Raw genomic sequence first — 72,089 nt, forward strand, 5'->3', positions numbered from 1 at the left:
CCCATGCACCTGGAAGTATGTTCCACTTAAGTTAATGAGACTTATTTCTAAATAAAAATGTATAGGATTGCACAGTATTGCAACACTGTACAGTCATGCTCTGTGGCTTTAGACTGCCTGTGTAAACACACACATATACGTATATAATGAGTCACCAGCATTTTATAGATAAAAATAGGGATATCCTTGTAATACTCTGATTTTCAGAATATGGATGCTTCCAGAAGTGTTTATTGTGGGAGGGGTGCTTATCATGCATGTGTACTTTTTCATGACGTCCACACAATGTGATTGGTATCAAAATGCCAGCCCATATTTTCCCCTGCCCCCCATTATCACTGAATTTATTTTCCAGGGAAAATGCAAAAAGTTACAAAAAAACCCTGTAGCCAAGTAGGTATTTTATGATATCTGAGGAATGCTTTACAACAGAGCTAGAGTACCTCAGTCCTGGGGACCAAATGTGACCCTCCAGACCTCTCTAGATGGCCCTTGAGATTGTCCCCCTGCTCTACTTTATATAATCCTTAAGTGTTTTTGCCTGGCTAGAACTCTGATAATGCATTATATTAGGAAAAATTGCTTGGCTGCATGGACGGAAGATAGAGAGGGGCGTGCAAGTGTTTGTAAAAACTAATCCACTGTCTAAAGGAAAATTTTAAAAAAGCGTTTGTTGATTTTTCCCACTTTTAAGAACATAAGAACATAAGAAGAGCCTGATGGATCAGGCCAGTGGCCCATCTAATCCAGCATCCTGTTCTCACAGTGGCCAACCAGGTGCCTGGGGGAAGCCCGCAAGCAGAACCAGAGACTTTTGCCTCTGGTCCCACCCAACACTGGGATGTGATCCCTGGAAGGTTGCCCAGATAGGAATGTGGCCCTCAGTCTGAAAAAGTTCCCCCTTACTTTACAATATTAAGCCCCCTTCTGGAAGCACACTAAGCACCAGCCGGAGTGCCCCCCTCCACTATAATACATTGCTGAAAGCTCTGCTTTGCTGGTGTATGCTCCAAAATTGCCTATTTTCCACCAATTTAAAAGAGAAATGAGTTCCTTTTTACAACAATATACTAGGAAGAATAGTTCAGAGATATATTATCAGTTCAAAATACACCTCAGCAACTGCATGGAATTGTTCTTATCATTATTTAGACCTGTTAGTCACTTATTACCCAAATGTCTCAAAGTGATTTACAACACATTAAAAAGATAAATATAAATACATAATACCATAAAAACAGAATTAACAACCCCATAACAACCACAGGAAACTTAGCAGCATGCTAATACGGTGGGGAGGAGAGCCTGGCTGGGATTCCAGAGTCTGTGAGTTCAAATCCCCGCTTGTGTCTCCTGGGTGTCAAGGGCCAGCTAAAGATCACCCCCACAGTGAGTCGCTCAGGGGTTACGTGTCCTGTCACCTGTGCAGCCGTGGGCAAGCTGCATAGTCCCAAGGAGCCCAGTTGCCCCCAGCTGGCAGCTGCGGACAAGGAAGAGGATGACTTATGCAGCTGTGGCTCAGAGGAAGGCAATGGTAAACCCCCTCTAAATACCGCTTACCATGAACACCCTATTCATAGGGTAGCCATAAGTCAGGATCGACTTGAAGGCAGTCCCTTTCATTTTCAATAATAAAACAACCTCATTTCAGTCCATCAAATGACTGAGGCAAAAATCTTTTTTACCTGGTGCTGAAAAGAAGATGCCAGGCAGACCTTGCTGGAGAGTATGCTGCATTTTGCTCTAGCATTCATAAACATGCATTGACAGAAATGTATGCTATTGAAAAGGGGAATCCATTTACCACTCAAAGATTTACAGAGCATTCAGGGGTGGAGAACCTGTCGTCCATCAGGTAGGGATGGAATGATCTGTCAATTTCGATTCTCTCAGTTTTTCATTTTTCTAATTGATCTGTCAATTTCAATTCTCTCAGTTTTTCATTTTTCTAATCTTAAACTTGGTTCTCCACATTTTTGTAGCAATTTGCTATATATTTTTTTAAAAAATCCTCATGAAAATTCTTCTCCTGCCCACTTTGCCAGGACTTCTGAATAGGGCTCATGACAGTTGTGTATTTCCATTTGAAAAGTGTGCTGTTTCAAACTTCATCTTCTACAGCAACATTCCAACAGCAGGCATTGAAATAAGCCTCTCTTCCCCACCCCACTTCATGGAGTGTGAGTGGAGGTGAGTAGTAGTAGAGCACTGGAAATGACCCTAAGCTGCAGGTAAGAAGTGGGAATTCACACACACCCTGCTCATGTCAGAGACTTTAGGACCATCCACAGCAAAGCCTTTTCACTGAATACACCTGGGAATTGCAACGGGTTGATTGACTGCACAGTTTTCAAGCTGGCGTAAAGCTGGCTTGGAGGGAAAAGGCATCAGAGCTCAAAATTCCCATGTTTTGTAGAAAAAAGGGGCAGAGCATAGTTAACATCATGTGCAGCTGGTTTCAAAAAACAGAACTGGAGATGCATTGGAGCCAGAGAAAACTGCAAGTGGGCACACAGTCCTACTTTAGTAAGGCATCTGAAAGAAGGGACAAAATTTACCGGGGAAATGGACCCAAAAGAATAAAGTGACCCAGGGGCGTCACTACCGGGGTGCAGAGGGTTCAGCCCGCACCCGGGTGTCACCATGAGGGGGGTGATACCCAGAGCCGCCCCGCCCTGCGTGATTGCCCGGCAAGGCTGCTCCAACTCCTCCTCAGAAGCAGGCGGGTGGGCGAGACCGGGAGCAGCATCGGCAGGGTGAGGGAGGCACGCCGGCGTTCCCAGGCCTTCTCCGGCTGGGTGCCCCTCCAGCGCGTGCCCTCCCAGGGGCATGGACGGGGTGGCTGGCCTCGAGTGTGCGTGCATGCGCGTGTGCACACAAGCCCAGCCACCTCGTCCATGCCCCTGGGAGGGTGCACACCGGCGGTCCACACACCCCTGCACTCCCGCTAGTGACGCCGCTGAAGTGACCTTAGTAAATAGGGATATTTAAGACATACAGTTGTAAATAGGAATATTTAGTTCAGGAGAAATTTTGGTGCTATAGTGCTCTCTTTCTCTCACTCTCTTGTAATAAGGAGGAAAATGGCTCTTCCTTTCAGCAAAATGCTAACAATACAGAGTGTTCCTTTATGTATTGGGCTTTTGCCAGAAGTACACTCCTCAGGCACCAGGACCACCACTTCCAAGCCCTCTTGTAAGCACAAGGACATATTTAAAGATTTCACTCAAATAGTGTTCACTGCCTTTTAGGGTGGTCTTGAGAGTGTGCCACAAAACTAGGTCAGCATTAACTGAAACTGTGAAGCATGGCTTTTAAAAACACCAACAGTTTTATTTTAAAGATGACAGATGTTCATTTCAAGAGGCATGCAATCATGATAAACCAAAAGCATTTTCAAAGAAGCATTAAGTGCCAGCTCCTGATTTTTGTAACCCTAAAAATAATCTCTATTGCAAGGCAGGTTTCCCTCCCTCAGCGTGACATAGGCTTGAATTCCCATGAACAGCAGATGGAGCAGTTAACCTGCGTTTTTCTGGACTGTACAAGAAATCACATCATGTCAACTGAATGCATGTAGACTGCGTTTTGTGCATGTAAACTGCATATAGAGGAATCCTATCACTGAATGCACCTCTGTTTAAAACAACACCCTGCATATAGTAAACTAGCTGTAAAGGAAAAAAGCCCAAGCGTGGCCTTCTCCTGATATCTTTTTGTGGAGATTTAACTAGTTCTGGAGGAACATTCAGTTATATGAGACCTTTGGTTTGGGGGGAAAAGGTGAATAAAGGGGACATGATAAGATGTATAAAATTAAATTATGCATGGTATGGGGAAAGTGAACAGACAATTCTCTCTCTCTCTCTCTCTCTCTCTCTCTCTCTCATAATACTGAAACTCAGGGACATCCAATGAAGCAAAATGTTGGAAGATCCAGGAGGACAGACAAAAGGAAGTACTTCTTCACACAGTGCATAGTTCAATTGTGGAATTTTCTCCCACTGAATGAAGTAATGGCCTCCAACTTGAATGGCTTTAAAAGGGGCTTGGATAGATTCATGGAGGACAAAACTATTAATGGCAATTAGTCATGACAACTGTGTACTACCTCCAGGATCAGAGACACAATGCCAATGAATATCATTTGTTTGGGAACAATAGCAGGAGAAGGCTTTTGCCTGTATATACTGCTGATGAGTTTCCCATGGCATCTGGTTGGCCACTGTGAGAACAGGATGCTGGACTAGATGGACCCTTGGTCTCATCCAGTGGGGCTCTTCTTATATTCTTATGATCTCACCTGCAATCTGAAATGGTAGTCAATCAAGACACAGTTTAGAAACCTAACAAGGAAGATTCTTAATCTACAGTACATCCATACTTGATAGGTGCATCTATAACTTGGTTCATGTACTTTGGGGTTTAGTCTGACTTACCACCAAGGTGGCCATTTATACATTAACCAAAAAAGAGGGCAAACGATGCTACTGATTTGCACAAAAATTTATATGTATAGATGCAAATTCAGAAATAATTGCTATACATTCTCTGTAAAATAGGACACATGGCCACTTTGTTCACGATCGCTATATAGACCTGGCTATTTTTCCCTTAAGGAATGTCACCGGTGGAGGTGGAGAAAAGTTCCCACCCCTGTTCCGTTGCATAGTCTCATTGTGCACATTTCATTGTGGATGAAGTCCTATATGGGAGGGAATTATCATCCATTGATCGGGAGCTCCATGTATAGGAATAGTACTCTGTGCCATGATCCCAGATTGGAATGGTGCACAGAAATAGCCATGAGTTTAGCCAAGAACTAAATTTAGTCATCAATTTGAGCAATCTGGTAGAAACTAAAGAGATGGCCTAACAATGAATATGGACACAAGATGTCCCTATAAAAGAACAGCTGCTCAACTCCACTAACTCCAATAGCAGCGTTTGCCTGGCAGCTGCCAACAAATGGAGACTACTTCTGTCATGGGCTAAGTGAGTAAGCTGCCAGTCCCACTCTCTTGCCTCAGGATTTTGGTGGGAATGGTATCAGCAAAAGACAAGGACCAGGGCAGAAAAATGCTGCCTGAATAATCCTGGCTCCATATGGACACCATGTAATTTTAAGTCCTGTTCCTGCATTATGATTTTTTCCCCTTTATTATATTGTTGTGTCACACTAACTGTGAATGCTTCTGTGTGCCTGCACTGAAGCGTTCACAGGTAGCATGACACTAACAAGTGAGGAGGGCAAGGAGAGGCAAATCTTGGCTGTGATAGCAGCAGCGAGGAGAAGGCAGCAATGATGATGAGAGGGGCGGGGGGGTAGTCAGAGAGGCCTAGCTGGCCCCAGACAGGGCCTAACCAGAGCAAGTGAGTAAGTAGTAGCAGCAACAGCAGAGCCGTAGCAAGGTCATAAGGTAAGTGGGGAGCAGGGGTGGAGGCTTGGGGACCCTTGGAAGGGTAGGGGGGAGGTTTGGGGATGTCTGGAGACCCATGGGGGCAGGGGATCTTTGGAGACCCTTGTAAAGGAGAGGGCAGGGTATCTTTGGAGACCCTTGGAGAGAGAGGGAAGAGAGGTTTGGCAACCATTGTGTACACTGGGGGGGGGTTGGTGAGAGGTTGGGGATGGCTAGGGGCACCTGGCAGTTGCAGTGGGGGAAGTGGTAGGGGTGGCATGGCTGAGGGGATGGAGAAATGGCTCGAGGGCACCTGGCAGAGGAGGTGGGATGAGGCCTTGAGGGTGCTATAGGGTGGGGTTGGCAAGCGAAGCGAGCAGGGGCAGTAGCCCCTAGTTTTGAGATACTTTTGAAAGCTACTTTGAGAGCCTCTTGGGGCTATAAAGTGGGATATACATATGCTAAATAAATGAACTAAAATAATGTCAGCTTTCAGGAAATGATAAGATCAACGGACTACCAAGATTATTTGCCAGTGCTAAAACACTTGGGCTGCAATCTAATACATGTCTACTCAGAAGTAACTGGGTTTAATGGGAATTATTCCTAGGTAAGTGTGTATTGACCCAGTGCCTGCAGGAAGAGGAGAACATTGCCGCCCAGGGAAGGAGAGCCTGCTGCTGCTGCTGCTGTTGGATCACCACCTCCACCACTCTTCCCTGTGGGACTTCTGCCTGGCAGACGTGCATCTTGCAGGACCAGGCCCCAGGTACTCAGCCAGCTGTGACTGATTTCCACCACCTGTCCTTCTTTGGAGGGATACATAAGCCGGCTGGCTGAGGTGGCCTGGGTTTTTTTTGTGTGCTGGTTGTGGGTCATCTTTATTTTCTTTTTCTTTTGGGGGGGTTGTTTTAAGGTTGGGTGCCTGCCTGAGTGGTGGAAGCCTACATCGGGGCATGTGTCAATCACAGGGGAGTGATGGGGGAAGGGTGGGAGGCCAATGTATACCGAGGCTGGGTGGCAGATGCTGGTGGAAAGGTAGGGGCAGGTCACGTCAGGTAAGAGGAACTAGGGAGAGATGCATAATATCTGTCCCCTGTTCCGGGCCTGTCCAGAGCCAACAGACAGCTGGGGGATGCTTGACTCCATACTCTGGCCTTCGACTGCTGCTGTGCAATGCCAGGTCTGTTGCCCAAAAAACATCCCTCATCCATGATATGATATTGGATGAGGGCGCGGACCTGGCATGTATTACGGAAACCTGGCTGGATGAGGCTGCTGCTCCTATGCTTGCGGCCATGTGTCCAGCTGGGTTCTCGTATGCACAGCAGCCGAGGGTCGGTAGTCGGGGAGGGGGAGTGGCGGTTATTTACCGAAGGTCCCTGGTTCTCACCAGACCTCCTCTCTGTGAGACCAAGGTGGCAGACTGCATGTACTGGAAGTTGGGCCCAAAGGGCAGTATGGGATTCTGCTCGTGTACTGTCCACCCCGCTGCACGACGGACTCCCTGGCTGAGGTGCTGCAGGTGGTCTCGGCTGTGCGTGTACAGTCCCCAAACCTGCTGGTATTGGGGGACTTCAATGTACATTCAGAGGCCATCCTCACTGGGGCGCCTCGGGACTTCATGGAAACCATGGCTTCCTGGGAGCTGCACCTTATTACAATGGGGCCCACCCATGTAGCCGGTCATGCACTCGACCTTGTGTTTGTCTCGGGAGAGGAGGGGAGTGATCTGAAAATTGGGGGTACATCCATCACCCCCTTGTCATGGTCAGACCACTACTTGGTGAGGATGGACTTTTCGGTGCCACAAACTCTCCGTGGGGGTGGAGGACCTATTAAGATGGTCCACCCCAGGCGTCTGATGGATCCTGATGGATTCCTGAATGCGCTTGGGGACTCTCTGGAGCATGCACACAGCCACTCGGCTGAGACCCTGGTGGAGGGGTGGAATGCCGCAATCGTCGGGGCATTAGACCGGGTGGCTCCGAAACGCCCTCTCCCCCTGAATAGAGCTCAGACGGCACCGTGGTTTACCCCACAGTTGCGAATTCTGAGGCAGGAGGTGAGACGGCTAGAGCGCCGGTGGCGGAAATCTCGCTCTGACGACGATCGGACACATGTTAGAGCTGCTGCGGCAGCCTATCATGTGGCAATAAGGGCAGCAAAAAAAGGTTTTTATGCTGCCTCTATTGCATCTGCAGAGTGCTGTCCCAGGAGACTGTTCCAAGTGGTCTGAAGCCTGGTCGGTCCAGTTGCTCCGGAACCAATGGAACATGCTAAGGCCTCCTGTGACGAGTTTGCTAAACACTTTGCGGAGAAAATCGATCGTATTAAGAGTGCTATTCCGTGCGCTGTGGACACAGTGAGCGAGCCAGAGGTGACCAGTGGTGCTCTGGTGGTGTGGGATCGGTTCCAGCTTCTTCCATCTGATGAAGTGGACAAGGTGCTTTCAACCTTAAAGCCAACCACTTGCTTACTCGATCCTTGCCCATCGTGGCTCATTATGAACTGCAAAGATAGACTGGGTGAGGGGATCAAGATGGTGGTAAATACATCTCTCGAAGAGGGAGTAATGCCATCAGCGCTCAAGGAGGCAGTAATAAAACCAATCTTAAAGAAGCCCTCCTTGGATCCCCAAGATTTGAACAACTTTTGCCCAGTCTCAAATTTGCCATTCTTAGGCAAGGCGGTTGAGAGGGTGGTGGCAAAGCAGTTGCAAGCGCACTTGGAGGAAGCGGATTATCTGGATCCATTTCATTCGGGCTTCAGGCCTGGACATGGGACTGAAACAGCCTTGATCGCCTTGGTAGATGATATGAGGAGGGCGTGGGATAGGGGCGAATGCACCTTCCTTGTCCTCCTTGATCTCTCAGCAGCTTTCGATACCATTGACCACGTTATCCTCCTGGACTGCCTGAAGAGGTTAGGCATGGGGGGCACTTTATTGCAGTGGTTCCATTCCTTCCTCTCTGGTAGGTACCAAAGAGTGGCATTGGAGGATGAGGTCTCGGATCCTTGGCTTCTCACTTGTGGGGTGCCACAGGGTTCCATCCTCTCCCCGATGCTGTTCAACATCTATATAAAGCCGCTGGGGGCAATCATCAGGAGATTTGGGCTGCAATGTCATCAGTATGCGCATGACACGCAGCTCTATTTCTCATTTAAATCTTCACCGAGGTTGGCTGTAGAAACCCTGTCCAAGTGCCTGGAGTCGGTGAGTGGCTGGATGGGAAGGAATAAGCTGAAGCTGAACCCTGACAAAACCGAGGTACTGTTTGTGGGAGACAAGGGAAGGCTGGGGGATGTGGACCTGGTGCTCAATGGGGTACGATTCCCCCTGAAAGACCAGGTCCACAGCCTGGGGGTCATTCTTGACTCCCAGCTGTCCATGGAGGCTCAAGTCTCGGCTGTGAGCCGGGCGGCGCTGTATCAACTCCATCTGATATGGAGGCTGCGCCCCTACCTTCCCAACCATCTGCTCCCACCGGTGGTACATCCCCTGGTCACCTCTCACCTAGACTACTGTAATGCGCTCTACGTGGGGTTACCCTTGAAAACGGTCCGGAAGCTGCAACTGGTACAGAATGCGGCGGCTCGTCTGATTAAAGGCAGCCGCCAGCAAGATCACATCACTCCAGTGCTGAAGGAGTTGCACTGGCTACCGGTTGTTTACCGGGCCCAATTCAAGGTGTTGGTTTTGACCTTTAAAACCCTACACGGTTTTAGCCCAGTCTATCTGAAGGAGCGCCTCCAGCATCGTCAGGGATGCCGCTCAACAAGATCAGCCTCAGAAGACCTTCTCTTGATCCTACCGGTTAAAACAGCTGGACTGGTGAGGACTAGAGAGAGGGCTTTTTCAATAGTGGCCCCCACCCTGTGGAACTCTCTCCCAAATGATCTCCGCCATGCCCCTTCTATGATGAGCTTCCGCCGGGCCTTGAAGACCTGGCTCTTCAGGCAGGCTTTTGGGGTGGGTTAGGTTTTTACTGTTATGGCTTTAAATTTTAACGTTTTAATGTATTGTTTTTTATCTTGTACGTCGCCCAGAGTGGCTGGACAACCAGCCAGATGGGCGACTAACAAATTTAATAAATAGATAAATAAATAAATATTGGATTGCAACCTTAGCTAGGGAGTGGTCTCCATTTAAAATAGTGGGATTCATTTCCAGGTAAACATGCATAGGATTTGCACTGTATATTTGCATAGTTGTGTGGGGTTTAGAACTTAACACAATGTTACTTAGCTCTAGTTTTCAGGGCTAAATTACATTTGAGGGAAAGTTTTGTGATTCATCCTCCAGACTTGATTTTGCTCTCCCACAACAATGATTCTTCCTCTAGACTTTTTTTTAAATTAAAAAAAATGGGAGAAAAAATCACAAAAGTGCCCATCATATAAAGTTTGGTCTTTACTGGGTTCAAGCCTGGACTTTCCCTTGATATGCTAATGTTTTTTAAATACTTCAGCGTTCTATTCTTTTTTTGTAAGGAGGAGCATGTGGGTCCCCAACTGCAGCCTGAAGTGATACTCAGGTATATCACCACAATGAGAACAATGCCTCAATAAAAGCTGAGTCAAAATAGCTTCCTTAACATTACAGCTTCATTCCCAAAGTTCCCCTGAAGACACATCTTTTACTGATGCTTCAGGGGGTTATGGTGATATTCAGCCATTGCTTTGGGCAGGGGAAAGGAAGTACCTCTTTGCACTTCTTGTAAAAGAAACAATCAAAATGATGTATTTACCCAAATACAAAAGATCCTTGCTAAAGATAAGGTTGTTTGAGTGGTCTGCTCACATTCACAGCAAACAAAAACAGGTTCATTGTGTTCATGTGGTTAGGATTAAAGAAATTCTGCATGTGTACCTAGAAAGCATCTGGCTTTTGACACTAGGACTATTGAGCACTGACCGAGCATGCTTGGAATCTTATTTAACATTCTGTGACAGAGAAGAACTTTTTGGGGAAAACACACTTGATCTGTAGCTAGGGATGGATGAATATGTCAATTTTGGTTTCTCTCCATTTGTCATTTTTCCATTCTTACATTCAGTTCTCCACATTTCCACATCAGTTTGAGGGTGTTTTTTTTAAAGTCCTCTTGAAAATTCACCTGCATATTAGAGCACATTTCTCTTAATATACACATTTTTGTGTGCAATTTTGCTTAATGTACACATTTTTTGCAAAATGACTTCCCTAATACAATGTATTGTATATGTTATTTCCATTAATATATGTATTTTTATGCATACTTTACCCTAGTATACGTATTTTTGTACACATTGTTTAGCTGGAGCAGTGCAGTGCAAATTTCAAAGGGTGACTGGCTGTGTATTGTAGAAAGTGTGAATTAGGTAAATTTACCTTTAAATCCAGTCAAATTTCTCCCCCATCGCTATCCATAGCACAGCCAATCGTTATGAACAATGCAAATTCATCTACTGAACCAGGTCATTATTAATTTTGGCAACATAACAGTTCTGAAGAGAAACTGTGTGAAAGGGGAGAGGTTATTTTACAGAGTTTTCTGGGGTATAATAGTAGCATTAAATCAGAGCTGTTAAAGGACAGGCATGGAGACGAGGACCTAGAGGAGAAGGAGACATCTTTACCAGTCATCTGCCTGAGCTGAGCTGACTGCAGAACAGTGACTTAACAATCTGATGACATCTTGGCTGTATCGCTCCTTGAGCTAAGTTTCTGAGCTGAAATTACCACTCTGAACCAAACTGACTACTCATGGCTCTCTTTTCCTCTGCACCTTTGCTGAGATAACTTGTCCTAGGGGCCAGCCATATCTGATGGTTGCTGAGGAGCAAGTTCCAAGGGCTGGCCAACCATATCCTGCCAAAAGCAACACTCTTAACTTGGAGGCCAGCTCAGAAATGATGTGCATAGGATGTTTGGTAGCAACTGTGCCCAGGAAAACTATGAGCAGATCTTAAAGTCATCCATTTTCAACTTACATCTAAAACTTTGGGGTGGAGCTTCCTTGGACTTGAGGGGAACCACTGCTTATGCTTGACAAAGAAGCCAGTTTTTGAAATGTATTATTTGTATTTGAATAAAAAATAATAAGTGGGAAGACATTTACCCAGATGTAAGGTCCCAAGTTTCTTAGATGTAATGAAAGGGTAATCAGAAAGAAGCAACAGCTACACATTTGAACCCAGTCCTTGGTTCTATCACTTCTTTTGACAATGTAAACAACTTTGTGCATGAGAGATAATAAACAAAAATGAGAGTATTCCCGAGCATATACAGAGTGTTTTTCCTCATCACTGAGCCAGCAGAGCCAGCCTCCAAGCATCTAGGGTTAGGGATATAGATTTCCAGGTCAGAGTGCATCCTTCCTGTGGAGGCTGCAGCTCCAGCACCCTACATACTTTAGACATTAAACACTGGTAATTAATTTTAATTAATTTATTTAAAACATTTTTCATCCACTCTTCATTGTACAACAGTTTCAGAGTAATTTAAAAATAGCTCTTACTTTTGATCCACTAATTTATTCTACTGTTCTAAAAAATGTGTGTCTGTAGGGTAGAGACAGTAACATTTCTTCAGCAGCACATTAACCACAGTCACATTCTACATAATTTCTAGTAGAGTTGAACCAAAAGAAGACATTTTCTCTCACACACATACACACAGACAGACATTGCAGTACATTGCAGCATTTTATCCAAATGCTCTCTGTTCTCTTATGTGTGTGAGAAAGACAGCATCATTTTCTCCCCACAGTGCCCTGGAACTATAGCAGGTCAAGGGCATTGTGGAAGGTGCAAAATGGTGGCCAGACTCCCAATACAATCGCTGCTGGGTCATTTGCAGTGACAGCAAAATAAACAAGCCCCCCAAACAAAACCTTTAAGGAAAAAAAGAAAGCTATGCCACTGGTACTAAACAAGTTAGAAAAATTCTTCTCCCTTTGGATAAATTCCGTGAAATGGTTCCTGCCAGTTTTGGTGCCCACAAATAAGGTGTAGAATTTTGGGAGGCCATTTGTGCACAGCTCTGCTTTGTAGCCATGAAATTGCCCTCATGTTGGGCTGTGTGAATTCTATGAGGTTAAAGAAGTAGGGCCCCTCAAGTGAGATGAGGGCATGGAGCAAACGTAAAAATGAATAAACGTCATTTTTTAACTATGCAGGGCTAATTACATGACAGAGGTGACTACCTTGGATAAGTGGTGAACAAGACATAAAGACAAAAACCCAGCCCTTCCAAAAGAGTGAATTCCACATTTATTCAGTAGGTGGCAGTTAAAAGCTTGGATGAGATTTGCAGTCGCCATTTAGGTACTAATAGCAGCTGAAGCAGCAGCCAAAGCTATAGCTGCTCTACCACAGAGAGAAAGAGAGAGGGGGAGTGACTGAAGGGACACAAGCATTAGCCACGGCCCAGGCATCCAAAGAGGAACAGAGAGGGTGAGCATCAGAGTGACTGAATCACAGGCAACGCAGGGAACACTGAAGAACTGCCACCAATTGGACATAAGCAAGAGCAGGGAAACGAGCTGAGATAAAGATTGGTAGAAATAAATACAGTCAGCTACCAGCCCCAGTAGAAAGGCTCTACCTCGGCTACTATGACAGGCAAAAACTGAAGCATATTTCTCTAGATTTATTTTCCTCAGGTAAGCCTTCTCAGTTTTTTTTTTAAATGCACTCTATATAAATGCATGCTCCATAATGAATAGGATATACATTAGAACACTGTAGGCTGTAATTTTCATCTGAATCTAATGAAAGTGTGAGGAATGGTTGGACTTATTTGCATGTTGGAAAAGGGATGCAATTAATAAAAGATTTGAAATAATTGACAAGAGGGAGGAGGAAATTAAGCAGATAGAAACATTTTGGAATGCAAACAGGAGGATACTGGTGAGAGAGAACTTTATACCTCTGCACCTTCCAAAATGTTCATGTGCTACCTTTTGGGGTTACATTCTGTCTCGTGTACCTTTTCTGTTTCTGAAAAAGATAAAACCATGTCAAATGAATCTGAATATATTCTAAACCAAAGAGTAAGCAAGTGGAGGCTGGTAAGTTTTAAATAAAAGGATTGGGTGCCTTTTGTGGGTCAGTTCTCTTGTTTTTAATAGCCTGAATAATCATTAGCCCCAAATAAATTAACATTAAGAACCGATTGAAAAATCAGAGCTGAAGAAAATAAAGAACAACAGTTTTAAAAATCAACAACTCGGAGGAGAATATTTTAAAGGATTATGATTCACAAAACATTTTCACACTTTTGCATATTTACACAGTTATTTTTAATTGAGAAGTACATACTTACACAAATGTACATTTATGTTTATTTCTCATAAATCCACAGAGGCTGTTTTCAGAAGTAACCTTGCCTCATTAAAATAACAGTAATAACAGGCTGACTGATACTATGCATCCCATTCTGCTCTGCAATTTGCAGCACAAATTTGGCGTGTCTACTCAGAACAGCTCTGTATTCAAAGGGATTTACTCCCATATATGCACTGAACTGCAGCCAGAATTTAATTTTGTGTGTGTGATTTATTTTCAAGAAAAAATGGTTCAATGAATGAATCATTCCTCATATCCGTAAGATATATAAGCCACTGCATATAATATGATTTGTAAAGATGGGGTGTCATTTGTAAAGATGGGATGATGTTATAGTCCTGTAAAATGAATGAGAAAATGATTACACTGATGGTATTTTATGTTAAGAAAGGTATAATTGTTTCACTATTATCTAATTGAATTCAGCACATCCTGGCACCTTTTCTTGTATCCCTGCTTTATATAAGATTTAGCTCCACACAAGTTATGAATGTGGTATGATTTGCCTGGAAAGCAGTGTCTGTTGTGGTTCAAGAAAAAAAAATCTTATTCTGTGAGGCAAGTAAGAGGAACAAGTTAGATGTGCATAAAATTATGTATGATGTAGCTTTTTCTTCCTCATAATGCCAGAAACTCAGGGCCATCCAATGAAGCTGTCTGTCGGAAGCTTCAGGACAGATGAAGTACTTCTTCACATAATGTATAGTTAAAGTATGGAATTATCTCCCACAAGATGTAGTGATGGTCACCAACTTGCATAGCTTTAAAAGAGCGTTAGACAAGTTCATAGAAGATAAGGCTATCAATTGAGAGTAGTCTGAATCCCAGTCAGTGAAAAACAATAGTCGGAGAAAGCTATTACCCTCATATTCTGCTTCTCGGCCTCCCATAGGTGTCTAGTTGGCCCATATGGAAAACAGGGTGCCTAACTAGATGAGCCTTTGGACTGATCCAGGAGGACTCTTCTTATGTTCTTATGCTTATTTAAGGGGGGGGGAAACTTTCATAGATTTTTTTTAACCCAGCATGAAACACAATCATTTGTGAATCAGCTTGGTTTTTCCCCCCAGACTGCTCTCTCTGCAGAAGTCTTTTGATTTCTGTGGTGGCCATTATTACTTCTTATTTGTGTTTATTTAATGGTGGAGTCAATACTTGGTTTGCAGGTAACGTCAGAAGAAGATCAGGGAGCAATTGCACATACACACACACACACACGGCTACTGAGAATAGCATAAAATGGAATGGCTTTACATTACAGACAGATTAACTTGGAAAAACTTCATAACTATGAGAACATTCCAGCAATGGAATAAACTGTCTAGGGTGGTTGCAGTATCTTCCTTCATAGAAACATTCACAAAAAGAGCTTAAGAACTGTGGAGCTTGGTCAGACCATGGGCTGTCCAGGCAGTGGCATCTGGTGGTTCCATGTCAGTGGGGCAGTAGAATCTGCTCCAGGTTTTAGTCCAAATTTCCAAAGAACTGTCCAAGGTTCTGAAGAGGACTAAAACTGCTTGAACTAAAACCCAGAGTGGATTCCACTGTCCCACTGACATGGAGCCACTAGCTGCCACTGTGTCCAGGCCTGCATTCTGCTTCCATCATCTGTCAGCCAGATGCCTCCGTGTGCTCAGAGTATGACAGTAATGGCCTTCCTCTGTTGTGTATCCCCAACATTTGGTTTTAAGATATAAACAAAACAGTGGACAACTGTCTCTTGAGATGTGTGGAAATATCGTCTTATAGAATAATAGGCTAGCCTAGAGAATCCGTGGGAGCCCCATCCAGCTCTGTAATTCTGTATAAATGTATACAACAGGTATTGGGAAATGTTTAGCCTTGGCTATGTGTGAGTTTTCTCTGTACTTCGTGTGCTCAGATATGTTATATAAATTAAAGGTTTCACAATGGCCTGTTACTGGCAGAAGGGCCATAGCTCAGTGGTAAAGCACCTGATCTGCATGCAGAACATCCCAGGGCTCATTCATTGCCATCTCTAGTTAAAATGATGAGGTGGCAAGTGATGTGAAAGGCTCTGCCCAAGACTCTGTAGCACCATTGCCAGAGTAGGTAATACTGGGCTTTATGGACAAATAGTTTGACCTGGTATAAGATAGTTGCCTGTATTCCTAGTATGCCAGTCTCTTCAGCTTTGGTGGATCTTATGATACGGAACTTGTTTTCTACTGAAAGTCCATTAATTTTGTTCTCAAAACCATGTTTTCTTGTTGAATGGTATTGCAGAGAGATTATTTATGACACTGAATTTCTATTTCTGAAATTCAATTTATTTCCTTTTTAAATATGCCTCATAAAATGTAGCCATTTTTCTGAATGTTAAAAAAAGAAAAAAGAAAACTCTGTACATTTCGGGTTCTATGCACAGGATATGCGGGGACAACATTTCAACATACATGTAGGCAAAGGCTACAACCCACCAGGTACTATGGCTGTGTAACCTCCTTTGAATTTAATGTGGCAGGCATGCAGGACTTGTGGAAGCCCCACTGAAGGAAACGGAGGTTTCATAGTGGGATTGCTTGATAGACAGAGCCTCATGCTGTGGCTTAATACCAGTGGGAAAAGGAGTCACAGGCATGCTAGTAACGGCTCTTGAATGCCCATACCATTTTCTTCACATTGTTAATACACATTAGCAAACGATGCCTGGCCTTTCATAAAATCTATGACAGTCAGTTGGATCAGCAAGGCAACTGACAAGAATATTGTCAAACACCTGTTTCTAGCACCACAATACAGCTTCTTTTGGTGCAAGGGTGACTGAAATGGTCTTATTCTGATGAGTAGAACCCGGGGGTGTTTTATCTAAACGGAGTTACCATATGATCATTATAATAATTATTATTATTTTAAAAATAATTCCTCAAAAAAACCCCTTGAATCTCTTGTGAAGAAAAGAAGTAAATATATAATAATAAAGTAAACCTGGGAAAAAATATCATCATGTAATGAGGACTCTGGTTTTCTTGTACATGCTGTACTGTACATCTGGGATATGCCTCAGTCAGAAGCCAAGGAATATAAAGTGTTGGTGAAATTTGGGGAAAAGATGCCAGATTCCACCTTCTAGATTCCTTAACTGGGAAGCTGTCAGCACATTCTTGAAATCCTTTAATCCAATAGACATGCATTAAAGCTGCAGGAAGAGACTTTGTGTCAGAATGACTAGCGAATACTAGCTAGCATCCTTCCCCCCTTTTAAGATGGATGTTCCATAAAGCAACAGCATGGGTGGAAGCACATCAATTTCCAGGTTGCATAAGGTTCTTTCCACCAATGCTCAGCAGCTCTGACTGAAAATCAATGCCAGGCAGTAATGAGACTTGCTGAATGACATGATTGTTTTCTTCACTTTCCTCCGTTGAAGTGAACTTAAAACTTAAAACTTGCCATTGGAAAATGATGATAATTTCAGTGACAGAACCTCATATAACTACAAAGCATTAGTCCTATTCTAAATTCTTCAAATGAATCCATTGCTATTAACAGGAGTTTGCCAGGACATTAATCAATTTATCAGAAAAGACAAAAGATTCCATTTTGAGAATTATGATGCCTATATCATATTTACAACTTTAATAATAATAATAATAATAAATCTGTTTTTAAAAAATAAGAGGGCTTGCAACAAAGGCATACTGTTAAATAAACAGGTTAAATGCATTTTCAAACAAAGATGTAGAAGGTTTGAAAGAGAAAAAAAACATTTGGTACATGTTAAAAAAGCCCTGCTGTTTATGAATCTACCAAATTTAGTAGTGATCAAATGTTCAGTATTAGCCCAGTGGTTGGTCAGGGAGCACTGATGCTACCAATCCAGAAGGTAAGCAGGTGTGTACCTGTTCAGTGCCAGGATTAGAAACGTCCGGTAAATTCATGTAAAACATTCCAAGCCTTAAAGCAGGAGAGTGGGGCATAAATTAAATAAATAAAATAGGAAAATGTAGTCCTATCAATTTTAAGAAAAGTATTGAAGACAGAATTTCAATAGATACAGTTTGTCACATTATTCTTTCCTTTTTTCTAAGCCCAAATTTGGACCACATCCTGTTGTTTATAATATAATTTGGAGTATGACAGGATGTGAATGCCTGTCCCATTCTCCCACAAAGCTGTTGAATTCTGCCCTGCTGTTCCCTCCTTGATGCCTGGAATGCTATACTGGCAGTGTCCCAGGCACCAGAGACCATGTGAAATGTACTTTCCCCAGATATTCTGGTATTATTGGTATGGACAACTACAGGGCTCCCCTCGTCTGGGATTCGGGGGTGGGTGGGAGCATGCATTCTGAGTGCAAGGAGCTCTAATATATGTAGTTTCCAGGGTCTCTCAGTCCATACTAATGACTTGGATAGCCTGGGAAACCAGTATTTCTCAGAATCCCTGATGCCTGGCCGTTGCAAGAAGAGCAAGAGACAAGGGCATTTTAGCTCTATTTTTAGGCCATTTTAAAAGGGTTTCCATTCCCCACCTTACCCAAAACCATTGTCCTTGGGTCTGCCAAAAGCCACTGTTCTGTCCTCCCTGGCTCTCCCACCAGACTCGTTCTGGGCTTTGCTCTGGTAGCACAATATGTGCAGGCAGCACAAAGGGTCCTTTCAGGGAATAGGAGATCTATCATCCTTCTGGGCATTGGGCAACCTAATCATATTCTGGAGCATCAGTTACTTATATAGTGCAGAGATGGAGGGATGTATGGTAATATGGGAGGTGTATGCAGGACTTTCCATTTGGAAGCATAAATTGGGGAAACAATAGTGGTGCCATCAGGGCATGTCTTTGGGGTCAAAGTCCAGGGCCCCACTTGGCAGAATGAGCAGGAGGGTCCCCAAATGCAGCAGGGCTAGCTGACCACATTTTGAAATAAGTGAAGCCCTACACATTACAATTTAAAGAGCCTACTCCCTGTAATACCAGTAAGATCTTCGAGGGATAGTCACTGTTAGTGGTCCCCCATAGCTCGAATGCATGGCTCATATCCACTAGGAGTTATGCATTCAGTATCATGGGCCAAATTTTATGGGCTTGCCTTTCAGCTGAGATCAGACAGGCACGCTTCCTGTTGAACATCTGGCACCACTGTTGAAGTTTTTCTAAAAATTTCAGCAGACATTTTTACTGAATTCAGATTTTATAGTTTTAACTCATTTTTACTTTCATTGTATTGAGCTTCTTGATCACTGCTTGGAGACAACTGTAATTAAGCGGTCCATAAATTGATGAAATAAATAAGTCCAGAGTCTGCACCACTTGGAGACAGAAATGAGGTTCTATTGAGCTTTGAGGGAGTACATCATGTATGAGGAGTGCACCTGGACTTGGATTGGATTGGGGTGGGGTGGGTGTCTTTTGTGTAGATGCATATCTATGTTTAAAATTCTTAGTTGAATGGATTTGAAATAGCTCTGGAATGATAGATGATGCAAGCCAAGTTTCTGGACAGAGTTGTTGTAAGTGTGAGGTTGGCTACCCCTTGACTGTCACAAAAGACTGACTAAGTGGGTAGAAAGGGTGACTGATGTTTCCCTGAGAGAGGGAGCTGTACTGTTTAGTTTAAAAGCAGCAGTGTCTAGATTTTTTATTTTAAAATCCCACTGTACTGAATATTTACCACTCAGTATCTATTATTCCATTCTCGGGCAAGGTGCTTGAACATGTGATGGTGACCCAACTCCTGGATTTCCTGAATGACATGCAATATCTTAAACCCTTTCAGTCAGCTTGCCTTCCTAGTTTTGGGACTGAAACACCCTTGGTCATCCTGGTGGAGATTTATATCATGACCTGCGCAGGTGAAGTGGGCCACTTTTAGTTCTGCAGGACCTCTCAGTAGCTTTTAATACAAATGAGCATGCTGTGTTGTCAGATCACCTGGCTGGGGCAGGACTTGGGGACCTGGATTACAGTAGATTTGGTATTTCCTGGAGGATAGATTGCAGAAGGTGGTGCTGGGGGGCACCTGCATGATGTTTTAGCCTTTGCTGTCCCACAAGATTCTTATCCCTGAGCTACTTTTACTTACTGATTATTTATAAACCACTTAATATTTAGAAAAATTCCAAAGCAGCATCCTCATGAAACCACTGGGGGAGATTGTCCAGAAATCTCCCTCCCTCTCATTTAAAACCTTGATGTCCTTGATCTATCCTTTGAGGAAACTCTGAATTGTTCAATCAGAACAGTCACTCATTGCTGGCCAGTTTTACCATGGTAGCAACGTAAAGCAACCTGTTGTAGGCAGTACTGTGAGGGAGACAGATAAAGGAACTGCTTTTTAATTGGTTCAGCAGCAGGACCATTAAAAAATAATTGGCCCTAGCAAGGAAGGATATTTAGACTGTGCTCCAGGAAACACAATGTCATAGACCAACACTGCACCTATTGGGTTCTTCTATTCTATTGTAACATTTTACATTAATCCTTATTAAATTTATTAGTTGCTTTCTTCCACTTATTTGATCTCAATTTTATTGAAATTATTTTGAAAATTTTAGCCTATATAGAGTGTTTGCAGTTCATTCCAGTTCAGAATCATGTGCATTTGTGAGTATTGCTCTTCTGTATCCATATCATTGTTGAATATACTATGACCCCACTTTGCAAACATTGCCAAAAGATTTGTATGCCCATTTTGCTTCTAGTCTACATTTTTTGAAATGTAGGAACTTGTATCAAAACAAGTAAAAATCCTTGCAAATTCCAGGTATACTATGAACTACAGTCCTCATGTCCACTATCTGGATTGTCTTGCACTCTCTTGGTTATAGGTTTGGTTATCTATTTAAAAATAATACATGGGGCTAAAATCTCCTAACACATGGCATTTCTCCAGTGACCCTTAAGTGCACTTCCAGACAATTCTAAGTCTGGACAGAAGCATAATGACCTCCACCCCAAAATACAGGAAGCTATTGTTTGGATACATCTTTAGGAAAGCTAATTATTAACCATGTTCTTTTCTTTAAGAATTTAAAAGTAGTCTATAGTAAGTCTGTTATCTACATACTGAGATTACTAAGCAAGGATCCTAAAATCTAAATGCAAAAATTGACCTGAATATCATGCCATTAAAAAGAAAGAAAGAAAAGAAACCATTGATGCAATGAAACTAGGGAATGTATGTTCTTTTAAACCACAGCACTGGGCAAAATCTGTTAGAAACTGTCTGTAGAAATCTCAAACAGACTAGTTATTCAGCACAACTGAAATGATTGTCAAAGCAGAAGAATCCTGTTGCTTTAAAATTCCTCATGTGAGTATATAATGCAACAGATGTACCTATATGTTTGTGCTAAAGAGCATGACATCACCTTTTCTGATGTATTATAATCATTCCTGTAAACAGTGGTACTTCCTATTCTCCACTATCAAATTGTCCATCAGCTCAGGATACTTAAAAAACTTGGGAAAGATTAGTAAATTCTCATGTTTGTAAAATGGCTCATGAAATCACCTTGTCTACCAGCATACAACTAAGGGAGCAATCCAACTCACTCTTCTGCTGGGCTGGGGTGAGCTGGATGCCTCTGATCCCCAGCAGTGCTGGGAGGCTCCTTGCTGTGCTGGTCTTTGCCAGCAGCAGCCCTCTACAGCAGCAGGGATGTGGCTCCCCTAGGAGGCTCCCAGCACCACCAGGGGTCTGCTAGGGATGGCCAGCCCAGTGGATGGAGGCCTGGCAAAAGCTGGTGGAAGGCCTGAAAATGGGGGATTCAGGAGGGCATGGTGAGGGAGGAGCCATGGGGGGGAACTTACGCGAGATCCTTCTTACATTCAGACTCCTCCCCCAGGTTCCAATCCCCCTTTGAACCCCTCTGAAAAAATTTAAAATCCCACTTAGGCCTACGGGGAGCACTTACTCCTCAAGAAGCCTGTTGGCCAGGGCTGGAGCTTTCCAGCCAGCTCGTGTGCGGGCTCCCAATGGAGCCGGCATTTAGCCAGGCTGGTGGCTCCTGAAGGGGAGGAGGATCCTGTGGAGCTTTCCATCAGTTGGATTGCTTTCTAAGGCAACTAGTCAGAAAGAAAGAAAGAAAGAAAGAAAGAAAGAAAGAAAGAAAGAAAGAAAGAAAGAAAGGAAGGCAACTGGTTGGGGGCTTATCAAGGAAATTACAGTATTGAACAGAAAAGGGGTAAGAATTTTTGTTTGCTCAGTAAGAAAATGAAATGGAGAATTTTCATTGCATCAGTCATCTTGTACTTTATAGCTAAATTTGGTGTGACTTGACTTGGTCTGGAGTACTGTACTTAAAACGCTTCAGAAAACTCTTTTAAAATTATTAATCATCCTGTCTGAAATTCTGATGAACATGCAGAGCCGTTATTTTATATTAAAAGGACAAAAGATCCAAAAGCCAGAACCTCTCTTGCTTATGTCTAGTTGCACATCAAAAGTATGGTATTTGCAGCCCCATTCAGCTGCTCAATCAGCCATTCTTCCAACATTATTTTTGAATTAAATCAACCCTTTTCTTTTTCCTAATAAGTGTAACACTGTCATATACCAAGCCAGATTTGTTTATGTGGTGACATCAAAGCAAATTCTTAAATGATTCCTGGCTACTGTAATTGTGTTAACATTGTTTTTAATGCATTGTTTTTATTGTATATCGAATTCTTTTTTAAATTATTGTTTTGCATTGTATTGAATTGTTTTATTATGAACTAAAACATTCATTTGGATGCACTTGAACCACACAAGTTTTGTAAAAGGATGAACTTGAACTAGTTTCTTTTGGGATAGGATGAACTTGAACTTGAACTAGTTCCTTTAAAAATGAACTTTTCAAGCACTGGGATAAACTGATCCTAAAGAACACCCTGATTGTTTTCATAGGTTAATCATGCTTCAAAAATGTAACCATGTACAATTCCCTCTTGCATGCAAACACAGAAACCAATGAGAAGAATTTAATCATTTCTTTAAAATCAGCCTGCTCAGGGGCTGTAATTAAACATTTCATTAGAGGAATTATTTAACCATTTTTTGTGTTCACTTATGTGAATTCTCCATTATAGTGATTTTTTTTTAAAAAAACCTTGTGTGCCATATTTTGCCAATACATTAGTGCTCTTATCTTCCCTATCAGAGCCTATAAAAGTGAAAACAATTTGTATTTGTAGCAGAGGCTATACACTGCGAGTCTAAATCCGCATTGTTCTCCATGTCAAGAATATGTATTAGCTTAGACTAAAAGTGACTCTTGTGTGGAGCAAATGCAAAACCTTGCCAGCTTTCACTGGTAACTAGGAGATTCATTGAGAGACATGAAATTTAACAATGTATCTAAAGAATTATTCTCTATTTTCTCACACTAGAACTATGAACTTAGTCATAGCTTGGAATAAACAAAAGAAAGTATTTCTTCGAAAACCATATAATTAACTTATGGGGTTGCCACAAGATGTACTCATGGTAACTAGCACATATGTTTTCTAAAGAATTAGACAGTTAGGTGGACAATAAGTCTAGTAATTAGCCATAATAGCAAAAATGGAACTACAATTCAAACTGGAGCTATCATACTATTAACATTAGGTGATTGGGCACAGGAAATGCCTCCCCTTCCTGTGCATATTACTGACCACCTATAGGGATAAAATGCTGAACAAGTTTGGTTTTTGGTCTGATCTCACCAGCCAATTTTATGTTCTTATTTGGGATATACTCAATTAAAGAAATTGTAATTGATTAATCATGTCCAACTAAATATTAGGAAGAATGTTCTGATGATACAAGCTGTTTGACAGTAGAACAGACTGACTCAGATGATGGTGAACTGTGTTAGATGTTTTTAGCATCGGCTGGATGGTCACCTATCATCGTGCAACAGCAGGGGTTGGACTAGATCAGCCTTTCCCAACTAGTGGGCCACCAGATGCTGTTGGACCACAATTCCCATCTTTCCTGACCATTGGCAATGCTGGCTGAGGGTGATGGGAGTTGTGGTCCAACAACATCTGGTGGCCTACTAGTTGGGAAAGGCTGGACTAGATGATCTATGAGTTCCCTTCCAGTTCTATGATTCTATGAGATCTAACTGATTGACTGCATCTGCCTGTATTTGCATGTGCAAAAAAGTATACTCTGTTTTTAAATGATGAATGTATGGAGTGCAGCAGGCATTTAAGAGGGGTCTTTGAGAGAAGACTGGATGTGTCTTCAAAAATGGCACATGCCATCTGTGGTTTGTATAAATAGTTTTATTTTTAAAAATTCAAAATGGGTTTCCCACATAATTGGGGGCAATTTTCAGTTATGTACGTTTTTAATCAATTCACATAATTGATTAATTGACATGATGTTGCAACCTTACTTCTCAACTTCTCTTTGGAATCCTACAGGCCCTAACAGATCAAGTACTGAATTTGGGACATTTAAACTGAAATACTCTTTCTTTCAAATGAAAAAAATGGCATCTGCTTTTTGCTTTTGCTTTTATTAATCTCATTAATCTTTCTAACTATTAGGGTGCTGGGCAAGATTGCTCCTTGCCCCCATTGGTTGTGGGGTCTTTTTTGGCAAGTGAACCATTAGCAATTAAAATATGAGACTGAAAGAACAATGCAACTCAGGAGAAGCTGGCATAAATTGTGCTGGTGCAAGAGAAGCCGGCATAAAGTTCTGCTGCATCCAGTTGCCATTCAAGAGCTCTGGGTTGGCTGAATGCCAGCTTGGCTGGGAGCTGTGCACAGGGACCAGAAAGTAAAAGCCTGCTCTTCCAAATACTCCTACCAGGGAGTAAGCTGTGTCTATTGACTTCTATTGTGGTTATTTTCATAGACCAACCTTTTTCCTGGCATAACTTTTGCCCAGATTGGGATCTGCATGAACACTCCGAACATGAGTTGGATGTGGCCTAAGTCCCCTCACCTTGGCCCTTCCCCTGACATGCTCCTGACCAGAGCTTGGAAAAGTTACATTTTTCAACTACAACTCCCATCAGCCCAATCCAGTGGCCATGCTGGCTGAGGCTGATGGGAGTTGTAGTTTAAAAAAGTAACTTTTCCAAGCTCTGCTCCTGATACGCCCCTTCTTTGGGGCTTATGCCAATTTACACCAGCTCCATTTGTGCTGGTCTTGGCTAAGCTGGCTAGTTCTCAGTTCAGCTGGGCTGGCCCAGCTGAGCCAGGATCCAGCCCAGCTCAGTTGGAGATCTGCCACATCCAATTCTCTTCACTCCAGCATAAATGCAAGTTGGATTGTGCCCTTAAAAGGGAAGCACAAGGGATTTGGGCCTGCAAGACAGATCCTAATAAGGAGCCAAAAAGGTTCTCCACCCCTGCTTTCAGACTAGAGAACCCAGTTTTGGGCCACTGACAGGGAACAGGTGGGATTAGGCTCTTACAATGCTGCTACCCAATAGAGTGGTTTTACTATTGGCATAGAAAAGGTATTTGCATAATTGTCTTGTTTTAAGCAGGAGCACATCTTTTGACAAATAAATGTCTGAAAATGTGATAGCAAAATGCTTAACAAGGCATAGAGAGCACATGAACAAAGACCCACCTTGGTCTTTAGTTAAATCAGTAGCCTTGTTAGCCTTGGAAAATGCAGTTGGACCTGGATAATGAGATATTTGTATGTTCATTTCCATTTTTGCCCCATTTTACTTCATCATAACACTGTAAACCCTTTGGCTTTTGTGCTATTTGGAACCTATTTTGGCAAGCTTTGAAGATGCTCTGTCCCATCTGCCTTGTTCTTTTAGCTGTAATCACGATTACAACATTATTAGTCCTCTTTCCTGCTCTGTCTGAACCATAGTCCTAGTTAGCAGCTGTCTTATAGATTTAACAGTCAGTGTTATCCTCTGGGGAAAATTTCCTTCTAACTTTTTCCTCTCTTGTTTCTTCCTGTAGGCTGCATTGTGACACGAACTATACGCCTACTATCTCTTCGCCTTCTAAAGCCTTTTCTTATATTCTCTCCTAGCATTTCTAAGCCCACTCATCTTTAATATTAAACTCCTGGGAGTTCACACTTCTACTGGATATGAAAAACTATAATGCCATCCCTGTTTCTCCATAATATGCTGAGATATAGTCCCATTCTAATGGCTCAACTAGGCAGTATATTGGCTTTTACTATCCATTTTGCTTCAGGCCCAGAATGTTCAGCTTTTCAGAGGAAGGCTAGAGACAAATAATTCTTATCTGAAAAGTAGGGATGAAAGGATTTCTCTCATTCCATTACTTTATTGCTCTGTTCCAATTGTTCTATTCCCACGCTCTGATTTTTCTTTCTAAAATTAATTACAGAATTGAAGCATGTGTAGTCTGCTACCATGTCAAGTTTCTTCATTTTAAATTCATGTTGCCTGCCCCCTTCTGCCTTACTGCAGGTGCGCATGGAGATAATGCTGCAAAAAGGGCACTCTTGCTATGTCCATAACATTTTTCACTTTGTGTGGTGGTGTTTTACTGATGCATACATGTGCACAACTGTACATAGAATCCAATCAAATTTGCATTTTTATGGTGGTGAATCGACACACACAGGCTTTTTTGCAGTGCTTTTTCAATGTACACAGTGGGATTTGGGGAACATGAGCAGGGAAAGACTACTACCCTCATGTCCTGCTTGTTGACCACTGTAGGAAACAGGATGATGGACTGGATAACCTTTGGACTGATCCAAAAGAGCTCTTCTTATGTTATGTTCTTAATGTTGTTGTGTTTGTTACGTGCCTTCAAGTTGATTTTGGCTTATGGCGACCCTGTGAATCAGTGACCTCCAGTAGTATCTGTTGTAAACCACCCTGTTCAGGTCTGTTGCATCTTTTATGGAACCAATCCATCTCTTGTTTGGTCGTCTTCTTTTTCTACTCCCTTCTCTTTTTCCCAGCATTATTGTCTTTTCTAGTGAAGTTCTTAATGTAGAGGTGGGGAAAGAGACAACTGAACTGAAAACTGAGAAGCATAGGAAACTGCACATTCACAATACACTGTACAACATTCAGAAATAAAAACTATGGAATTTCTAACACACTGATTCTTCTGCAGAAACAAGACCATGTAATTCACATCTCCAAAACTGGGGGGAGGGTGGATTTAGCACAGAATTTCAAAAACATACCTAGGGTGAAAGTTTTCCAAGTCCTGCTAAAATGACAACACAACACCAGACCCCTTTTCATATCATAGTGTATGTTTTTAGGGCTGTTACATAACATAAGGTTTATTACAGCAAACATGATGATATGTGCTTTGCTTTAAACAGATATCTAGAGTAGCAGTTGGGGTGGCATAGGCTCACCTGATTTCCCAATGCCAAATGTTGCTGCCAGTTACTGAGAGGGGAAGGGGCAAGGCGGCAGGAGCTTGATGTGGGCACAGATTGGCTCTGCTGCCATGCCCATACTGCACTGATTTCGATTTATTAAAATTGCGGTCAATGACCCAAAAGCATGGTACAAAATAGAAAAAACAACAACATATAATACAAAACGGAAACATAATTCATAAAGCAGACATTAAAAGGAAGCGCATATTGATTGAGCGGCAAAGACAAATTTAGCAACTTGTATGGTGATGTCTTTGTCGGAGCCTGCAAGAAGGTAAGCAATCGTGTCTTCGGGGGTAGAATTTTTAAGTTTCTGGGTCATCAGTATGGAGTTGAGGAATTTAGCTCGAATTTGTGAGTATAACGGGCAGACCAAAATGGAATGGGTAAGAGTTTTTATCTGGGCGCATCCGCAAGGTCAAAAACGGTGTTCATACGGAATTCGTCGAAATCTCCCTTCCATTACTGCTGAATTTAGGGCATTGTACCTGGCTTTTGTGAAGACTAAACGTAGTTTGGGTGTAGTGAGAAAATACAAATAGGGGGCGAGTTTACCAGATACAAGGGGTAAGTTTAGGAACAATGGGGAACATGTTTTGGAAGCATTGGCAATTGAGTTTTGAAAGTCAATGTCCATAAGCCGAGTACAAATCTGTGTAATTGCATCATTATGGGACAGGGAGGCCAGATAGACTTTAGAGAGGCCAATTTTCTGCAATTTGGCTTCTATGGTTATTAGCCAGGAAGAGGGGTAAGGGTCATTCCAGAATGAAGCTAAAAGGCCTTGGGGAAGATTAAATGACGTTTTTGCCCAAAAATTAAAAGTCATGATCCATGCTCGACATTCCAAAGAGGACAACCCGCATTCAAGTCTTAAGGCTGCTGAAGGGACACAACGGGGCATGGCTAGAAGACAACGGAGGAAAATGAAAAGTATGGTTTCAACAGAGGAACCTAAGGAATTTATCCAAACAGGGGCGCCATATAAGAGTTGGGGGATAATCTTGTATGAAAATATTTTAATCAGAGCTGGGACGAAGCGTCCGCCTTTATGATGGAAAAAACGAAGTAAGGTCTTAATGGAGTGCCTTGCTTTCATTACTGTTGCCCGTATATGAGTAGACCAGCTCAGTGAGGCGTGAAAAGTTAAGCCCAAATATTTGTAATAGGCAACTTGTGCTATTTGGTGACCATTAATCGTCCAGACAGGGAGAGTTTTGCTGTTAATGAAAACTAAAATTTTGTTTTTTTCAAAATTAATGACTAGTTGATTGTCATTGCAATAGGACATAAACACCTTTATCATACGGGTAAGGCCAATCTTCGTGAAGGATAGTAGGACGGCGTCGTCTGCATAAAGTAGTAACGGGCAGGGTGTGGAAGCAATTTTAGGAATATGGAAGTTGTTGGCAAGGCAGTGATCTGCCAGGTCATTAAGATATAAATTAAAAAGGAGAGGGGCTAGAATGCAGCCTTGTCTCACCCCCAAAAATGTGTGTATGGGGTTTGAGAGGCCCCCATCTTTACCACAGCATACGCGGATGGAAGTATTCTGGTGCAATTTATAAATCAGAAAAAGAAGTCTTCTATCTATAGTGGTGTTTATTAATTTATGCCAAAGTTTGTCCCTTGGTATGGAATCAAAAGTGGCCTTTAAGTCTATGAAGGCAGCATGGAGCCCGGGACTGTTATGTTTGTTGTATTTTTCAGCTAGATGTTGCAGGATTATACAGTGATTTAGAGTGGAGAAACCTTTCCAAAATCCTACTTGCTCTATTCCCAGAATATTTTGGTCATCCAACCATAGCTGAAGTTTTGTTTTCAAATAAGAGGCGTATAGCTTTCCAATTATGGAAAGGAGACTAATCGGACGGTAATTAGAAGGGTCTTGAACGTCCCCTTTTTTATGAATGGGAATAATGATAGCCTCTACTGCACTGAGCTCCCCACTGTCTGCCCCCCTTCCCCTCTTGGTAACTAGCACTGATGCTTGCCCTTGGGAAGCCAGGCAAACAAAGCTGCACCACCCACATTGCACCGCCAACCACTACTGGATATCATAAACTCAATTAGAACATGTTTGAAACTAGGAAACATATTAAAGGAAGGAGGAGTGAGCATATCATCTCCCACACATGCAGCTAACCACAATCCTGAGTAAGATAGGTGAGTTCCTAAAATCTGTCATCAGTTATTATTCATTACCAAATTTGTTTGGTTTTACAGAATTTAGTACTACCAACAGTGTGCATTGTGTACCTCGCTAAGCCTGAAAAAGCAGCCTTATGTCATCACCCCCATAAAGAGGCAAATACAAACTGGTCTTGATAAATGGCTTATTTCTCTGTGTTAGTATTTGTTTGATGAACTACCTAGAACAATAAAAATGTCATTGAATCAAGAATATTCAGTCCATGAAAGTATTTATCAGAATGAAAATAAAAAAATGAAGGGAGTGGAGAAGAATGGGAAATGTACAGAATATAATTCCTAAAAAGAGTATTATACCCATTTGTATATAAGAGCAAAAGATTTTTGCTGCATCAAATTAAGGGTCCATCTATTCTGGCATTTTGCTTCCAAAAGAGGCCAGCAGATTTATTTTCAACATTTAAATACCACTTTTTGCCACAGAGTTGTTTCCAATGTAGTCAACAAAATCTCTCTGTTAATATAATTTTAAAACCAGGGCTGGGGAATAATGATGTCAGGTGATTGATAGGTGGGTGGACATGTCACAGTTAGCCTGCAAAGGTGTGTGTGTGTGTGTGGGAGATAATGACCAAGCAGGATTTAACTCCTCACATATCAGCTGATGTGCAGGGAGTCCAGTCTTGCTTTTTGCAGAGTTTGGGTAAGTAAGGCTGCAATCCAGTACATGTCTACTCAGAAGTAAGCTCCATTGGGTTCAGTGGGACTTATTCCCAGGTAAGTGTGTATTGGATTGCAGCCTTGCAGTTCCTTGCAGAACTCTCACATACCTGTACCAAGCAGGATTGAATTTCCCATGCCTTGGCTAATGTGTGGGGAGTTCAATCCTTCTTGTTGTAGGGATTGGCTGCACAAGCAGCCAATCTAGCCATGTGTCTACACCTGACATCACATATGACTAGGCCAAATGAGGAGGTCTGGCAGCCACATTTGGACCAGAGGTTCCCCAGCCCTGATTTAAACAGTAAAGTAGATAAAATATCACAAAATCAACACAATAACAATACTACAATTTCAGTATTATAGCAAATTACTATCCCATGATGATTTATAGCAGCTTACTTCACCATAAGCCTGGATGAACACATACATAGTTCTGTTCTGTTCAGGGTGAACAGTTTTGACTAGGTGAAAGAAGCTCATTATGGACATAGCCATCCACGCCTCTAGGGGAAGGGAATTCCACAGCTGAGGTGCTGGTTCAGATGGTATGCAGATATAGAGCTCAGTATCATCTGAAACAGGGGAGGCCTTGTTGGTAGTGCTGCTGCTGGGTGCTGCCAGGCTTGTGCTGATTTGTAACAGGGCTTTCTCAGGGACAGTTCCCCATTTATGGTATACCATCCCTGGTGAAATTGATTGGTTTCCCTCATTAACATTCACGAGGAACTTAAAGGCACTTGATGGCTGAAAGACACTGTTCCAGCACCAATATTAGCTGTGAGGGTATGTAGCTGTTTTTCCTCCAATGTTTTTAGATTTTTTAATGTTCTAAATATATATTTATTTTTGTAATTATATTGTTTTGCCCTTTGGTTGTTTTCTGGGATGCTTCTGGGAAGTAGGGTAGGGATGGCTTCAGACAACCCTGCTTGGTTCTCAAACCAACTGGTGTTTTGTGAGCATGCTGTTAAGAGTGGTTCTACAAAAGCCTTGAGTGGTTTGGTGTATGTTCAACAGGCATGCTCACAGAATCCTTCTCCTATCATTTTTTAAATCCTTGCTTAATGTATATTCTTATACTTGTGGCATGTGATATAGGGCAGAGCAGCAGTCCTCCAGGACCACCATCTAGTGGTCTCTGGTCTATCCTAGCCAAATGGTCCAGAAGGACACTATGGTTAATAGTACTGAAAGCAGGTGAGAGGTCCAAGAGTTATTACAACAGGGTTATACTACCCCTACCTCCCAGTAGTGTGACTGGGTTTAAGATCACAAAACTGGCCTTAAAACCAGACTGATATCCTGTCATATAGCCCTGCTTTTTTAAAAAAAAAAATGGAAAGCAACAGTAACATAAGGTAACAACCACACATGGAAATAATAACTATTATGAAGCCAGTGTGGTGTAGTGGTTAGAGTGCTGGAGTATGACCTGGGAGACCAGGGTTCAAATCCCCACACAGCCATAAAGCTCACTGGGTGACCTTGGGCCAGTAACTGCCTCTTAGCCTCAGAGGAAGGCAATGGTAAACCACCTCTGAATACCACTTACAATGAAAACCTTATTCATAGAGTCGCCATAAGTTGGAATTGACTTGAAGGCAGTCCATTTCCATTTTCATGAAGGATCAGAATATTGTACAGCAATGGAATCAGGCTAACAGGAGTATAGTGCTTTGGATAAAATCAGGGTTTTGTAAACCATTTTCCATTTGTACAAACATGCACGGTTTAGGCAGGCGTAATAGTCCTCAATCCTCAATAGCTGTTTGAAGGGGCTGTTTCTATTTTCTGCAAGTTCTGCTTTGTCACCTTAACATTCAAAAGATGTCTACTTCTGTCTGTGAGAATTTGGTCAACGATGATCACTTCTACTTCATATGAGTCCTGTAAACATACAGCCACAGTGATTTATATTAATTTATTGATCTGTTTTGGATTGAAAGATGGAAATTTAAAGCTGAGATGAAATGATATCTCTCATTCGTATGTGCAATAACATAGCAGCAAGTGCTTCTCATTTCTTTCATCCTGAATTTCTTGTGAACCATTTCTCCACATGTTAATATATGGTTTATATTGTTCCCCCCACAGGTTTTCATTCCTCATTGAGCATCACATACCTTGAAAAATATGCCTGAACAAAGCAACGATTACAGGGTGGTAGTGTTTGGAGCAGGAGGAGTTGGAAAGAGTTCACTGGTCCTAAGGTTTGTTAAAGGCACTTTCAGAGACAGTTACATCCCTACAATTGAAGACACCTACAGGCAGGTGATCAGCTGTGATAAGAGCATATGCACTTTGCAGATTACCGACACAACAGGGAGTCATCAGTTTCCTGCCATGCAGCGTTTGTCTATTTCCAAAGGACATGCTTTCATTTTGGTCTATTCTGTCACCAGCAGGCAGTCCTTGGAGGAACTCAAACCTATCTATGAACAGATATGTCAGATCAAAGGGGACATAGACAGCATCCCAATCATGCTTGTAGGGAACAAGAATGATGAAGACCACAACCGAGAGGTGCAGACCAGTGATGGAGAAGCCATGGCCAAAAAATGGAAGTGTGCCTTTATGGAGACCTCTGCCAAGATGAATCACAATGTGAAGGAGTTGTTCCAAGAGCTGCTGAACTTGGAAAAACGCAGGACTGTGAGTTTACAGATTGATGGCAAAAAAAGCAAGCAACAGAAAAGGAAAGAGAAGCTGAAAGGCAAATGTGTCATTATGTGAAAATAGCATTATCTCGGAGCAATCATCTAGACTCATTCTTCTAACTGTACCACATTTTAGACCTGTACACAAAGGCAAAACATGTGAGACTGTTTTATTAATAGCTATTTTGAAAATATACCAGAATTAAGGAGTTGTATGGAGTGATAGTACTACAGCCCTCTCAATCCTTTTATAAATTAGACATTAACAACAAAAATAGTTCAAACAACAAATGGCAATACCTAATTTCAAGATAATAGAAAATGAAACATCCATAACTAAGAACTCCCACCAGTTATTGTCACCACCATGTAAAGACTGGGGATTAATAATTTTAAGATTTATGGTCATGCTATATTGAAAATTATGAAATATGTATTTATTTACAAAAATATATTTGGACGTATAACTAAATTTAGGATTAAGTTAAAATGTCTTTCCTGGATTGCAAGTTGCTTCTTTTATGCTATTTTGTGCTCTATTCCTCTTACACACATCCCTTATGATGCTGATGAACAACGTTTGAACTAAAGGGGGTGTTTCTTAACTTTGTGATTTGCCTAGTGCACCAGAGGAACTGCTGGTTGTATTCACAGGCCTCAGTGACTTCATGCAGCACCAAATATTTTTCTGTTCCACTGAAAGCATAATCAGACTCCCTCCCCTTTGCAAATAGTTCAAATGTTGCTGATTAGCAGTGCAGGATAGCATGAAAGTCATCCAGTATGAGGATGCAAGGGGAGAGGAAACATTTTTGACCAAATGGTGAAATTCGAAGGACAAGTTTCTGTAAAACCCAGCTTGCTATAAATATTTCTTTATTTTTATTTTATAATACAGAATGAGAATAATGACATGCTGTTATCCAACAGCTTATAGTTCTTATGGGTATCAGCTGAATTAGTATAACGTACTTGGAAAATTTTTCTCTAATTTTTATTCATAGCAAACATCAGTTTGACAATGAAAAATTGGATATTTTGTCTGAAGACAGAAAAATTTGCTGTCACTCTCCAAGAAGCTAATAGGAGCAGCCCCTGGGAAAAGAAAAATATGATGAGACACAAGGTTTCCAAACTAAACCTTCCCAAATGTTGGTTGTGGCATCAGGGAGTAGCACAGGATTGTCTGTACCTCAAATGTAGACAGGTGTAGGTTCAGGATGGGCAATCTATGGACCTAGTATGATTTGCAGATCTTGAATACACCAAATGAAACCTCTGCGTGGGAGTACATACTAATGCTACATGAGTCAAAACAGTTTTTTAAAAAACTCTAAAAACTGCATTGCAAGGAGAATGAGCTACTTTGAAGCAGAACATATTAACATATTGGCAAGTGTGAATATCAAAAGCTGGAAAATGCAATTAAGTGTCTATGCATGTTACAATTTAAATGTCATGAAAAAGCTACTTAAATGCATTGTCCCCTTTTGAATACATACTGTTCACAAAGACTTCAATGCTGTGAACCCTTTCATCCCAGCAGCCTCTTACTTGAATACAGGGGAAATTGCAGACAAGCATCTGCAATATAAGACCACAGGTCATGCCTATTTACCTTCCATCCTCCAGACAGAAGAAGAAAGGAGAGACTTAATGACTGATATACCGAAAGTGAAGACTGAAGCCCTTTGCAGATATTTGACCTTGATGGAACAAATGTGTGGGGAGGGTGTGACATTATAGCAGCAGGTTCCACCCCTGACCTACACACATGAACTAGACCTGCACCAAAAATGTCAAACATTACTTTTCAATCATTTGTTGGGTGGTAGCAAAATGAATTGTTAAAAAAAAACACAACAGGGAAAGGCCTTTCTTTGCAGCTTCCTGCTAGCCACTATTCCCAGAGTGTCTTGGGATCAATGTTATGTCACATCCTATTGTTTCCAAGGCATTATGGGAAATATGGCGAGAGGGAAGTTGTTTAAGGCTTTCTCCACAACTTGTTGCCAGCCGTGTTTGCTGGTGAGACCCAGTAAAATAAGCAGTAAATAGTCTGAAGGAAATTCTCTCTTTCCACACACACCCTCCCAGACAGCAGCAGAAAATCAGCTCCTATTTTCATAAGGGAAAATATTTTCACGAACCTGGGGTAGAGTTTGGCCCAACCTTAATTTGAACACCTGAAGAGAACATATGTGTGTATGTTTATATGTGCTCAGCCTCTTTTCTGATGTTCACACAATCACAAAATACATTGTGGTGGAGTCCACTGCTGCCCTTTCTCCTATGTGCATTTGTTCAAGGTTAAATGTCTATAGAGGATTACTGCTATGTTCTAAAGAGTAGTGGAATTGGTTTCAACACCCATTTGCTGCAATCTGAAGCATTTGTTTTCAGGGCAGCAAAGTCTATTGAAACTTCTTCCATCACACTTAGAATGTATGGGTAGTATCCAGTGGGTTTCTTCCTTCTGTCCTAAGGAAGGAAACCACTGGATACAGCCCTATGTGTTTCTTCTAGGGATGGGTGAGAAATTCAATTCAGTACACATTTCAAGCCAAATCCATCAAATTCACACTTTCTGAAATAATATGAGAACCGAAACACAGCTATCCTTTGAAATTTGCTCTTATTTGAATTTTGCAATACAGTTCACCAAACAAACTATGTTTACAATGCATATGTTAGCGGAAAGGGTAAATAAAAATGAATATATGAGTGAAAATAAGATATAAAAATGGATTATATGACAAGAAATTGCTTGCAAAATGTGTACAATTATCAAAACTGCCTACAAAAATGTGTTTATTAGGAGAAATTCACACTAAAATGCTGAAGAATTTTCATGAATAATTTTTTTTAAAAAAGCCAATTGCTGCAGAAATATGGAGAACTAAATTTCATATTGGAAAAATGAGAAACTGAGAGAACTGAAATTGACAAATCTTTCCATCCCTGGTTTCTTCACAAAAAGAATGTTCCCAATGTCATCACATCAAAAGCAAGATTACTTCTCATATTTGATTTCCCCTTTGATTTCACTGAATCAGGATGGCTCTTAGAAACAGACATTTTTAAACTATTTGCAAGCATGAGCAGGTTATTTGTATAGTTTAATACTGAGTGAGGTCTCTTTGCCACCACACCAAAGAAGACTTGTGACACCAAAATGGAATAATGTTATATTTATTAAAATATAACAAATAATTAAACCTTAGCCAATTTCTGCCAATTAACCGGATTCAAACCACTTCAGGCAGGTGAGGACAAACCTAACTGTGAGAGAATATTCCCTGCAGTCCTCGGGGCATGTCAGTCACCGCAGACTGTAACCCACCAGTCAAGGATGTGAGAGAACTAGTCCCTCCTTGCTAGTAGAGCCAGGTATGTGGTTCCAACCTCCACAGCCTGGCCCTGCCGTACAGGCGTTCACCATGATGCGCAAGTTGGTCCCACAAGGACACTCACCAGATCCCCACCAGACTTTCAGCACTGATGGTTCCCTAGTGAGTGCCCTTCACCAAAATGCCTCAGTCTCCTGTTTTTTACCCCCTGCTTCCTCACCTGCTCGAATTCCATGCCAGCCAAAGCGAGACAACCTCAACCTCCCCCAAGGCCAAGTGAATCAACCAAGCAGTATGGAGTAGGCAAAATGAAAGGGATTCTGAAATTCCTACTCAGCCCCAACTGGCGACTAGCAAAGCCCATAATGAAAAGGGAGTGAGGGTGGGTGCCGCAAGGCAAAAGAGGCAAGTCCCAAGGGAGGAGCGGGCTTTTAAACCCCACTCGGCCCTTCTTCCTATTGGTTCTATAAACCCCACCTGACCCCACTCAAAATCTTTGGGAATATTCCCGAGTCTTCTAAAGAGTGGGGCGGCGGCGGCGGCAAACATGCCCCCATGCAAGGCTGGAACGCCATTCTGTCAGAAAATCCAACAGCATTTAGCTGGGCAATAATTCAGCCACATAATTGGTTTGTTCTGTCTCTAAGCCAGTGCTTTTTTCCATTTGGAACTCCATTAAGGAAAGTGACAAACCAAAAGAAATAAATATTATTTGGAATATCTTGTAGCTGGATGTTAAAATCACAGGCTATATATGGCATTTGCTTACATGCAGTGAATGGGCATCTTGAATAGGAACCTAAGGGTTAACTTGTGAAAGATGTCAGAACTGCAGGGGGATCTACATGTAGCTCTCTGTGGGCCTCCACTCAGTGCTTCAGCAGGATGCTTTTCATGTGAGTTGTTCTTCTTGTCCCAGGGTCTCTGTTTCATTTATTTATTTTGATTTTTTCTACCCACTTAACTTTCCAAAGAAACTCAAGGGCGCTGACAAATTTGTAACCAAACAACCAATGAAAGAAACAACAATTCCTAAATTCAACTCCATCATACAATCAAATATTAACATAAAACTCTTAAGAAGTTTTATTTGCAGCAGGAACACATGCATGTTATTTAATGGCAATGGGTACATATGAACTCTAAAGAATCATGCTGTGCAAAGCCTGCCAATTCACGCAGGGCAGCAATGGAAGTGTATTTTGAACTGTTGATAACTTATTGTAGGACAATTATGTTTTTCTACCATATCTTTAACCAAATGAACAAATACTTGCCTTGTTTTAAATTGGCTTCAAACAGGTGATATGCAGCCAGAAGGTAGAGTGTTCAGCAATATGCAGAGGTGAGGGTTTTGGACAGTGATCCTTGCTGTGAGAATTGGGGTGTTACAAACATGCCCCTAATTTTCATCATCAAAATATTGAAGAGTATGTAACTAAGAGCAAATCTGTGGTATATCTTCATCCCAGAACAGCCAGTAATATAATTATTTTACAAATGCACAGAATCCCAAAGAGAAAGCTGTTACAACTCCTTCTTAACATCACTGCAGTATATATTATATAATGTGTTTGGTTTGTCTAATTCCCAAATGCTGTCAGTGATTGCAGTCCTAATCCATTTGCACCAATGAAATCTAAAGAATAAAATTTAAATATCTAACTTGCCTAGTACAAGCTAAATTTCAGGCATATAAGGCTCTGCCAAACTATGTGTTTTTAGAAAATAACTTACATGTGAGGATAATAGCTTTTTTTGTCCTTGTTGATCTTGCTCTCATAATATAATAAGCCATGATTATGTTTTATGGCCTTGCATTTGTAAGTGCAGGGCTAGTATAGAAGCAATATTTATCCCTGGAGCAGTAATTCTAAGGAGGATATATTTTATGTTATACCCTTCTGTTGTCCTTGTAATTTATAATAGATTTTACATATATGTGTGTTTATCAAAATATTTGTTTTGCTATTACTGGTATAAGGATTTTTTTGATAGATGAAGGAAACTCTTAGGTAAAAATTAGTTATACAGCATTATTCTGTTTTGTGGCTTATTTCCAATTGTGATGCTAATAGACATGAGATGTTTGAAAATGCTCACACACAAAAGATGACATGTTTAAAACTTTCAAGAAATTTCAGCATCATGAAACATAATATGGATAAATATGCTGTTCACAAAGCATGACTTTTATATAAGTGCATAAGCTAAGATATATAGTTAGCATTCAGATGTATTTACTGTTGCAATTTCATTATCCAATACTTTATTCAACCACCGTTATCATGTAATTTGTGCCTACATGTTTCTATGTTTCCTGTGAAATTCTGTATGTAAGATATACAAAATAAACATTTTAAATTACAAATATTACCCTTGTTTTTTAATTGTTTGAATTTTGGGAGCAATTTGGGACCCGGGAATCTGAAGAACCATCTTCTACCACAAATAGTGCTCCTTTGTTGAGATAATCAACAGAGGCTCTTCTCCAGGTACCCACCATCTGAAATAGGGGAGGTGGTGACTAGAGAAAGGGCCTTTTTGGTAGTAGTGCCCCTCATGGAATACTCTCTCTAAGGCTGCTCACCAGGCACCAAGCTTGACCAGTGTGAAACATCAAGCCAAAACCTTCTTATCTGCCCAGGCTTTTAACGCTCAGTAAAGTTGATCTTGTGTTGTTTTAGATTTTCTTTATATTTGAGTGCTACAGTGTGTTAGTAGCTGAATTACTTTACCTTGCTGTGTTATATCCTATACTGCCATGTGGTGGAAGAGACTTTGATCTAGCAGAGGCCTGCATTAATGGGAGAGGGGGGGAAGGTACCTAGTGTTAAACTACTAGGCCAGTCATTGTCATGGGCAATCATCCACACCAAAACAAGCTTCTTTTTCCCCTGGCATTTTTTTAGCCATGTGTTAAGACCAAAATGACACATTTAAGGAAAATGGAAAGGCACTACCATCATATGCCTCCCTGGTAAAGTGTTGTTGAAAGAATGCATGACACCATAGCATTCAGGTGCCCCCTGCAAGCAGCAGTTAGTAAAGTGGAACAGAGAGAGTGGAAACAGTAATGTGATGATGCCACATTTTCTCTACAGATGTTAGGGTGATGCAAGGGGAGAAATGTGGGGTAAACTGCATTTACATTTCCCCGTGTATTTTTGCATGTCTCCTGATAATGTGTATTTTGGGCCTTAAAAAAGTACAAATCAGAAACAGACGCATGCTTATCTTGAACAACCTAGACACATTCTGACGTGACACTGGCAGCATAGTGGCACCAACGTTTTGTGTGGCAAAAGGCCCATGAATTAGGCATATTATACAGCCACAAGGAGTGGCTGTATATTATAGCCAGCCTCTTCCACTGGCTTTATGTCCCTTCCCCAAACATTTTACCAGGCTCAAATGTAACCTGCCCTGGGATCTTATGGTGAAGAGTAGGTAAGAATTTGTTATTGTTGTTGCTGTTGTTATTATTATTATTAGCTTGATACAGGGGTATAGTTGTCCATGGTCTCAGGGGGTCTTAAATCCTTTACTTTTTTGGGAGCAGGGTCTCAGCAAGGTCTCTCATATTACTGAATTACAAATGGCACATTGTAATTTCGTTCTGTATATAATGGGGACAGGGAACCTGCATCAAGGAACAGAGCACAATGACACTGTGGAGGAGAGTTTCACTCCCTTCACCTATCCATGAAAAAGAAGAATAGAAAGTCATCCACTTCCTGCTTTATATATGAAAGGAGCAAATACAAAGCTCAGCCCCATTGAAACGAATGGAAGCAGTCCAGAGGAGAAGGGTTGTGGAATGTACTCTTGTTCTTGTCCTTCTGACAATCCTAAAAAGAGAAAAGAAAGACAGGAGCCCATCCCCCACAAGGCAGTTTCAAAATTAAGATGGCATTTCCCCAAGGCTTATGCCTCTGCAGAAACTGAGATATGCTGAAATATTGCACATTTGGAAATGAAGAATTTTCACTGAGGCGGAACGTGTCTTATGAACTAGCAATTTCAGAATTGCAAATACCTTGTCAGCAGCTTTAACAGCATAGTCAGTGAAATGAGGGAAAATGGGAAATTTATTACTTTTCTGTGTAATAAGCATTGGAGGTAGCTTTACCTGCAGCAAAGAATGAGTCGACTATGCCAATATTATGCTTCCACTTATACAAGGTCTTGCTATCCGACATGATTAACAGTCTGGAAAGAGAGAGTAGATGAAATAATCAGCTAATTGAAAATAGTGATGAATTCTGTTACAAAACTTTGGTTCCGTCAATTATAAGTTTGCACATGAACTTTGAGAGTATTGATTATCAGCATTAAAAGAATACTAGCTGTTTATTCTAGAAGCTTCATCTATTTATTGTTTCAGTGCCTTGGGCTTTGATCCTATACACACTTGCCTGGGAGTAAGCCCTACTGAACCTACTGGACTTACTTCAGAGTAGACATACATAGGAATATTCTAGGATGCATTTCATTGGGCACTGAAGATCTGACATTGTTCAAAGTGATTGGGTATTTTTTGATCATTTGTCTATCAATTTCAAGCTGCAATCCTGCCCCTTCACATTTCCGAGGAGGCTCATAAGCTCTCTTTTGGGGGAAGACTGAGCCAAAGAAGAAACTGAGCACTTCTGCCTTTTCTTTGTCATTTGTTATCATTTTGCCAGCCTCATTGAGTAGCTGTACCACCATTTCTTTTCTCTGTCTTTTACTATGGACTTACCTGAAGAAAGCTTTTTTGTTGCTTTTGGCATCGCTCACTAATCTCAGCCAAAGCTTGGAAGTCATTCGTTACAACTAACGAATTACTTGTAATTCATTACTTTTTTTGATGAACGAGTGGGTAGTTCTTTTACACTTTGATTGTACTAAAACTAGGATTAATTTTATTACTTTTGTGGAGTAATTGTAATGTTTCCAACATTACTTTGGGGCATTACTTGGGGAGGGGAGCAGGGGAAGTCTTCTGCTCCTCTGATTTGTGGATGAAAATCATGTGCCTCAAACTGGGCTTCTGAGCAGCGTCACCCTTCATGCTGTCTGGGTGAGTAGGAGGCGATGAGGGAGGAGGTGGAGAACAAGACAGATGGAGTGGAGAAAACAATGGATGGTGGTGGAGAAGAATGGAGTGGAGGGAGAAGGGAGCCAAAGGGCAAGACATGGATAAAGAAGGGAAAGGAAGCAGCAGCAGAATGGAGATAAAGAACTGTGGAGGTGAAAGATGACAGTGTGTGTGTGTGTGTGTGTGTGTGTGTGTGTGTGTGTGTGTGTGTGTGTGTGTGTGTGAATACTGCATTTGCACTTGGCACACAAAGGGGCCTCCACCACCCTCTCTGGCTACTGTGCTGCATTTGCAGTATTTTAACTTTTTTGCATCTCAGGGGAAAATGTTTGCTAAGGTGAGTGTCCCTTAGTTGCTGGCAGGGCAGAGCAGGGTCCAGGAGGTGGTTAAGTGAGAGAGATTATGCTTGCTGGCTGAGTGTGTGTGTGTGTGGGGGGGTTGCACTTGGTTTGACATGCAAAGATTTGAGTAGTGGCCTCTGCCTCCCTCCCCACCTCCCTTACCAGCGGAGAGACCACCATTGTTATCTTATGGATAAAAAGAATTATTCTACTACATCTGTATGCGTGTGTATATTTTTAATGTTGTTTTAGGGTACTTAGATGTGCAGCAGCCAAGGCCAGGACCCTGTAGGCATTTTTTAAAAAGTAACTGAAATGTAATTGTAGTGATTACTTTTGAGAAAAAGTAAAGTAATCAGTTACTTTCAGAGCAATTGTAATTGTAACAGTAATTACTACTTTTTGGGGCCATGTAATTGTAACTGTAATTTGTTACTTTTTAAAAGTAATTTTCCAAGTTCTGATCTCAGCTCATTCTCACCTTTAGCCTTCCTGACGCCATCCATGCAATTCCATGCTACTTGTCTGTAGTCTTCCTTGGTGACCTGGCCTTCCTCCCACTTCCTCTATGTGTCTTTTTGTTGTTGTTGTTGTTTTCAGGTCATTTCTAAGCTTTTTGTGATGCCATATTGGCTTCTTCTGCTGTCTTCCCCTTTTCCTTGATGGAATTGTTTACCATAGTGCCTTCAGAATTTTCTTTTTTAGAAACTCCCACCCATCTTGGACTTCTTTTCTCATTAGGATCACTTGCCATGGAACCTTACTTATCATTGTTCTGAGTTTATTAAAATCTGCTTCCCTGAAGTCAGTGTATGCATATGGCTACTCTGTCGAGCCCCAGCTCCCTCATGAGGATCAAGGAGGGGGGCTGGATGAGCATCAGTTCCGGCTGCTAGGGCAAGGGGAAGAATCAGAGGGTGTTGAGACTTTCAAGGAGGAGGCGGGAGGAGGTGTGGTTGACACTGTGCCAGTTCCCATGGAAAGTTCTCCCGCCGAAGAAGACTGCGCTCAACTTCCAGACACCCCAATAGAGCCATTGGGTAATGACTTGGCACATGCGCCAACTCCACACACACTCTGAGCACCCCTCTTGGCACCTCAAGCACTTCCCCGCCTCCTGAAGCCGAGTTGGCACCTATCGAGACTGTATTATCAGATGAGCCAGTGGAGGCACAGCCCCTTTCGCCCTGCACCAGACGCCGGGAGAAGTGCTTCGGTCAGAGGGAGGGTTTTCGAAGGAGTCAGAGATTACGGGTGAAGACCTTTCCTACTTAAGACTGCGCCCTCCTGACTTGGGTGCTGAGTCAACTTTCTTCACTCGCTGCAGAGTGTACTTAGGTAGCTTAGTTAGGGATTGTAGTGAGTTAGCATAGTGTGCCTATGAAACGTATTGCCTTCGATGTTACTTTAATAAAACAGGCATTCTATCCTCATCTCCGTCTCATGAGTCTCACTCTGGGCAGGACATACTCTCAGCTTTTGTTTCTTTTGAAATCAAGAACTCAAGTATGGTGTGGTCACTTTCCCCCAGAGTTCCTGTAACTGCCACTTCATCCACCAAATCATCTCTATTGGTTAGAATCAAGTCAAGGATAGCTGATCCTCTGGTTGCTTCCTCCACTTTCTGTAGAAGACAGATAACTCCAACAGAAGTCAGGAATTCCTTGGAGGGGCCGTGTTTGGCAGAATTTGTCTCCTAACAGATATTGGGGTAATTGAAGTCCCTCATTACAACTACATCATGAAACATTGGCAATTTGCTTTTCAAAAGTTTCATCTTTGTCTTCTCCTTGGTTGGTTGGTTGGTAGTAGACTCCAACCACCATGCTTCTTTTATTCCTTGCCCCATTTATTTTAATCCAGATACTCTTGAAGGCGCTACCAAGCTTATTCTCTTGTATTTCTGTGTAGGGATATATATTTTTAACATATAGCACGACTCGGCCTCCCTTTCTATTCCTTCTGTTCTTTTTCAACAAGTTATATCCTGCAATGGCTGTATTACAGTCATGGGAGTCATCCCACCAAGTTTCAGTTATACCGTACTTTCCTCTGTTAAGTACTTTCCTCTATTAAGAGTTCAAGTTTGTCCTGTTTGTTTCTCGTACTCTGGGCATTGGTATGCAGACATCTAAGACCATGTGATTTACAGCCTGGCTTCCTTCCTACATTTTTATGAAGACTATTACTGGGTCCCATTAGAGCCTTTCTCTCAGTGCACAAACCTTTGTTAGTTATTACTGCCAAGTTTGCGTCTCCCTCCCCATTAGGATTCAATTTAAAGCTCTCCTGATGAAGTTCTCCATAAGAACATAAGAAGAGCCTGCTGGATCAGGCCAGTGGCCCATCTAGTCCAGCATCCTGTTCTCACAGTGGCCAACCAGGTGCCTGGGGGAAGCCCGCAAGCAGGACCCGAGTGCAAGAACACTCTCCCCTCCTGAGGCTTCTGGCAACTGGTTTTCAGAAGCATGCTGCCTCTGACTAGGGTGGCAGAGCACAGCCATCATGGCTAGTAGCCATTATAGCCCTGTCCTCCACGAATTGGTCTAATCTTCTTTTAAAGCCATCCAAGCTGGTGGCCATTACTGCATCTTGTGGGAGCAAATTCCATAGTTTAACTATGCACTGAGTAAAAAAGTATTTCCTTTTGTCTGTCCTGAATCTTCCAACATTCAGCTTCTTTGAATGTCCACGAGTTCTAGTATTATGAGAGAGGGAGAAGAACTTTTCTCTATCCACTTTCTCAAGGCCATGCATAATTTCTATTTACACTTCTATCATGTCTCCTCTGACCTGCCTTTTCTCTAAACTATAAAGCCCCAAATGCTGCAACCTTTCCTCGTAAGGGAGTCGCTCCATCCCCTTGATCATTCTGGTTGCCCTCTTCTGAACCTTTTCCAACTCTATAATATCCTTTTTGAGATGAGGTGACCAGAACTGTACACAGTATTCCAAATGCGGCCGCACCATAGATTTATACAACGGCATTATGATATCGGCTGTTTTATTTTCAGTACCTTTCCTAATTATCCCTAGCATGGAATTTGCCTTTTTCACAGCTGCCGTACACTGGGTCGACGTTTTCATCATTCTGTCCACTACAACCCCGAGGTCTCTCTCCTGGTCGGTCACCGCCAGTTCAGACCCCATGAGCGTATATGTGAAATTAAGATTTTTTGCGCCAATATGCATAATTTTACACTTGTTTATATTGAATTGCTTTTGCCATTTTTCCGCCCATTCACTCAGTTTGGAGACGTCTTTTTGGAGCTCTTCGCAATCCCTTCTTGTTTTAACAACCCTGAACAATTTAGTATCGTCAGCAAACTTGGCCACTTCACTGCTCACTCCTAATTCTAGGTCATTAATGAACAAGTTGAAAAGTACAGGTCCCAATACCGATCCTTGAGGGACTCCACTTCCTACATTGGGAGAACTGTCCATTTATTCCTACTCTCTGCTTTATGCTACTTAACCAATTCCTTATCCACAAGAGGACCTCTCCTCTTATTCCATGACTGCTAAGCTTCCTCAGAAGTCTTTGGTGAGGTACCTTGTCAAACGCTTTTTGAAAGTCTAAGTACACTATGTCCACTGGATCACCTCTATCTATATGCTTGTTGACACTCTCAAAGAATTCTAATAGGTTACTGAGACAGGACTTTCCCTTGCAGAAGCCATGCTGGCTCTGCTTCAGCAAGGCTTGTTCTTCTATGTGCTTAGTTAATCTAGCTTTAATAATACTTTCTACCAGTTTTCCAGGGACAGAAGTTAAGCTAACTGGCCTGTAATTTCCGGGATCCCCTCTGGATCCCTTTTTGAAGATTGGCGTTACATTTGCCACTTTCCAGTCCTCAGGCACGGAGGAAGACCCAAGAGACAAGTTACATATTTTAGTTAGCAGATCAGCAATTTCACATTTGAGTTCTTTGAGAACTCTCGGGTGGATGCCATCCGGGCTTGGTGATTTGTCAGTTTTTATATTGTCCATTAAGCCTAGAACTTCCTCTCTCGTTACCACTATTTGTCTCAGTTCCTCAGAATCCCTTCCTGCAAATGTTAGTTCAGGTTCAGGGATCTGCCCTATATCTTCCACTGTGAAGACAGATGCAAAGAATTCATTTAGCTTCTCTGCATGCTGTGGCCAAACACATTCTTCCCATTCCTTGTGAGATGCAACCCATCACTTGCAAGCTGTCTTCCAGGAAGCATAACCTGTGATCCCAGAATATAAATCTCTTGCATCCGCACCACCTTCTATCCGGTCATTCACACAGAATATTTTTCTTTTCCTTTCTATTCCTCTTCTAAGTACTGGAAGGATGGATGAGAAGACTACCTGGGCCCCAAAGTCCTTGAGTTTCTTTCCCAGAGCTTCAAGGTCTGATGTGATTTCTTCATAGCTCTGCTTGGCAGTATCATTAGTTTCCACATGGAAGAGAAGAAAGCAATATCTGTCAGTGGGCTTCATGAGTGATGGCAACCCTTTCATCACATCTCTAATCTGTCCTCCAGGGAGACAGCATACCTGTCCTTACCCCTAATATTTTTTTGCATGCATAAGAGTCTCTACTGTTCTCCTACTTAGTTCACACTCCCAGTTTGGGCCTAGGAATGTCTCCATGTAATCCATCCACTTTCCATTTGTTTGTTTTGGCCTTTATATGTTGTTCTCATGCCAACAACAGGCTCTCAAAGCAGCTTACAGTGAATGCTAAAAACATCATATATAATAATAATAATAATAAAAATCAATAAACAACAGACAGACCTTGCCAAAGGAGTTTTGGGGAGCCTAGGCACTACCACTGACAAGGCTCTACCTATCCCACCTACCCATCAATTTAACTGCAATGGAGATGGGACACAGAACAGACAAGAGAGGCAAAATTATATATTTAATGAGTTAAATATTTTTGTTAGAATGGGAGAGAATAAATTAGGTCAGGGAATTTTATTCTATAGGCGAAATCTCTTTATAATCCTAAAAAGTTGAACATTGTAACTCAAACCCATATGATTGTACAATCAAGTTAATTTCTCCCAGCTTTCTGGATCTTTGCACAGAAAGTACATGGTGAGAGTCATAATACAGTAACATTTCTGAGAAGAATAGATTAAAAAGGTCAGTTCGAAGACCCGTATATACTTCCAGGTTTTCCTGTTGCTATTTTGGATTTTATAAACAATGATGATGATAGAAACTGCTGGGGTGTTGCAGTTCCTTTAAAAAAAAATCTATTATATATTAATAAAGTTCTGAGATGTTAAGGTGTCAGTTAACCAATAAATATGTTAATGCCATCTGAAAGTCCATTTTGCTTCCAGTTACATTCTTCAACTTTTTATATATTCTGAATATTTTTTCGGAATACAATGGAATAATAATTTCTTCTTTGTGTTTTGGCTATACTAGTGAAAATCTATGTACAACCCCCCTAAAAGTTCGAGATAAACCATTTTGTAGGTCCAGAAGTATCAACGGATATTTTACATTGATATAAATGTAGTCCTTGACATTTATTTATTTATTTATTATTTATTACCATTATTTTTACCCCGCCCTTTTTCCAAAACTGGAACTCACGGCGGCTTCCAGATAAAAGCACACATATAATTAAAAACATACAAAAGTCTAGATTAAAATCAAATTAAACAATTTACAGTATTAAAACCATTCATACATACAGTTAAAATAATTCAAACTCAGTTTAAAATAATACAGTTAGGCAACAGCAATGCAGCACCCTTCAAGACCTGTCCTTAACAGCTTTCAGTTCCAAAGACTTGTTGAAATAAAAAAGTATTTGCTTCTCGACGGAAGGACTGCAAGGAGGGGGCCATTCTTGCTTCCCTAGGAAGGGAGTTCCAAAGCCTCGGGGCAGCCAAATACCCCAAATACCCATTTGGGGATCCAAAAACACCTTGCTGAATTCTGAATAGAAAAAAGTGTCAAAATTATGGCTCTGTGGTTGCCATCTTTAAAAAAAAAGAAAACCTAGAACATTTTCTTCAAATTTTCAGGAGGATCTCTATGGCCCAATTTGTTCTCCACCCCTCTAATGTACCAAAAGAGCTGTAAAGTTGTGTGCATTACAAAAAAGGAATGGAATCCTATCATTTTGCCTCTGCTAACATTATACAGCCACAAGAGTGGCTGTATACTATCACCAGCGTGGATTTTTCACATTCCACAATGTTAAATTGAAAATACCCCCATGCCATTCTGATGCTTTCCATAAACTCATTTCAAAACAAAACCTTACAAAACATATAGTACTGAACTCAGAAATGCTTGCTTAACAACCCTGTCAATTTTCATGGTGATACACAAAACAGTCAGAGAGAATAGAGAGTTCAAAGTCTAAAAAGAGAGGGAAAAAACCCAGAGCCTTTTGGACTTTTTTCTGTCAGAGTTGAACAAATTCTTGCAAGCTACACAGCAAGTGGATTGGACTGTGAAAGACCAACCCAAATTGTGTTTGCATTTTGACAAATTTGTAGGGCAGTACAATAACTCAGAGGAAGTCAGGTCTCCTGCTCCCCTGGTGCATTCATTATAGCTGCCCAATTTCCCTGCTTTTTAAAGTTTGATAGAAATAGCTGTGGGCTATAGGTACGGTCTTAAACCGCAAGGTTTTTTGCCTGTTAGTGAATCCTCTGTAAATGGTCTCAATAGCTATGCAGGACCATATTGGAGCAAGCATTCTAGAGTAGAAAGAGTTGACTTTTGGCCAGTTAAAATGTGTCATCAGGAGGGGCAGCTTTGTTTTGGAGTTAAATTAGTTTTAATAAAACACTTTACCAAGTCAGACCTATGTCAGCTCAATAATACATGGTGACAGAAGTGGCTGAATCCTGAAACAAACTACTGAACAAAACCAGATTCTGCAGGCTACAAGGAATTTAACTTCAATCAAAGACCCTCAGAACCAATTGACAGGTTTATGACATCTTTTCCCACACTAGCAGAATTCCTGCGATGAAACCTCTTAAAATTCTCACATCGTAGAAAATACTAGAAAGAGCCTAGCAGCACTGAGTGTATACTGAGGCCTAGCAAAGGAGTACTGATGCTGGAAAGGAACAATACTAAAATGATAGAACAAACTCCAGCAAGCCTTGACTCTACATCACAGCATACTCCAGCCCCAGACAGAATTGAACCATTCAAGACTGCACCACCAGAGCAGTTTGATTTCCAGTTCCCTGGAATGTGGTCTAAGTGAATTAGGCTCTTCAGCAATTCAGAGAACTCTCCGGTTTATTTTATTTATTTATTTATTGCAGACGCGGTTCTAAAGGGCGGCCAGGTGGCTACAAGGGGCCCCTCAGCCGCCCCTCTGCTCCCTTTCCGCGATCCGCACGCCCCCCACACATCCCACTTATCTGTCTGCTGTCTTTTACCATTGCCCTTAATGAAGTTGGCGGCTGCGGTTTCCCTAAGGTACTGAAGCCCCTGCCGCCATCTTAGTTGATGGCAGAGATGCGCGCGCATAGCACAAAGATGGTGGCAGAGGCATCATCCCCTTAGGGAAACCGCGGCCACCATCTTCATTAAGGGCAATGGTAAAACACAGCAGACAGGTAGGTGGGGGGTGGGGGCCGCGTGCGTGCATGTGCAGGTGCGCACGCGTGCACACGCACACACACACACACCAGGGCCCAGGGCAAGCTCATGCCCAAGGGCCCTGGCATTCCTGGAGCCGGCCCTGATTTATTGCATTTGTATACTGCCCCATAGCCGAAGCTCTCTGAGCGGTTTACAACAATTAAAAACATTAAAAACAAATATACAAATTTAAAAACACATTTTTAAAAAGCAATTTAAAAACACATGCTAAAATGCCTGGGAGAAGAGGAATGTCTTGACCTGGTGCCGAAAAGATAACAGTGTTGGTGGTTTGCATACAAAGTCTAACACCAAGTGAATACTTTAACCCCTTCTACTGGGAATCAAACAACATTTTTAGCTTTGTTTACTAAATACAAGTAAAAGAAACATGCTGAATTAAATCACTCTTATTTTATGGCATTGGCAGAAATAATCTGTGATGGCAAAGAAAGACAATCACACATTTACCATTGTGTTGTTCCTCCCCATCCCCCTGAAATTATCTGTTTTCAGATAAATGTTAGATGTAGGTAGGGATGCTCCTTTAAAATGGTGCTTTTGAGATTAAGCTGCTAACACCTGTTGCTCATTTGTGAAACACCACCTGTTAAATTCTGACACAGGAACAGTCTGTGTACTTCTGAAAGGATGCTACTTTATAGATTTAAAAGTCTATGGCTGGACTAAATTCTGGCGGAAACTATTTATATATCAGAATATTGAAGGATGTGGCTCCTGATCTAGCATACATTGGTCTCACGGAGTGTGCATGAAGCTTTGGAAATGGGGAGGGAACCCCTGACATCTTTCTTTCTTTCTTTCTTTCTTTCTTTCTTTCTTTCTTTCTTTCTTTCTTTCTTTCTTTCTTTCTTTCTTTCTTTTTATTTATATCCCACCCTTCCTCAAAGCAGGAGCCCAGAGCAACAGGCTGGAGTGCATTCTGAGTACTCTGGGTCTGCTCCATTAGATTGCAGCAGCAGCAAACTGCACCTGTTAACTTGCAGAGCCTGCCAGTCTCACAGAGGGAGGCTACTGTACTCTGCAGTTTCTGCAGTGGAGTAATTATGGTTTTGTGGCATAGATCACCGGAAAATAACTGTTATCCTGACATCATTATGCCTCCTGCCTCATGCTACAACAGACTGAAGTCCATTCCCTCGAAGATTCTCAACTAGCTCAAGCAAATGGCTAAGCCTTACAGCAGAGATAGGAAAGCTGTGGCACTCCAGATGTTGTTGGACTCCAGCTCCCATCATCTTCAGCCAGCGTGGCCAATGGTAGTTGTAGTCCAACATCTGCCAGGCCACAGGTTTCCAAACCCTGACTTACGGTTTCCACAAGGTGAATACAGGAGTTACCTCTTAATACAGAAACTAAGTACAGTACCCTCACTGAAGTCTCTTCCAGTGTGCAAACATGTTATTTCCAAAGTTCTTCCTTATCCTAATCCAGCATTGGGTGTTTCCAGGCAGGGGCTTTATGTTGCAAACAGGTTGTTTTTCTGTGTGTATGATTGGCACACAACTGTCCACTCTCTGGGCGTGCACACACTGTCCACTGGGCATGCACACAAGTATTTCTCTATCTGTGCATGCACCTTTTTAAAAAATCACAATAAGTATGCAAGCACAAGCATTACCAGCTCTCAGTTATCAAGTTTCAATATAAGCAAAATGGAAGCTTGTGGTTTGTGAGGGGGGGGGGGAGGGCATCTATTTCTCTTTTGAATTTTAAAAATAAGCACCCAGGAAGATAATTCAGAGGTCTGATATTTAGCTATACCAAAAGTTTGATAAAGAATCTTGGCAAAAGACCTCTGTATTAAATTTTTAAAATGAAAAGTTCCAGGGTATATACTGCAGTTATAATCGCCAGGGTAGTCTACCACAGTGTGTTGAGATTTTGAGAGAATAGCTCCTCTGAACTGAGTTTCTGAAACCCAGAACTTGGAAAAGTTACTTTTTTGAACTACAACTCCCATCAGCTCAATCCAGTGGCCATGCTGGCTGGGGCTGATGGGAGTTGTAGTTTTAAAAAGTAACTTTTCCACGCTCTGGAATTCCATGGTGCCATCAGAATGTGGCAACCAGAAATTGGCTCTATGGAAGTAGGTTTGGTGATACAGACCACCCAATGAAACCTCATGGCATTTAATGACAATAACATCATGTGGATAGTGCAATAAAACTTGTGCATCAGCAGCACTGATTCCACAATAAGCCTCCATCTAGAAATACTCTTAATCTATGTATTTTCCAAGCTGATAATAGCAGCATTTGGAACTAAGCATTTCAAACTGAAAGGTCAAAATATTTATTTCTCCTTGCCTGTCGTATCTGTGCTAAGCATGACACATTTTCAAGCTTGGATCAAGCTTGCCTGAATGACTGACCTACAGTTCAATCCATGTATAATATTCACTAATAGGCAAAATAAAATGTTGCAGTTTGAGAACATACCTAAAGCCAACAAATATTTCTATCAAGCTTTAAAAAGCAGGGAAATTGGCCAGCTATAGTGAATGTACTGAGTTCAATGGGATTTACTGCCCTGCAATCATGCTTAGGGTAGGTGAAACTGACTACAGGGGGGGATGGGAAGGGGAATTGGAAGAAGGGCAGGGGTAGGGGAGGAAGGGCAGAGGTAAGGAGGGAGATGAGAACAAGAAGGGGAGGGGAAGGGCAGGTTTGATCATTTGCATGTTTATTGAGTTCAGTGGGGTTTACTCCCCTGCAGTTATGCTTAGGATAGGTAAAACTGACCATGGGGGAGAGGAGAAGAAGAGGGAGGGAGGGAGGGAAGGCAGGGGAGGAAGAAGAAGGAAGAGGGGAGGGGAGGAAGAACGGAGGAGGCAGGGAGAGAAGAAGGGAAGGAAGGGAAAGGCAGGCCTGATAATTTGTGTGCTTATTGCGTTCAATGGGTTTTACTCATGTGCAATCATGGTTAGGATAGGGAGGAAACTGACCATAGGAAGGAGAGGAGGGAGGAGGGAGAGGAGGAGGGGAGGGGGAGGAGGGGATTGGAAGGGGGAGGGAAGAGGCAAACAGGAGGTGATGGGAGGGAGGAGGAGGGAAGGGCAGGTTTTATCATTTGCATGCTTATTGAATTCAGTAGGATTTACTCCCATGCAATCATGCTTAGTATAGGTAAAACTGACCTGGAGGAGGGGCAGGGAGGAAGGGGGAGGGGAAGAGATTGGGTGGGTGGGCACTGGGCAGAGGGAAAGCCCCTTTCCTTTCCAAAAGGAAAAAATTGAGAACAGTATTGTTTTTCAGTGTTTCCCCCACCTTTCTATTCTACAGCAGACACATGTAGCCTCCCACCCAAATTTAAACCAAGGCTATCCCTGGCCACATCCACATCAGACCTTTATTTCACTTTAGACAGTCATGGCTTCTCTCAAAGAATCTTGGGAAGTGTAGTTAGTAAAGGGTGCTGAGAGTTGCTAGGAGATGCTCTGTTCCCCTCACAGAACTTCATTAAAGCGGCTGACTGTTAAACCACTCTGGCCACTGGAGCTCTGTCAGGGGAATAGGAGTCTCCTCTCAGCACCCTTCATAAACTATACTTCCCAGGATTCTTTGGAGGGAAGCCATGACTGTCTAAAGTGAAATAAAGGTCTGGTGTGGGTGTGACCCCCTGATTAGGCAAGCCCAGCAGCTGTGAGTCTGGCTTTTAGAACACTAAAAATTGGTGTTTACTGAGCATGCCCTGGCTTATCATGGACTTCAATGCTAAATTTCTTATATTAATTAAAAATCAGCTAGGCATTTTTTTAAACTTTTAAACTGCGGACAATGAAGGTCAGAGTATGGGCCAAAAGTTAGTAATAGGATTACAGGTACTCTGTGAACATGGCTGATTTTTAATTAATTTCAACAAATTATGAGAACTCTGACAGAAAAAAGTCCAAAGTGGTCTTTCCCTCTCTCTCTTTTTTTACACTTTGAACTGTCTATTCTCTCTGACTGTTTTGTGTGTCCCCATGAAAATATACAGGATTGTTAAGACAAATGTTTCTGAGTTCAGGACTGTATTTAGTAAACAAAGCTAAAAATGTTGTTTGATTCCCAGTAGAAGGGGTTAAAGTATTCGACTTGGTGTTAGACTTTGTATGCAAACCACCAACACTGTTATCTTTTCGGCACCAGGTCAAGACATTCCTCTTCTCCCAGGCATTTTAGCATGTGTTTTTAATTGCTTTTTAAAAATGTGTTTTTAAATTTGTATATTTGTTTTTAATGTTTTTAATTGTTGTAAACCGCTCAGAGAGCTTCGGCTATGGGGCAGTATACAAATGCAATAAATCAGGGCCGGCTCCAGGAATGCCAGGGCCCTTGGCATGAGCTTGCCCTGGGCCCTGGTGTGTGTGTGTGTGCGTGTGCACGCGTGCGCACCTGCACATGCACGCACGCGGCCCCCACCCCCCCACCTACCTGTCTGCTGTGTTTTACCATTGCCCTTAATGAAGATGGTGGCCGCGGTTTCCCTAAGGGGATGATGGCCTCTTGCCACCATCTTTGTGCTATCTGCCATCAACTAAGATGGCGGCAGGGGCTTCAGTACCTTAGGGAAACCGCAGCCGCCAACTTCATTAAGGGCAATGGTAAAAGACAGCAGACAGATAAGTGGGATGTGTGGGGGGCGTGCGGATCGCGGAAAGGGAGCAGAGGGGCGGCTGAGGGGCCCCTTGTAGCCACCTGGCCGCCCTTTAGAACCGCGTCTGCAATAAATAAATAAATAAAATAAACCGGAGAGTTCTCTGAATTGCTGAAGAGCCTAATTCACTTAGACCACATTCCAGGGAACTGGAAATCAAACTGCTCTGGTGGTGCAGTCTTGAATGGTTCAATTCTGTCTGGGGCTGGAGTATGCTGTGATGTAGAGTCAAGGCTTGCTGGAGTTTGTTCTATCATTTTAGTATTGTTCCTTTCCAGCATCAGTACTCCTTTGCTAGGCCTCAGTATACACTCAGTGCTGCTAGGCTCTTTCTAGTATTTTCTACGATGTGAGAATTTTAAGAGGTTTCATCGCAGGAATTCTGCTAGTGTGGGAAAAGATGTCATAAACCTGTCAATTGGTTCTGAGGGTCTTTGATTGAAGTTAAATTCCTTGTAGCCTGCAGAATCTGGTTTTGTTCAGTAGTTTGTTTCAGGATTCAGCCACTTCTGTCACCATGTATTATTGAGCTGACATAGGTCTGACTTGGTAAAGTGTTTTATTAAAACTAATTTAACTCCAAAACAAAGCTGCCCCTCCTGATGACACATTTTAACTGGCCAAAAGTCAACTCTTTCTACTCTAGAATGCTTGCTCCAATATGGTCCTGCATAGCTATTGAGACCATTTACAGAGGATTCACTAACAGGCAAAAAACCTTGCGGTTTAAGAACATACATATAGCCCACAGCTATTTCTATCAAACTTTAAAAAGCAGGGAAATTGGGCAGCTATAATGAATGCACCAGGGGAGCAGGAGACCTGACTTCCTCTGAGTTATTGTACTGCCCTACAAATTTGTCAAAATGCAAACACAATTTGGGTTGGTCTTTCACAGTCCAATCCACTTGCTGTGTAGCTTGCAAGAATTTGTTCAACTCTGACAGAAAAAAGTCCAAAAGGCTCTGGGTTTTTTCCCTCTCTTTTTAGACTTTGAACTCTCTATTCTCTCTGACTGTTTTGTGTATCACCATGAAAATTGACAGGGTTGTTAAGCAAGCATTTCTGAGTTCAGTACTATATGTTTTGTAAGGTTTTGTTTTGAAATGAGTTTATGGAAAGCATCAGAATGGCATGGGGGTATTTTCAATTTAACATTGTGGAATGTGAAAAATCCACGCTGGTGATAGTATACAGCCACTCTTGTGGCTGTATAATGTTAGCAGAGGCAAAATGATAGGATTCCATTCCTTTTTTGTAATGCACACAACTTTACAGCTCTTTTGGTACATTAGAGGGGTGGAGAACAAATTGGGCCATAGAGATCCTCCTGAAAATTTGAAGAAAATGTTCTAGGTTTTCTTTTTTTTTAAAGATGGCAACCACAGAGCCATAATTTTGACACTTTTTTCTATTCAGAATTCAGCAAGGTGTTTTTGGATCCCCAAATGGGTATTTGGGGTATTTGGCTGCCCCGAGGCTTTGGAACTCCCTTCCTAGGGAAGCAAGAATGGCCCCCTCCTTGCAGTCCTTCCGTCGAGAAGCAAATACTTTTTTATTTCAACAAGTCTTTGGAACTGAAAGCTGTTAAGGACAGGTCTTGAAGGGTGCTGCATTGCTGTTGCCTAACTGTATTATTTTAAACTGAGTTTGAATTATTTTAACTGTATGTATGAATGGTTTTAATACTGTAAATTGTTTAATTTGATTTTAATCTAGACTTTTGTATGTTTTTAATTATATGTGTGCTTTTATCTGGAAGCCGCCGTGAGTTCCAGTTTTGGAAAAAGGGCGGGGTAAAAATAATGGTAATAAATAATAAATAAATAAATAAATGTCAAGGACTACATTTATATCAATGTAAAATATCCGTTGATACTTCTGGACCTACAAAATGGTTTATCTCGAACTTTTAGGGGGGTTGTACATAGATTTTCACTAGTATAGCCAAAACACAAAGAAGAAATTATTATTCCATTGTATTCCGAAAAAATATTCAGAATATATAAAAAGTTGAAGAATGTAACTGGAAGCAAAATGGACTTTCAGATGGCATTAACATATTTATTGGTTAACTGACACCTTAACATCTCAGAACTTTATTAATATATAATAGATTTTTTTTTAAAGGAACTGCAACACCCCAGCAGTTTCTATCATCATCATTGTTTATAAAATCCAAAATAGCAACAGGAAAACCTGGAAGTATATACGGGTCTTCGAACTGACCTTTTTAATCTATTCTTCTCAGAAATGTTACTGTATTATGACTCTCACCATGTACTTTCTGTGCAAAGATCCAGAAAGCTGGGAGAAATTAACTTGATTGTACAATCATATGGGTTTGAGTTACAATGTTCAACTTTTTAGGATTATAAAGAGATTTCGCCTATAGAATAAAATTCCCTGACCTAATTTATTCTCTCCCATTCTAACAAAAATATTTAACTCATTAAATATATAATTTTGCCTCTCTTGTCTGTTCTGTGTCCCATCTCCATTGCAGTTAAATTGATGGGTAGGTGGGATAGGTAGAGCCTTGTCAGTGGTAGTGCCTAGGCTCCCCAAAACTCCTTTGGCAAGGTCTGTCTGTTGTTTATTGATTTTTATTATTATTATTATTATATATGATGTTTTTAGCATTCACTGTAAGCTGCTTTGAGAGCCTGTTGTTGGCATGAGAACAACATATAAAGGCCAAAACAAACAAATGGAAAGTGGATGGATTACATGGAGACATTCCTAGGCCCAAACTGGGAGTGTGAACTAAGTAGGAGAACAGTAGAGACTCTTATGCATGCAAAAAAATATTAGGGGTAAGGACAGGTATGCTGTCTCCCTGGAGGACAGATTAGAGATGTGATGAAAGGGTTGCCATCACTCATGAAGCCCACTGACAGATATTGCTTTCTTCTCTTCCATGTGGAAACTAATGATACTGCCAAGCAGAGCTATGAAGAAATCACATCAGACCTTGAAGCTCTGGGAAAGAAACTCAAGGACTTTGGGGCCCAGGTAGTCTTCTCATCCATCCTTCCAGTACTTAGAAGAGGAATAGAAAGGAAAAGAAAAATATTCTGTGTGAATGACCGGATAGAAGGTGGTGCGGATGCAAGAGATTTATATTCTGGGATCACAGGTTATGCTTCCTGGAAGACAGCTTGCAAGTGATGGGTTGCATCTCACAAGGAATGGGAAGAATGTGTTTGGCCACAGCATGCAGAGAAGCTAAATGAATTCTTTGCATCTGTCTTCACAGTGGAAGATATAGGGCAGATCCCTGAACCTGAACTAACATTTGCAGGAAGGGATTCTGAGGAACTGAGACAAATAGTGGTAACGAGAGAGGAAGTTCTAGGCTTAATGGACAATATAAAAACTGACAAATCACCAAGCCCGGATGGCATCCACCCGAGAGTTCTCAAAGAACTCAAATGTGAAATTGCTGATCTGCTAACTAAAATATGTAACTTGTCTCTTGGGTCTTCCTCCGTGCCTGAGGACTGGAAAGTGGCAAATGTAACGCCAATCTTCAAAAAGGGATCCAGAGGGGATCCCGGAAATTACAGGCCAGTTAGCTTAACTTCTGTCCCTGGAAAACTGGTAGAAAGTATTATTAAAGCTAGATTAACTAAGCACATAGAAGAACAAGCCTTGCTGAAGCAGAGCCAGCATGGCTTCTGCAAGGGAAAGTCCTGTCTCAGTAACCTATTAGAATTCTTTGAGAGTGTCAACAAGCATATAGATAGAGGTGATCCAGTGGACATAGTGTACTTAGACTTTCAAAAAGCGTTTGACAAGGTACCTCACCAAAGACTTCTGAGGAAGCTTAGCAGTCATGGAATAAGAGGAGAGGTCCTCTTGTGGATAAGGAATTGGTTAAGTAGCATAAAGCAGAGAGTAGGAATAAATGGACAGTTCTCCCAATGTAGGAAGTGGAGTCCCTCAAGGATCGGTATTGGGACCTGTACTTTTCAACTTGTTCATTAATGACCTAGAATTAGGAGTGAGCAGTGAAGTGGCCAAGTTTGCTGACGATACTAAATTGTTCAGGGTGTTAAAACAAGAAGGGATTGCGAAGAGCTCCAAAAAGACGTCTCCAAACTGAGTGAATGGGCGGAAAAATGGCAAAAGCAATTCAATATAAACAAGTGTAAAATTATGCATATTGGCGCAAAAAATCTGAATTTCACATATACGCTCATGGGGTCTGAACTGGCGGTGACCGACCAGGAGAGAGACCTCGGGGTTGTAGTGGACAGAATGATGAAAACGTCGACCCAGTGTACGGCAGCTGTGAAAAAGGCAAATTCCATGCTAGGGATAATTAGGAAAGGTACTGAAAATAAAACAGCCGATCTCATAATGCCGTTGTATAAATCTATGGTGCGGCCCCATTTGGAATACTGTGTACAGTTCTGGTCACCTCATCTCAAAAAGGATATTATAGAGTTGGAAAAGGTTCAGAAGAGGGCAACCAGAATGATCAAGGGGATGGAGCGACTCCCTTACGAGGAAAGGTTGCAGCATTTGGGGCTTTTTAGTTTAGAGAAAAGGCAGGTCAGAGGAGACATGATAGAAGTGTAAATAGAAATTATGCATGGCCTTGAGAAAGTGGATAGAGAAAAGTTCTTCTCCCTCTCTCATAATACTAGAACTCGTGGACATTCAAAGAAGCTGAATGTTGGAAGATTCAGGACAGACAAAAGGAAATACTTTTTTACTCAGTGCATAGTTAAACTATGGAATTTGCTCCCACAAGATGCAGTAATGGCCACCAGCTTGGATGGCTTTAAAAGAAGATTAGACCAATTCATGGAGGACAGGGCTATAATGGCTACTAGCCATGATGGCTGTGCTCTGCCACCCTAGTCAGAGGCAGCATGCTTCTGAAAACCAGTTGCCGGAAGCCTCAGGAGGGGAGAGTGTTCTTGCACTCGGGTCCTGCTTGCGGGCTTCCCCCAGGCACCTGGTTGGCCACTGTGAGAACAGGATGCTGGACTAGATGGGCCACTGGCCTGATCCAGCAGGCTCTTCTTATGTTCTTATGGAGAACTTCATCAGGAGAGCTTTAAATTGAATCCTAATGGGGAGGGAGACGCAAACTTGGCAGTAATAACTAACAAAGGTTTGTGCACTGAGAGAAAGGCTCTAATGGGACCCAGTAATAGTCTTCATAAAAATGTAGGAAGGAAGCCAGGCTGTAAATCACATGGTCTTAGATGTCTGCATACCAATGCCCAGAGTACGAGAAACAAACAGGACAAACTTGAACTCTTAATAGAGGAAAGTACTTAACAGAGGAAAGTACGGTATAACTGAAACTTGGTGGGATGACTCCCATGACTGTAATACAGCCATTGCAGGATATAACTTGTTGAAAAAGAACAGAAGGAATAGAAAGGGAGGCCGAGTCGTGCTATATGTTAAAAATATATATCCCTACACAGAAATACAAGAGAATAAGCTTGGTAGCGCCATCAAGAGTATCTGGATTAAAATAAATGGGGCAAGGAATAAAAGAAGCATGGTGGTTGGAGTCTACTACCAACCAACCAACCAAGGAGAAGACAAAGATGAAACTTTTGAAAAGCAAATTGCCAATGTTTCATGATGTAGTTGTAATGAGGGACTTCAATTACCCCAATATCTGTTAGGAGACAAATTCTGCCAAACACGGCCCCTCCAAGGAATTCCTGACTTCTGTTGGAGTTATCTGTCTTCTACAGAAAGTGGAGGAAGCAACCAGAGGATCAGCTATCCTTGACTTGATTCTAACCAATAGAGATGATTTGGTGGATGAAGTGGCAGTTACAGGAACTCTGGGGGAAAGTGACCACACCATACTTGAGTTCTTGATTTCAAAAGAAACAAAAGCTGAGAGTATGTCCTGCCCAGAGTGAGACTCATGAGACGGAGATGAGGATAGAATGCCTGTTTTATTAAAGTAACATCGAAGGCAATACGTTTCATAGGCACACTATGCTAACTCACTACAATCCCTAACTAAGCTACCTAAGTACACTCTGCAGCGAGTGAAGAAAGTTGACTCAGCACCCAAGTCAGGAGGGCGCAGTCTTAAGTAGGAAAGGTCTTCACCCGTAATCTCTGACTCCTTCGAAAACCCTCCCTCTGACCGAAGCACTTCTCCCGGCGTCTGGTGCAGGGCGAAAGGGGCTGTGCCTCCACTGGCTCATCTGATAATACAGTCTCGATAGGTGCCAACTCGGCTTCAGGAGGCGGGGAAGTGCTTGAGGTGCCAAGAGGGGTGCTCAGAGTGTGTGTGGAGTTGGCGCATGTGCCAAGTCATTACCCAATGGCTCTATTGGGGTGTCTGGAAGTTGAGCGCAGTCTTCTTCGGCGGGAGAACTTTCCATGGGAACTGGCACAGTGTCAACCACACCTCCTCCCGCCTCCTCCTTGAAAGTCTCAACACCCTCTGATTCTTCCCCTTGCCCTAGCAGCCGGAACTGATGCTCATCCAGCCCCCCTCCTTGATCCTCATGAGGGAGCTGGGGCTCGACAGAGTAGCCATATGCATACACTGACTTCAGGGAAGCAGATTTTAATAAACTCAGAACAATGATAAGTAAGGTTCCATGGCAAGTGATCCTAATGAGAAAAGAAGTCCAAGATGGGTGGGAGTTTCTAAAAAAGAAAATTCTGAAGGCACTATGGTAAACAATTCCATCAAGGAAAAGGGGAAGACAGCAGAAGAAGCCAATATGGCATCACAAAAAGCTTAGAAATGACCTGAAAACAACAACAACAACAAAAAGACACATAGAGGAAGTGGGAGGAAGGCCAGGTCACCAAGGAAGACTACAGACAAGTAGCATGGAATTGCATGGATGGCGTCAGGAAGGCTAAAGGTGAGAATGAGCTGAGATCAGAACTTGGAAAATTACTTTTAAAAAGTAACAAATTACAGTTACAATTACATGGCCCCAAAAAGTAGTAATTACTGTTACAATTACAATTGCTCTGAAAGTAACTGATTACTTTACTTTTTCTCAAAAGTAATCACTACAATTACATTTCAGTTACTTTTTAAAAAATGCCTACAGGGTCCTGGCCTTGGCTGCTGCACATCTAAGTACCCTAAAACAACATTAAAAATATACACACGCATACAGATGTAGTAGAATAATTCTTTTTATCCATAAGATAACAATGGTGGTCTCTCCGCTGGTAAGGGAGGTGGGGAGGGAGGCAGAGGCCACTACTCAAATCTTTGCATGTCAAACCAAGTGCAACCCCCCCACACACACACACACTCAGCCAGCAAGCATAATCTCTCTCACTTAACCACCTCCTGGACCCTGCTCTGCCCTGCCAGCAACTAAGGGACACTCACCTTAGCAAACATTTTCCCCTGAGATGCAAAAAAGTTAAAATACTGCAAATGCAGCACAGTAGCCAGAGAGGGTGGTGGAGGCCCCTTTGTGTGCCAAGTGCAAATGCAGTATTCACACACACACACACACACACACACACACACACACACACACACACACACACACACACACACTGTCATCTTTCACCTCCACAGTTCTTTATCTCCATTCTGCTGCTGCTTCCTTTCCCTTCTTTATCCATGTCTTGCCCTTTGGCTCCCTTCTCCCTCCACTCCATTCTTCTCCACCACCATCCATTGTTTTCTCCACTCCATCTGTCTTGTTCTCCACCTCCTCCCTCATCGCCTCCTACTCACCCAGACAGCATGAAGGGTGACGCTGCTCAGAAGCCCAGTTTGAGGCACATGATTTTCATCCACAAATCAGAGGAGCAGAAGACTTCCCCTGCTCCCCTCCCCAAGTAATGCCCCAAAGTAATGTTGGAAACATTACAATTACTCCACAAAAGTAATAAAATTAATCCTAGTTTTAGTACAATCAAAGTGTAAAAGAACTACCCACTCGTTCATCAAAAAAAGTAATGAATTACAAGTAATTCGTTAGTTGTAACGAATGACTTCCAAGCTCTGGCTGAGATTAGTGAGCGATGCCAAAAGCAACAAAAAAGCTTTCTTCAGGTAAGTCCATAGTAAAAGACAGAGAAAAGAAATGGTGGTACAGCTACTCAATGAGGCTGGCAAAATGATAACAAATGACAAAGAAAAGGCAGAAGTGCTCAGTTTCTTCTTTGGCTCAGTCTTCCCCCAAAAGAGAGCTTATGAGCCTCCTCGGAAATGTGAAGGGGCAGGATTGCAGCTTGAAATTGATAGACAAATGATCAAAAAATACCCAATCACTTTGAACAATGTCAGATCTTCAGTGCCCAATGAAATGCATCCTAGAATATTCCTATGTATGTCTACTCTGAAGTAAGTCCAGTAGGTTCAGTAGGGCTTACTCCCAGGCAAGTGTGTATAGGATCAAAGCCCAAGGCACTGAAACAATAAATAGATGAAGCTTCTAGAATAAACAGCTAGTATTCTTTTAATGCTGATAATCAATACTCTCAAAGTTCATGTGCAAACTTATAATTGACGGAACCAAAGTTTTGTAACAGAATTCATCACTATTTTCAATTAGCTGATTATTTCATCTACTCTCTCTTTCCAGACTGTTAATCATGTCGGATAGCAAGACCTTGTATAAGTGGAAGCATAATATTGGCATAGTCGACTCATTCTTTGCTGCAGGTAAAGCTACCTCCAATGCTTATTACACAGAAAAGTAATAAATTTCCCATTTTCCCTCATTTCACTGACTATGCTGTTAAAGCTGCTGACAAGGTATTTGCAATTCTGAAATTGCTAGTTCATAAGACACGTTCCGCCTCAGTGAAAATTCTTCATTTCCAAATGTGCAATATTTCAGCATATCTCAGTTTCTGCAGAGGCATAAGCCTTGGGGAAATGCCATCTTAATTTTGAAACTGCCTTGTGGGGGATGGGCTCCTGTCTTTCTTTTCTCTTTTTAGGATTGTCAGAAGGACAAGAACAAGAGTACATTCCACAACCCTTCTCCTCTGGACTGCTTCCATTCGTTTCAATGGGGCTGAGCTTTGTATTTGCTCCTTTCATATATAAAGCAGGAAGTGGATGACTTTCTATTCTTCTTTTTCATGGATAGGTGAAGGGAGTGAAACTCTCCTCCACAGTGTCATTGTGCTCTGTTCCTTGATGCAGGTTCCCTGTCCCCATTATATACAGAACAAAATTACAATGTGCCATTTGTAATTCAGTAATATGAGAGACCTTGCTGAGACCCTGCTCCCAAAAAAGTAAAGGATTTAAGACCCCCTGAGACCATGGACAACTATACCCCTGTATCAAGCTAATAATAATAATAACAACAGCAACAACAATAACAAATTCTTACCTACTCTTCACCATAAGATCCCAGGGCAGGTTACATTTGAGCCTGGTAAAATGTTTGGGGAAGGGACATAAAGCCAGTGGAAGAGGATTAGCTTTCCATGCAAAATGTTCTGGTTGAATCCCCAACATGTTCAGCTAGGGCAGAAAACAACAATACTGAACTAGATTGTCCTACTAAAGCTGAGTTTGGTCTCAGTCCTTGAGCTAGGGTGGGGTAAGGTCGCACAACAGGGTGCACTATGGGCTCTAAAACATCACCAAGCAGTAACAAGGGGAGTCCCAAGTTAAGAGTAATCCAGAGCCACAGTCGTGAGACAGAGTTCCATAGGCTGGCAGCTAGAAAGATCACCCAGAAGACAGAAAAGCCAAGTGAAGGACTGAAAGTAGTAGGGGTGTAGTTGTCAGGGGCATGAGGGAGGGTCATAGACCCTTTGCTTTTTGGGGCGCAGGGTCCCAGCAGGATCCCTATGTCTTCAATGTCCTATAGTCCAATCAGCATGAAAAGGGAGCATGTTAATCACTGATAAGAGTCTTCTGGAAGCTCTCATTATATTCTTCTTGCTGAATCTCAAAAGACATACCCTCATCCTACATTCATCGCTCAACCAAACTCCAAGCAAAATGATTGAACGTTCATTTTATTGTATAATCTTTGAAGGGGGTGTGATTGTGAGGGTGTGTGGCATGACTATCATGAAGGGACCCTGCACTTCTGAATTTGCCACTACACTACTGTCAACTTCACCAAGAGGTTCACTTCACCAGAAGTGTTTATATAACCTGGCCTTCCAGACCCCCACCCAAACGTAGGTGTGTGCTCCTTTGCTGACCAGCTATCTTCTGGAACAAATGCTCTTGGGGGATGAGAGGTGGTTCAGCCCCCCCAACTTAGATGGGTGCTCCTTTGTTGCAGGTAAGACAGGGACCAACTTTGAAGGTCCTTCCATTCTCTGGAGACAGGCCTGGTAAGGTCTCTCCCTGGACAGATCCATGTCGCTCAGGTGCTCTGATTGCTCCTCCAGATCTTCTGGCTCCAGGAGGTTTGGGTCCTCATCAGGAGATGAGTTGTTCAGGGTCGGATAAGAGCTGAATATAACATAATGGATTAATGGTCTAGTTCAATATAACACAGATTCCTAGTTTCATAAGGGATGCAGCAAAACCCATGGGGCAGAATGTGTCACTGGTGTGACGATATACAACAACTCGAATGAAAACAATCCATGATGGAAAATTGCAGGGAAACGATGTCCATGTCCAAAACTTACACCATTCCCAAGCACATTTCTGACAAAATTCTGCTCCTTCCAATTAGTCATTTTCAAACCAGAAACTGAACCCAGTATCCAGTGCTCCCCCACTTTATATTCTAAGCTGCTGTGCCACTGATGGCACAGTGTTACCCATCACTCTGCCTCTTCTTCTGTGGGGCTTATTTAGAGCATGGCTATAGATAATACCGGAGAGGGGAAGGCAGAGGTGAGCCAGGGCCAACTACAACCCCCTTAACGGGCATAATATATGTTGTTTGTTGGCTTAGGAGTCCCCATGGGACTGCCCTTTCACTACTGCTTCTTTGTAGCAAAAGCTGCGTGGGAGGAGGCCTGTGGCAAGTGGGGTAGAAGCAGGATACCTATATTGCATTTGCAAAGTACAGGATGGCACTTTTGGGGCTGCTATGCATATGGTTGTTTATGATGGCCAGGAATCTAAAACGTAAGAGTGAACTTCCTATTTTGATGAAAAAGATCTGGAAAGTTATGCACGCGCATGAAAAATCGGATGCTGATATGCCATTCTCTGGTATTTATTTATTTATTTATTAAATGTATTAGTCGCCCATCTGGCTGGCTGTCTAGCCACTCTGGGCGACGTACAAAATAAAAACATACAAATACATTAAAACATTAAAAATCTCAACAATAATAATAAAACCTAACCCAGGATTAGAGCCTTATAAACCAGAGGTTTTGTTACAATCAAGTGGTATACAAATGCTGGTAATTAAAAAAAGTTTAGTTGTCACATTTAAATAAATTTTGTAAATGCATCACTTTCTCTCAACTGTCCTGTTTTTCCTGCCCTCCCTTAATGTCTTTTTTTGAACATTTACAAAATAAGGATCTGTTAAACTTATGTTTAACCCACTCTTCTATCCAGAAAACTTGGGGAGCTAGACTAGAAAACTTACTGCATAGGTACCATCTAACTACTCACCAATTCAATACCATTGGTTCAGATATGAAACTTCGAGATGCTGTTATCCATCATAGTCAATATTTAGATCGCTTATATCTACTTAATAGCAGATCCGCACCATGGTATTGGAGATTTAAAACCGATCACAGCTGCTCCCCATATCTTACCACACTTATGCCCAGTAACCTCAGACATGCATTTACCTCAATTTGATTTTTCACCTTGCCTAATGCGGAACGGGCAGGAAGAATTGCTAATGTTCCTAAGGAACAAAGATACTGTATATGTGGGTATCAAGGGGTGGAGGACCTTCCACATATTTTACTGGATTGCCCAATTTACTATAATCTCAGAATGAACCTCACATTGAGGTGGCCATACCTTTATGAGTTGGCCACGATTGCCGACAAAGTATCATTCCTAATGTCTGACCAGAATTATGAGGTGACACACCACGTAGCTATATTCGCATCTGCAGCTAGGAAACTAAGAGCAGGTTTATCTTCAGAACTCAACCCGAAATGGAATTTTTAAGAGGCTCTACTGATGCCGACCGTATTTTAATTTGCCATTTTAGCAATTAAAGTTTATTTAGGAACTAGATACATGGCCATAAGACTAACACATTGATTTTATATCGTTTTAATTATTTGTTACTTGTTAAAGTTTTATCTTGGATTTTGTTGTGGATTGTATATCTTGTGTTGGCCAGTGGCCCTGCAATAAAGATGATGATTATTATTATTGCAAACTGATGCAACATTGCAGCAACTCGAACTTAAGACTGGGCAAATGAGAAATTGAGAGACAGTGAAATAGAAAGATTTGTCCATCCCTATTAAATAGTCATATTATATATATAGAGAGAGAGCGCATACAATGCCTGGTGCAATAAAACTTTAAACCATGGTTTTAAAAGCTCCCTTGTAAATGCATTCCATATAGGAATTGATTAATCATCATGACTGAACTTGCCTATAGACATTTTTATGGGAAGACAGAAGAGGAGAAATACAGCAGGAAGTTGTCACTACTTGAACTACAATAAAAACGAATGCTTTAATGAGCATTGGCTGATCTTGCCATGCAAGTAAATAAGTGATCAAACCAAAGGAGTCTAATAGATACAGGATAAGAACATAAGAACGTAAGAAGAGCCTGCTAGATCAGGCCAATGGCCCATACAGTCCAGCATCTTGTTCTCACAGTGGCCAGCCCATTGCCCATGGGAAGCTCACATGCAGGACCTAAGTGGTTAGAACACTCAGTGTGTGAAAGTGAATTCAGCAATCAATAGAAAAATACACTGCCAAATGACTGCCGTAGTCCTAGGAATCTGCCAAGATGCAGAGACAAAGCATTATTTAGAACAGAAAATGAATCAGTAAAGGGAAGGACAGCCTTCTGCTCTCTCAAAAATACATAGCATTTTGTAAATGCCATTGGAATGAAATATGACTAAACTGTACACTCAAAAATAAGACAGAATAATTAAAAAACAGAGGTGAGGGTTTTTTTTTTTAAAAAAAAGGATACTGATCTCTACCATGGGCCTATTCAGATAAACTATGCATTTTTATTTCCTATTGATTTCAGCGGTAGCATTGACAGAGTTAAGCATACCCTGAATGGGATTTAAAAGGATACATACCTTTTTTAATAGTGCACATTTTGAATGGGATTAAAAGGTGTTTATAAGGGTGCATCAATCCTTACAGTCAGCGGGGTTTTACTCTTAATTTGCTGAAGCTATGGACAAGTGTTTCAACTGGTAAGCTAGTATGTCTCATAGCAAGTAAATTTGCTTGAGAGCAGGTATTCCAGCTGACAACCAGAACTGGCAGATTTGTTGCTAGATATGTCTCTGAACTTTTTACACAAGAATGTCCTCATGATGCCAACATGGCGTCTTCCAGAAGTTGGACTACAACTCCCACCTGCCTGACCGTAGGGTATGCTGGCTGGGGCTGATTGGAACTGGAGTCCAGCAACGTCATGAGGGCAGCACGCTGCATACCCCTGCCCTACAGCCTTATCTTGGACTGATGATACTTGGAACCTGGAAGGTGATTCCCCATCTGCCGTAGATGTGAAAGGTTCCAAGTTCAATTATATTCCCCGCCTCCTGTTTTCCGGATATCAGCACCCTGAAGTGACTTTTAATGCTCTAAATGACTTGGGACAATGATGACCTTCTCCTATAAATACCTGCCCAGACTCTGACATTTTCTTTGGAGGCCCTTTTCCAGGTTCTCCCAATTAGGGAAGAATGGCACCCTGCTTATGGAATGCCCTCTCCAGAGATGCTTACCTGGCAGTTATGTTATAGTCTTTTAGGCACCAGTTGAATATCTTTTTCTCCCAGGCCTTTAAATCACAATCTATTGGACACTCAAGTTTTTGCACCAAATTTCCCCTTGCTGGGTGTTAAGTTGGTTTTGATTGCGGGGGGTGATTGGGAGTGGGCTTTTTGTATTTGATTTATTTTACATTGGTATTAGTGTTTTAACTATGAATTGTATTTTGTATTTGTTATGCAAGCCATCCAAAGAACTAGGTTTGATGTGTGATACACAACTAAGGGTTAACCACACAGAAGCATTACTTTGTACTACAGATGCTGTTTTTATCTCCGTTTTCTATTTGCACCATCCACAGTAAGGACTCAATGCCAGTTCCAAACAAGGTGTTTTCTATTCACACTGTGGGGAAGGCTCAATCACACCCTTTCCTAATGACCGTGCCCTCTAATTTAACATTCCCCCTGTCTCTGGTTGCTTGGCAACCAAGCATGCTCAGTTTGTTTTACCAGCTGCAGTAGGTTCCAATTTTAAAAAACAACAACCCAGAAGTGTGATTATTTGTATTTTTACTGGTACAATACAGCTGAAATACAAATAGTTGTTTGAGCAGTGTTATACTTTTGAGCACAAGTTGGAGGGAAAAGAAAAATAAGGCACTGTTTGCAGCAACATAAAAAAGGCCTGCAGAGTGGAGGAGAGCACCTGGAAGTTTTTTGTCAGCCTACAGGAAACAAAATGAAAGGAAGGAGAAGGAGATAGTGGGCCTGGAGAGGGGAACAATTGACACAACCACCAAAAAGCATTGGAGCAAAGCGACTGCAAGCACTAGAGATATAGAGTGAAGATTTTTTTTCTTCCCTTTTCCTATTATGAGTGGATTGGGTTAGTATGGATTTAAAGGGGGAAACTACATGATAGCTTCTGTTTGCCAGTAACATCATGTGAACCGTGCAAATTAAAAGGAGATGCGAGTAGCACCAAACGCACAGTAAACCAACTTGTAGATGAGCCCTAATAGACCTCCAGCTCAGTCCTCACAATGCAGTAAAGGCAAAGTGCTTGGGTCAAGACAATGTTCAGGAGTTGCAGATTGTGACAAGATGCTGGAAGCATCCCAATGTACCCCTGACATAGGACATTAACAACATTTCTTAATCACTTTGCATTAAACTAGCAGCTTCATACCTGGCATTGCTTGGGAATTCAAAATGGCATTCAATTGCATCCAAACATAGATGAAAGCCTGTTCCTTGATCTCAGGAACCATCATGCAAAATTGGGTTACAACATCTAAAAGGTGCCTAATACACAGGGAACAGACAAATAAGTTTCCAAATGTATATAGTAGTCTTGTTCCTGGTGTTGCTCATGAATTCTAAGAAACCAAAAAAAACCTGAGGTTTAAAAATAGATAATGCAATTTGTTAGTTTCTTGTGGAATTTGATGAAAATCAGTGCAGTTTTGAAAGGTTCAGTCCACCATTTAATTGGCATCCAATTGTCTCAATCAGACAAAAACCTGTTCCTTGATTCTGCAAGATAGTTCATCTTGCAAAATTTGATTAAAAGGTCTTAAGTGGTGGCCAAATCAGTGCAATTTTGAAAGGTTCAGTCCACCAACTTGATTCAAAGTGGCATCCAATTGCAGGCACACATAGACCAAAACCTGCTCCTCCGTCTGAGGAACCATCAAGCAAAATTTGTTGATGACATTTTAAAAGGTGTCTGAATGAAAAGAGAACAAATGGACAAATAACTTTACAAAATATAGATGTTATGTACAAAACAGAAATACAATACAATATATTAATGATCAGATAGGAACCTATTAAAATAGCATTATATTATTCCAAAATTAACTGTAATCAGGCCAAGATTATCCTTCTGGGAAAGCTTTTGGAATAAAAATGTTTTCAATAGGTAGTGGAATCCCAAAAGGGTTGGAGCCTACTTGATATCCACCAGAAGGGAGTTCCATAGCACTGGGGCTGCAATACTGAAAGTCCTGCTCCGCGTCACCATGGAATGGGCTTCGGGGGCATGTGGCATTACAAGAAACACCTTCCTGATGACAGTGCCAATATTTAGGAGATGAGACAGTATGTAAGGGCCCCTGGTCCCAAGTTGTTAAGGGCTTTTTAGACTACTACTAAAACCATAAACCCAGCCCAATGTTTTGAAGTCTCTCTCTCTCTCATTTTACACATGCTCTCATAATATGCAGTAACCTGTGATCCAGACAGACAGAAAAAGAGGAAAATTTACTCTCATCACAAAAACACTGCAATTTAAATGTAAATGTAAAAATGAATTCTTTATATGCAACAATGTGAATAATGCTTTTTTATCTTTAAAAAAACCAAAACCAAAAACACTGAAATGAAGGACTTCATATACTGCGATTCCTACTAAAGATTAATTTGATTCTGTAAAGCCTAAGATACACAAGAGACCTTTTACAAGAGGATAGGAAGGAGAAGAAAGAAATCTTAGACAGCAATATGATTTATTCTTTCCAAATATTATTGTGAAATTATAGTTAGTCATGATTCAGTAGCCTCATAGAAATGTGTAACTTGTGTAGAGAACAGAATATTCTGATGAATGAGCTGAGCTAAACGGAATAATTAGAAAGATATTCAGTCTGGATAATCATACTTATGGTTTTAGCAGAGCCAAAGAGTCGTGTTGAATACATGCCAAAGTTTCTCAACCATAGGCTTTGGTTCAGATGTAATGGGAAATGCATGCGGCTCTTTTCTTATTGATTAGCCAATGGTGAGAGCAAGCAAATGGAGATGAAGGTATTTACCAGGAAACTCATATAGGAAGGAGAAAATAAAAAGTGGGCCTTTCCTTTTTTGTTCCTCTTGTATTTTTGCCTCCTGTGCAAGGAATATGGAGGATAGGCAGGATGACACACTGATGTGTTTCAGCACTAGGGGAAATGTCATGTAATGGATATTCTAGAGAAAAGGCCAGATAACACAGGGACTACTAGGTGTGCACATCTAATGCAAGAACAGAGAAATAGAGTGCAGCATGATGAATGAAAGTGCCTTCTCAATTAATAACTCAACAACTCCTGATGAGCTCCTGGTTACAGACATCATCTGTTGCAGCTGCAACAGTAGTGCATTCCCTCTGTTGCTCATTTCCCCACAAGCACCTGCACAGTCGTTTAATAGAGACAAAGATTGTTCCTGATTGCCTATAACAAGACTTCTAGTGGAAGTGACCAATGGGAACACAACCCACTCTGTAGGGTTAGCAAACTTTTTGTTCTAGCAGGACTTCTACGCCTTTGAAAACAGCTCGATAGTAACATATTCACATATTGTGGAAAAGCCTGCGTTGGTTACAGTATTATTTTTTCTTTGTCATCTTCCCCTTTTTACAGGAGGGAATGGGATATAACCTAGAAAGCTGTGCTCTAAGGCCCTGGGAAGCTGTTGCTAATCAGAGGAGACATCTCCTCTCAGCTTCAGCTATACATTTGGAATTTGGGGGGATAATACATTATAATACTAGGTCACTTGCTTCTTTAAATTTGCTTCATCTGTAGTTTAGCAAGTGAAACCCATGACTGTCCTGGCTCACGACCAGAGAAGCAGACGTAGGGCTCAAAGACTGTGTTTTGCACAGAGTTTTAAATTATTTTTAAAATTATTTTTCTGTTCCCCCCCCAACAAATAATGGTAAGAGTAATAAGCCTACAACAGCAAAACACTTAAAGAAATATCATCAGAGGCATGCAACATATTCAGGGATGAATAAAACAAAATTGTTCAGAAAGTACACGTATGGAACCACCAAAACAATTTTTTTATCGGCAGTAAACATCAGAGTGAATGAGGGGAATTTCAATATATAGTCAGTAAACTATTATGAGGAGTAGGGAGTCTAGATTACAGACATTGCCAAATGTCCGAGTAATGAGGTGATGGTCTCTGTGTAAATGTTGTATTGATTGTAAAAGAAATAAAGGTACCAAATGAAATAAAAGGAATACGGAGGTTCTTGTTCTTGCGAAAGTTTCAATTCACATGTTATCTTTTCCATGACTGCAGTGTTCCACAAGCTTTCATACCCCATGTCCAGTGAGAGATTATGTGCTGTTTTTCATTGAGTAGCTATAGAGACATGAGCCACAGGTAGCATATATATCATCAGTTCTTTATAGAGTGTCTCAGCATTACTTCCCTCAAAAATATTTAATAACGTCAATTTTGGGCATGTTGTTGTTGTTATGTGCCTTCAAGTTGATTACGACTTATGGTGACCCTATGAATCAGTGACCTCCAAGAGCATCTGTTGTAACCCACCCTGTTCAGATCTTGTAAGTTCAGGTCTGTGGCTTCCTTTATGGAATCAAGCCATCTCTTGTTTGGCCTTCCTCTTTTTCTACTGTTTTTCCCAGCATTATTATCTTTTCTAGTGAATCATGTCTTCTCATTATGTGTACAAAGTATGATAACCTCAGTTTCATCATTTTAGCTTCTACTGACAGTTCTGGTTTAATTTGTTCTAACACCCAATTATTTGTCCTTTTCGCAGTCCATGATATCTGCAAAGCTCTCCTCCAACACCACATTTCAAATGAGTTGATTTTTCTCTTATCTGCTTTTTCATTGTCCAGCTTTC

The 72,089-nt window shown here is 41.6% G+C and overlaps 1 protein-coding gene across 1 annotated transcript; it reads left to right on the forward strand.

Moving 5' to 3' along the window:
• Positions 1-12,762: 12,762 nt before the first annotated feature.
• Positions 12,763-38,288, forward strand: DIRAS2 (DIRAS family GTPase 2). Its single transcript, XM_061625916.1, has 2 exons — positions 12,763-13,048; positions 32,005-38,288. Exon 2 carries the CDS (start codon positions 32,044-32,046, stop codon positions 32,641-32,643), a length of 600 nt encoding a protein of 199 aa, XP_061481900.1. The 5' UTR covers positions 12,763-13,048; positions 32,005-32,043; the 3' UTR covers positions 32,644-38,288.
• The last annotated feature ends 33,801 nt before the right edge of the window (positions 38,289-72,089 follow it).

This window comes from Rhineura floridana, chromosome 1 (genome assembly GCF_030035675.1).
Source record: "Rhineura floridana isolate rRhiFlo1 chromosome 1, rRhiFlo1.hap2, whole genome shotgun sequence".
Lineage (NCBI taxonomy): Eukaryota > Metazoa > Chordata > Lepidosauria > Squamata > Rhineuridae > Rhineura > Rhineura floridana.

Coding starts and splice junctions, on each gene's coding strand:
- DIRAS2 (XM_061625916.1), top strand. CDS start 32,044: ATGCCTGAACAAAGCAACGATTACAGGGTGGTAGTGTTTGGAGCAGGA.